This window comes from Aegilops tauschii, chromosome 6 (assembly GCF_002575655.3).
Source record: "Aegilops tauschii subsp. strangulata cultivar AL8/78 chromosome 6, Aet v6.0, whole genome shotgun sequence".
NCBI classification, from domain to species: Eukaryota; Viridiplantae; Streptophyta; class Magnoliopsida; order Poales; family Poaceae; genus Aegilops; species Aegilops tauschii.
In genome coordinates, this window is record NC_053040.3 from 486,329,866 (window position 1) to 486,400,379 (window position 70,514).

At 45.7% G+C, this 70,514-nt stretch overlaps 5 protein-coding genes across 7 annotated transcripts; 3 read left to right on the forward strand and 2 right to left on the reverse strand.

Moving 5' to 3' along the window:
* Positions 1 to 30,881: 30,881 nt before the first annotated feature.
* On the forward strand, positions 30,882 to 41,128 carry LOC109757241 (glucan endo-1,3-beta-glucosidase 8-like). Its single transcript, XM_073502242.1, has 2 exons — positions 30,882 to 31,051; positions 39,785 to 41,128. Exons 1-2 carry the CDS (start codon positions 30,882 to 30,884, stop codon positions 40,806 to 40,808), a joined length of 1,194 nt encoding a protein of 397 aa, XP_073358343.1. The 3' UTR covers positions 40,809 to 41,128.
* A 1,007-nt stretch (positions 41,129 to 42,135) lies between these two features.
* Positions 42,136 to 45,203, reverse strand: LOC109757240 (F-box/LRR-repeat protein At3g26922-like). The gene is made up of 5 exons (XM_020316071.4): positions 45,065 to 45,203; positions 44,113 to 44,957; positions 43,508 to 43,678; positions 43,218 to 43,418; positions 42,136 to 42,610 (listed from the first exon to the last, which is right to left on the reverse strand). Exons 2-4 carry the CDS (start codon positions 44,938 to 44,940, stop codon positions 43,239 to 43,241), a joined length of 1,179 nt encoding a protein of 392 aa, XP_020171660.1. The 5' UTR covers positions 44,941 to 44,957; positions 45,065 to 45,203; the 3' UTR covers positions 42,136 to 42,610; positions 43,218 to 43,238.
* Positions 45,204 to 46,806: 1,603 nt separating this feature from the next.
* On the reverse strand, positions 46,807 to 49,944 carry LOC109757236 (deoxyhypusine hydroxylase-B). Of its 2 annotated transcripts, none has more exons than XM_020316065.4 (7): positions 49,632 to 49,895; positions 48,476 to 48,609; positions 48,162 to 48,409; positions 47,937 to 48,075; positions 47,548 to 47,674; positions 47,343 to 47,461; positions 46,807 to 47,243 (listed from the first exon to the last, which is right to left on the reverse strand). In XM_020316065.4, the coding sequence occupies exons 1-7, from the start codon at positions 49,774 to 49,776 to the stop codon at positions 47,202 to 47,204; spliced, it is 954 nt and encodes a 317-aa protein (XP_020171654.1). In that variant the 5' UTR covers positions 49,777 to 49,895; the 3' UTR covers positions 46,807 to 47,201. The 2 variants fall into 2 exon arrangements, with proteins under 2 accessions (XP_020171654.1, XP_020171655.1); XM_020316066.4 differs by having other exon boundaries at positions 46,831 to 47,243; positions 48,162 to 48,388; positions 49,632 to 49,944.
* Positions 49,945 to 49,960: 16 nt separating this feature from the next.
* On the forward strand, positions 49,961 to 54,099 carry LOC109757237 (bet1-like SNARE 1-1). Of its 2 annotated transcripts, none has more exons than XM_020316067.4 (6): positions 49,961 to 50,181; positions 50,300 to 50,350; positions 52,507 to 52,651; positions 53,433 to 53,489; positions 53,579 to 53,638; positions 53,710 to 54,099. In XM_020316067.4, exons 2-6 carry the CDS (start codon positions 50,337 to 50,339, stop codon positions 53,797 to 53,799), a joined length of 366 nt encoding a protein of 121 aa, XP_020171656.1. In that variant the 5' UTR covers positions 49,961 to 50,181; positions 50,300 to 50,336; the 3' UTR covers positions 53,800 to 54,099. The 2 variants fall into 2 exon arrangements, with proteins under 2 accessions (XP_020171656.1, XP_020171657.1); XM_020316068.4 differs by having other exon boundaries at positions 50,083 to 50,204.
* A 3,610-nt stretch (positions 54,100 to 57,709) lies between these two features.
* On the forward strand, positions 57,710 to 59,246 carry LOC109757239 (AT-hook motif nuclear-localized protein 20). Its single transcript, XM_020316070.3, has 2 exons — positions 57,710 to 57,854; positions 58,055 to 59,246. Exon 2 carries the CDS (start codon positions 58,060 to 58,062, stop codon positions 58,930 to 58,932), a length of 873 nt encoding a protein of 290 aa, XP_020171659.1. The 5' UTR covers positions 57,710 to 57,854; positions 58,055 to 58,059; the 3' UTR covers positions 58,933 to 59,246.
* Positions 59,247 to 70,514: the final 11,268 nt, after the last annotated feature.

The window sequence follows — 70,514 nt, forward strand, 5'->3', positions numbered from 1 at the left end:
GTGGGGGGAGGGGTAGGCAGAGGCCTAACTATAGAGGTAGAACGACTCGTATATGTGTTGAGAAGGAGAGACCCAGCTATGTCTTGAGGGAGATCGGTCGACATCCATACATAACTGAAGGACGCGAAATATGATGGGACAGAGAGAGAGAGGAGAGAGAGAGGAGAGAGAGGGAGGGAGAGGGAGGGAGAGGGGTAGAGTGCTGGATGGGTGATGGAGTTGCTTCTCGAAGATGGTGGGAGAGGCCTACTAGACAAACTGAGGGTGGAACTGCAATGTTATCAATAAGAGTGGGGATGTGTTTCTGTGTGTGCCTGTGTGTGATAGATCTGTCGGGACGCATCCATGGATGATGAAGGGGAACCATGTGTTTGGTAAGCAAACCTAACTAGATCGGTAGATCAATTGTTGTTTGTCGGAGGAAGGGAGAGACACAACTAATGAGGTAGATCGATTGACGTGTGGGTAAAAACGAGTTATAAGGACCTAGCTAGCTATATGTATAGCGAGAGATCGGTCGGTGTACGTCCATTTGTTAGAGGCAAATAAGGCCCAGCGAGACGGATAGACAGAGAGAATGGAGCTAGGAGGTGGTGCGAGAGGCCCAACTACTAGCTAGATATGGGGAGGAGTGTGCGGTTGTGAGATCGATGAAAAGAGGGGCGAGAGTTTACACGTGTGTCTGACCGTATGAGAGACACGAGGCAAGGACACATAAAGGAGGAGATTGAAGGTGTGTGTGTATGTTGTAGGCAGGCATCGCTGGAGAGGTTTATCGATCGGTGTGTGTCGGAAAGGAGTTGTGGAGACTCTGGGAGAACGACGTAAAGAAAAAAATGAATGTGCCCGGTGGATAGAATGCCGAGGGAGGGGGAGGGCGAGGAGGGCGTGTGCATGCACGAGAGAAAGTTAGTGGTAGCTACAAAGGTTAGAGGATTGTGTGGGTGTAAGAGACTAACAAAGATTATAATTTGATATGAAAGCAGATTCATATATTTGAATAGGAGATCATAGTGTTTTAAACATTGCATGCATGAATATAGCGGTGATACACGTGTTGTGCACATGTTATACCATAATGTGATAATGCATGGCGTTTGCAACTCACAGCTAAATGCCGAACAATCTAAACCATACTATACATCAAACAATCTCACATTTTATTTGAATTTGTGATAATGTGTGGCGTTTGCAGCTTACAATTAATTTCGAACAATCTAAACAATACTATATATCGAACATTCTCACATTTTATTTGAATTTGTGGTAATGTGTGGTGTTTGCAACTAACATCTAAATACTTGTAGGCGTAGGGGGCGGGGCACCATACATAATGTGATAAACACATTATACATATGAGACATGGTTTAGATTATGAAGATCTAGCTAGAGCTAGAAATGTAATGTGATTTGAAATAAAAATAAAGTGGATTCAAAAAATCTAGTTCGAGTTCATATAGTACACATAGTTCATATGTAACTCGAGACTAATCATGTGGTGTGCTGTGAAGATAATACACAAACGATGGTTTAACTTGACAATAATGATGATTGTAGATCTTATTAAAACAAAGAAACGAATTCAAATGCTTTGACTTCACAACAATCATTACTGTAGATCTTATTCAAATAGAGAAACGAATTCAAATTTAGTTCATATTGAAGCGGTAGTATATACGTTTGGAATGCACTAAAACGTTCATTTGAGTAGTAGGTTGCATGCATTATACACGTAGCGAAATATTTTAATTGAACATAACATGAATTCAAAGTTTTGAATGACATTTGTAGTGCGCATTGATTTGGTACAGTACACGTTAGGCTTGTCCGGAAATTTCAACCCGCGCCTTGTTAGCCCGAAATATTTAAGATATATCTTTGTCTCGTTGTGCTCCGACAACTCCCTCCATCTCAACCCGCGCCTTGCTATTTCGAAATTACAACGCGCGCGAAAACTCCCACCTCCTGTGAAATCCCGACACGCGAAATGCCCGTGGTACCCCTGGACCGAAAGAACCACCTCAAATCGGTGGGGGTACTTTCGTAACTTACCCCACATTTCGGACAAGCGCGTCTCTAAGCCATGGTTCCCCACTGCCATCCCATCTGCCCACCCATTCGTACACCGAGGCCGCGAAAACCCGCGACGAAACCCCACACCCTGCTCCGTCTGCCACCCAGCCGGAGCCTCTTCCCCGACGACGTCGTCCACAGCAACACCTCGACGTCCCTCATCCACCATACCAGATGAGGATCCGTCGTCGATCTCATCGTCCCGCCGGTTCAGCCACCCCGTCCTCCACCTCCAAGGAGCTGCCCCGACGTTCCCCTCGTCTTTCGCGCCACCTCCATTCCCACACCGCCGTCTTCACCTGCACCACCGGTAGAGCATAATCATCACCGTTTCCTCGGATTAAGTTGCGGCCTAATCGGCGCCACCAAAGAGGTTGTACACTAATCGCCGCATTTTCTTCTTGATTCGATCTCACAGTGCTGCTGGCGCTCGGTCCCGAGCCGACACGGCGCGGCTTCATCCACGGTGGCGTCGCCAGCCACTTCCTCCACGGCGTCGCTCCCTCGACGGCGACGTCCACATCAGTAGGAGCTGCTGCTGCTTTAGCTCTCGCTCGCGCTGCTGCTCTGCTCTTGCTCTCGGTCCCCTGCCTGGTCTGCTCTTGCTATTGCTCTTGCTCGCGCTGCTGCTCTCGCTCTTGCTCTTGCTTGCGATGCTGCTCCGATTTAGCTACACTTCAGTCGACTGAATTGACTTTTGGGTCAGTCGATTTTCAGGGGGTGGGGGGATCACCGGGGTGAAGGAAGAACCAGCCGCAGCGGGGAGGGGGGCTCGCCGGAGAGGTACCCCACTATCTATCTTAGGGTTCAGGATGGGGGCATTGGTCGCCGGCGGTGGCGGGGCATTGGCGGGGCGGTGGCGTGGGGATCGCCGGAGAAAAAGCTCGGCACGGGGGGGCCTACAGGGATGGCCGGGGCGGGCGGGGCGGCGCACCGCCGGCCGCGGGCGGCGGGGGCTGCTGTTTGGCCGGTGGTGGCTGGCGGCTCAGGGGGGTGGAGGTTGAAGATGAACCGCGGGCCCTTGATTTCATATCCAACGGCTGCAAAATCGACTGACCAAAGATGAAAAAGTCAGTCGACCGACGTGTAGCCTCACCTTGCTAGTGCGTTCAGTTTCGACAGCAAAATTCAGTTTCGACAGCAAAATTCAGTTTCGACAGTTAAGTTTAGTTTCTACAGTTAAGTTCAGTTTCGACAGTTAAGTTCAGAGATGAGCGGCTGATATATTGTACATCTAGCACTTTGTGGTTATGTATTTTACGTCATGTATTGGAGATGCTATTAGAATTCCACTCAGGTTAACGTTGTTCATTGTCTCTCTTGTCCTGCTTCAGCCTCGGCGTCGTACAACTCACCGGAGCTGCTCCAACGACGAAACCCTCCATCACAGCAGAGCAGTACCTCGGGCTCCATCTCCAGACGCCTAAGATCTTCTTCCCCTCCTCCAACAGCAAAGTCAGCCAGAGCATCCTCACCGGCCAACCCAATCACGCTGAGATCGACATGGCTTCGCCAAAGAGGTTGTACACTTGTTGCATCTCTTTTTTACTCTACATGTTATATATATTGTCCACTGAGCACACGGATTTGTTCCTTTAGTGTCTCCTTGAAAGAAAAAACGTAGGAATTTTAATTTTCACTTGTCCTCCTTTTCAAATTCCTATTCATGAAGCACAAGACTAAGATATAGTAGCATAATAGCATTATAACCGTACATTTTCTTGTGGTTTGACTTAATCTCACCATGCTTCTTTGCATCCTGTGATCTTCCAATTTTTGTGAATCAAACACCCAGATTGGCAGAAATCCTGTGTTTTTAAATTCTCTGTTTTGCACGTGCATTCCTATCCTATTCCTGTCTATTTCCTATCCCTGCATTGTTGGAATCCTCCAATTCAAACGAGCCCTTACAGAATTACTTCTCTTACAGATAGTTGTCAAAGAAAACCTTGCGTGGTTTGTCCCGCTCCTGCTGCGCCGTCGTCCACCCCAGCTCAGCTGCTCCAACGACAGAAGGGTCTAGCACAGCAAGGATCCGGCCTCCAGACTGTCTTTCGCCGCCTCAGATCTTCTTCCCCGCCGCTGGCAGCCATGAAAACTGCATTACCATCATCAACCGAGCAGATGACCTCGAGGACTACACGGGTCCGCAAGAGAGGTCGCACTCTTTCGTGTCTGCTTACGTTATGCGTCGCTTAATATTACATGCTACTTTATCGTCCTGTTCACCGATTAGACTCTGAGTCTGCTCCAAACTAATGGTCAAACTTGAGTTTTTAAATGGTTGTGGGGTACATATCGGGGCCGCTATCAATAGTATCTATCTACTATCTGGTTAATCTCCGGTGTCTACTATGAGTTTCATGGGAAACAAACAGTAAAGAAGCCATTATCTGTATTTTTTAACTGAAGCCATTATCTGCCTGCTATTATTGGTTTTGGGTCTATCCACAGGTTGCTACCATCACTCTGTATTTCTGCATGCACTCCTTACATAATCTCACTATGTTTTATTCCTATGCATGATAGTTATTGTAAACAATGGAACTGAACATGTAGAGCAAAAGAGACGAGCCTTGCGTGGCAATAAAATTTCATGCAGACGTCGCTCCATGGTAGGCGCAAAGGCAGCCCCCCTCCACGCATTTCGGATTGTAATCGAGAGGAAGATATCTGTTCTGAGGGGGATTCAGAAGGAGAAGACAACTCCTATTTACCCCTGAGGTCTTCGCTCTAACTTGGCATGCTGATGTTGGTTATATCATGCATATGGTGTCTTGCATTGCTTACTTTATACATCAAATATGTTATCTGCTTAGTTTAGACATCCTTTGTGCGAATGCCATCTGTTTAGTTTATTCATCGTTTATGTGAATTATGCAACGCCTTCTTGTTTAGCCAGGCATCATATATGTGAATTTTGCAATGCCATCATGCTTAGCCAGTCATCTTATATGTAAATTATATCAGGCCATCCTTTTTTTCGTTACATATTACATTTGTCAACAATGTTAGTACGTTCAATTGCTCTTCGTGTGCATCAGCCATTTGACATGGTGATGGCAAATTCTGGAGTGAAAACAAGGTCTTCAGAGCAGACTATGCTATCTGACGAAGCGCATATCTCGCTGGTTACGGATAGCTCCTCAGAGGAGGATTCAAAGACAGATTACCAGTCCTATGCCCCCCCGAGGTGTATGCTCTAACTTGGTAGGGTTATGTTGCTCATACCGTGCGTATGGTGTCTCGCATTGCTATGTCATTTGATTAGTTTAGACATGCTTTGTGTGAATGCCACCTGTTCAGTGTCTAATTACCATATATGTGAATTATGCATTGCCATCTTGTTGCAAGACATTATATATGTGAATTATACAATGCTATCTTGTTGCAAAGGCATTATATATGTGAATTATGCAATGCCATGCTGTTTAGCCAATCATCATGTATGTGAATTATATCATGCTATCATTTTTTTTGTATTACGTGTTCCATTTGTCGACAACGTTTGTATATTCAACTACTCTTCCTGTGCATCAGCCATTTGAAGCGGTGATGGAAGTATCTGGAGTGAAAACAAGGTATTCAGAGCAGACAATGCTACCTGCTGAAGCAGACATCTTGCTGGTTACAGAGAGCTCCTCAGAGGAGGATTCAGAGACTGATGACCAGTCCTATTTCCCCCCTGAGGTCTATGCTCAAACTTGGCAGGGTTATATTACCCATGTCATGCATGTTGTCTTGCATTGCTTAGTTTTTACATCATATATGGATTGCCATCTGCTTACTTGCTTACTATATAAATCATATATTTGAATTATATCATGCCATCATGTTTACATAGTACATACACATCATCTATCTGAATTATGGCATGGCAACCCATTTAATAAAGACATCATATAGTTATATCATCTCATCCTGTTTAGTGTTTACAGTCATCATATTTTGAATTATGGCATTCTATCCGTGAATGTATGTGAATTATGGCATGCCAACCTATTTAATAAACACATTATATAGTTATGTCATGTCATCCTGTTTACATAGTCTCATATTTTGAACTATGTCTTTCCATCTTTTTTAGTTAGCCATCATAATGTGAAATTGTGTCATGCTATCCTGTTTAGTTAGCCATCATATATGTGAAATTGTGTCATGCTATCCTGTTTGGTTAGACAACATAAATATGAATTATTTCATGCCCTCTTTTAATCCCCACTATCCATTGCACCTGTCTATCATACAATGTCTATACTTTCAATTACTTTTCTTGTTTATCAGCCATTTGAATTGGAGAGCGTGATGGCAGTATCTAAGGGAGTAACAACACGGTCTTCAGAAAAGATAGTGCTACCAGTTGATGCAGATAGAACCACGGTTGTACTTGCCCAAGGACCAGATCCACCACACATAACCCAGACTCTCGCAGATTGTACCCCTACCCAGTTGGACAGAGAACCAGCTACACCCCTTCTAACCCCAACCCCGGCAGATAGTAACCCAGTTCCAGTTGACACAGCACCGTCTCCACCACAGAGCACCCAAACACGAGCAGTTAGCAAGGGAACTGCAGTGCCCAAAGCACGAGGACCACCACTCCGAATCCCAACTCAACGCTTAAAGGAGAAGAAGATTTGTTCTCAGGTCAGGTTCTGTAGCTATGGTTCATACTCCTTTGCTCTTGCATTACTGTATTTACTCATACCAACTATTTTCAATTTTTAAGGATGGAGTTGAAACTCCAATGGCGCAACAGGTATGTTTTAAACCTGTTTCTTTAACTGGTTTGCTGTTGTAACCTGCTCTATGTTGATTTCAGTTTCAATTGAATAAACAGTTATGTTCTCATGTCATGCACATTACAAGTGTTGTTATTGCTCTATAGTTACCCACACTTATATTCTGTCTATTCTGCTTTGTCTTGAACAAATATTATTTGAACTGTGTCTCTATCTTGATTTGGCAACAAAAACTAGAATGATATAGACCATAAAGTGACCATGGTACATAGATATATGTTTGTTTCATGCTGTTATCCTGTCCACTTTACTACTGAACTCATTTACCAAAATGAGTTTCATATACAACATGGTAAACATGTGATGTGTCTGCTTGTTTCTCTTTTAGAATGCGGACAAAATATTGGAGAACAGTACCGCGTCATCCAATGGTAAAGGAAGTAATGCAGATAAGGTTCAAGATAGTGAGACATCCCTGTTGGTCTCCAAGAAAGCTGATAAAAACTATCTTGACGACAGTGAGGGAACCCAAAAGTCCTGTCTTGATGTAGTGTTCGAGTTACTAGCCACTACTGCTGGCACAAGCTCTTCGAACTCGCTGCCTGAATCAGTTCGTCTTCTTGAGTCTCAACTTCAAGTTGAAAGACATCGATCAGATGTGCTACGACAGGAAGCTGAAGGACTGAGGAAGTCCCTGCAGAATTCAGATGCATATTTTCTCGTGCAACAGCAAGCGCTGGAGGATTTAAGCGCCAAACAAGAGAAAGTTAATAAGCTTGCTAAGCATCTTGCCAGCATTATGGGTGCCCAGGATATTGTTTCTTGAGATCTTCTGAAGTGGTTTCAGTTCTGGATTTGTTTTGCTGTGGCGTTTATTTGCGCTGGTCGCCAACTTTGACAACCAGTGTATATGATATGCTGCTTTGTTCCCTATATTTGCACTGGTGGCGAACTTTGATGCCCAGTGGTGTAATATGTGTAATAGCCGTGATAGCCTAGCGTTAGTTGCTTGCTTATTTATTTCCTTGTTGTCTTGTTTATTTTTTTGCTTGTAGTCATTGCAGTTCTTTTTCCGCGGTTAGCTAGTGGCTGCAATAACCTATTTTTTAAAACTAGGCCACAATAACCATGGGCTAATATTTACTGTAGTGACACCGGGCCTCCTACTGGCCGTAGAAACAGTGGGCCTTCTACGGGCCGTAGAAACAATGGGCCTTCTACGGGTCATAGAAACAATGGGCCTTCTGCGGGCCATATCATCAATGGGCCTTATACGGGCCGTATGATCGATTGGCCAAACATGGGCCAAACAGACCGCATTATGGTCGTAAACGGGCTAGAGTTGGAATCGTCCGTTCATGGGCCGACCATAACGGGCCATCGTTAATAGGCCGTATTTGATGACGCTATGAAAACGGCCCAACGTATTAACGGACCACAAACGGGCCGACTGTAACCACGGGCTGAATTTGTCCCACAAGCAGAAAATGACAGTAACGGGCCGTAAGTAAACGAATGCTGGAAATGAGCCCAAGAATAAATGGGCTCTCAGAAGGCCGAAAGATAACATGGGCTGGAAACGGCCCAACGGAATAACGGGCCATTAATGGGTATAAAGTGATACACTGTTCATTACGGGCCAGTTTCACCATGGGCCGTTAATGGGTGTAAAGTGATACACTATTCATTACGGGCCAGTTTCACCACGGGCCGTTAATAGGCCAAAAGTTACATAGGGCCTCATATGGGCTGAAAGACGTCATGGGCCATACATGGGCCAGAAGTGAAAACGGGCTGGAATCATATTGGATGGCCCAGATGATGCTACTGGGCCTAATTCGGATAGGGCGTAACGGGCCTTGGGTTAGCGGGCTGTAAATGGGCTATATGCGAACAGGCCGTTAACAGGCTTTCCATGGGCCGGCCCGCCACCTTTTGACCAAGTCAAACAGGCCGGCCTTTTCACAAGAATGGGCCTCTGTTGGGCCGTGCCACGTGTCGACGTATCATAGGCGCCTTCCGTCCAATGAGTGGATGACATCTGTCCCAACGATGAGCCGACACGTGTTTCCTCCAGCCAATGATGATTTTACACGTGGAAAATCCCCATTGGTCGGGGCTGTTAACGGGTTATCGGATCCAAAACCCGACCCGATAGCTTAACGGCGTTCCGTTTCAGTGGATGCCACGTGTCGGTCACCCTTGACGAAAGCACTTCTGTGCCGCGCGATTTATCGTCATGGAAGTGGACACTTCCGAGATGATAATTTTGGCAATGTCATGGAACACTTCTACGACAGCACAGGTATGACTATCTTGATTCTGTCATAAATTTGTCATGGATGTACATGCATGACAGAAAACGCGACCTACTGTGACAAACACGTATCATCACGGAAGTGTATTTTTTGTAGTGTTTGGATGTTTAATGGGCTTTATTATACACTTTTATATTATTTTTGGGACTAACCTACTAACCGGAGGCCCAGTGCAAATTGCTGTCTTTTTGCCTAGTTCAGTGTTTCGCAGAAAAGGAATATCAAACGGAGTCCAAACGGAATGAAACCTTCGGGAGAATCATTTTTGGAAGAAACACGATCCAGGAGACTTGGAGTGGACGTCAAGGAAGCAACGAGGTGGCCACGAGGTAGGAGGGCGCGCCCAGGGGGGTAGGCGCGCCCCCCACCCTCATGGGCCCCTCGTGGCTCCACCTGTCGTGGTTCTAAGTCTGACAGTAGAATGGGGGGTAGGGATGTAGAGGCAAGATCTTAGCTATGGAGAAGTTGTACGCAAGAGTTTTACGAGTTCAGGCCCTTCTCGGAGGAAGTAACAGCCCTACGTCTCGGAGCCCGGAGGCGGTCGACTGGATTATATGCGTGTGTGCGTTACAGGGGGTGCGAACCCTTGTCTCAGAGGAGGGGGTGGCTTATATAGAGTGTGCCAGGACCCCAGCTCCCCTCCGTTACACAGGATTCAATGTACATAAAGTGAGAGCGTTACAGGTAATGTCAATAATAAAGTGCTATAAATGATCATTAAGTCTATGAGTAAACGTCCGACCGTTGCTGCGGAGAGTGGCTTTAGGTCTTATGCACGTCGAGTGGTTGAGTGGTCGAGTGACCTAAATAAGGAGAGATCTCCGAGTGAATGGTAGGTCGAGTGGATTGCACTTGACACCTTTGTTGAGCCCTCTCTATTTGCTCTTGAACTTCTTTGCTTCTAGGACAAGGACCTTAGGTAGGACGTATAGGTCGGGCCTATCGCCCTACCCTAGGTCTATGTCCTCATCATTAGCCCCCGAATGGATTGAGGTCCGAGTGAAAAGAAGGTTGAAGTTGATCTTGCTTTGACTCTTTCCTTTCTCAAGAACTCATTTCTGAACGGAGGCTAGTGTTGGTACTTCGGCTTCGTTTCAGTCGCCTTGATCGATTCAGGAATTGCCGATTGGTTTTTATAATGTCACCCGCCGAGTGTTGTCTTTGACGCGAAATCTTTGGCGTGATCGGTTGCAGAGGATCCCGGATTTCGCGGGATTCAAAATTTCGGTGAAAGCGCGCCAGGCGGAGCGTGCCGTGGTAAGCGGAGTGGATAAACATGACGTTTTGATTTCTGCGCCACCTTTTTCACCACGTATCCCGTGTACGACTGTTGCGGGATTTGACAGGATCACCCGGACCCACGCGTCAGCCACTCGGAAGTGGGCCCTTAAAAGCGGCGAGGCCGAGGCGTCCGCACTATGCGTGCCCATTCTCCTTCTTCTTCCTCTCGCTCTTTCACCACATCCGACTTCTCCACTCTCGACGCCTCCGCTCCGCCGCCATGGGGAAGGAGAAAACGGCAGCGCTGGAGCGCGCGAAGAAGGCGACAGGGGCGGTGAAAGGCAAGAAGACGAATCGGGGATCTTCATCTCGCTCGGGGCTGCCACGGGGTTGGATCCAGGGAGATTGGATCCGTTCCTCGCTTCAGCAGGAGGACTTGGATGATATGGCCGAGTCAGGGCTGATCGTCCATGGGTCCGCGCGGCTGCCGGAGGGGGAAACGGAGCCACAGCTGCAACCGGGTGAGTGTGTTCTTCTTGCCACCCATGTCGACCGTGGTTTCTCGCTTCCTCCACACCCCTTCTTTCGAGGTTTCTTGAATTTCTTTGGGGCTCAACTCCACCATTTCACTCCTAACACCATCACATACCTTGCCGCATTCGTGTCCATGTGCGAGAATTTTCTGGGGTGTCGACCGCACTGGGGCCTCTTCAAGCACATTTTCACCATCCGCTCCCAAACCGTGAAGAAAGCGAACTCGAACGACGAGAAAACCCATGTTATCCAGATGTGTGGGGGTCTGGGTATTCAGAAGAGGAAGAGGAGTTCCTTCCCTTCGATGACTCTTCCTGAGTCGGTCAGGGGCTGGCAGTCGACCTGGTTCTATTGCCAGGATATTGCGACTCCAGGCCAGTCGACTGGACTTCCCCCTTTCTCTCTTGATCGTGTTCAAACTCCATCTTCGTTGAAAGTGACCGCCACGGAGAAGCCAGAGACGGGCATGTTGGTCGAGAGAGTAGTTCAACTGATCAACCAAGGTGTCACCGGCATGGATCTGCTGGAGGTGTTCCTCAGTCGACGCATTCAACCACTCCAAGCTCGTGCCCACTCCATGTGGATGTACTCCGGGGCTGGTGACACTGCTCGGGTTCATCCGGAGGAGGTGGAGGCCAAAACAGTGGCTGAGGGGCATCACCGGGAACAAGGACAACCCCAGGGGTGCCAGGAGGTTCAAACCTTTCAGCGAAAGCAACCAGCCAGACAAGGTTTGGCCACTACACTTGATTGAATTTGGATGTGTTTTCTGACAGTTTGCTGATTCGACTGATTTCCACTCGGCTCCTTGTTTTGTAGATTTATACAGAGATGTACTCAATGCCCAATGGCGAGCAAGCTCTGGAGCAGGACCATGAAGGCGAGGACAGCGCGGAGGAGAGCGGCGAGTGGGAGTCACCAGCCGACGGTGATGAGGATGAGAGCGATGAGTCGGACGACGAGGAGGTAGCCGATTCACCACCTCATTCCGAACGTCGATCCAAGCAGCACCATGATCCCGCGGGCAGGCGTGGCAAGGCTGTGGCCTCGAGCGCTCCATCTCAAAAGCGCGCTCGATCTTCGACTCCAGAATTGGCTGAGAAGGTCACCAAGCAGCCCAAGATCAATCCTTCGAAGGCTCGGAAGACCCTGCCTAAAATCAAGATGGACGTTCCTGTTGCTTCTGGGTAAATGTTCTCCCTGTATTTTCTTGTTCTGGCCGGTTCTCTTGTACTGACCGAGTGGATGATGAACCTTTATAGCCCGGCCTCGGCTGCGACTGATATGGATATCGACAAGACTCCAGTCGATGAGGAAACCGCCGATGCAGCTACCTCCAAAGCCAGTAAGTCTGCCTGACTCGAATTTATTTGGACGACTGGATTGTTTGTCAGCTATCTCTTTGACTTTCTCTGTCTGTTGCAGCACCACAAGACGTTGTTGTGCTCCCGGACGATGAAGAAGAAGTACCGCTGAGGGGAAGGAGGAGGAGGGACGTGGAACTGAGTGGGAAGACGCCTGAGGTCCAGGTTCCTCAGTCGACTGAGATGCCTGAGACGGCAGTCGAGCGATCGATAGATCCGGCACGTACCAATGTCACTTTCGCTATCCCGCTGTCGACTGATTGCCCATCAGGATCAGCTGCTCAGACTTCTGCTGCGCCAATACCGACTGCTCTGCCATCATCGCTTTTCACTGCGTATCAAACTCCGGACGACCCACCGGCTGCCGCCAAAGAAGCTCTTCTTCAGTTGAACCTTGTGATGGGGCAAATGAAAGTGGTGGATGAGGCCAGTTAGGTGGCCTTCAACGCTGGACTAGCTCTGCAGACCAATGTCCAGGTTAGTTGATTCCTGATTGATCATACTTCTCATCCGATCGCCCACTGGGTGTGACTGTTATGAAGTTGTACGAGGCAATTTGAGTCGTCTTGAATTGAATCTTTGAACTAGTGGGGGCACTCTTAGTGCACCCACTGGGTGTAGTCCCCGAGACCATAGTTGACTGCGGGCAGTCGACTGTGGTCTGAGAATCTAAATTTTGTCACTCGGTCTGGGCGGACCAGGTGGAATGAAACCAGAACCAGTGGGGGCACACTAAGTGCACCCACTGGGTGTAGTCCCCGAGACCGTGGTTGACTGCGGGCAGTCGACTATGGTCTGAGCACTTCTTTTTTTACTCTCGCGCTGGGCAGGCCATGTCGAGTGTTTATTCAAACCAGTGGGGGCACGCTAAGTGCACCCACTGGGTGTAGTCCCCGAGACTGTCGTTGAATGTTTGATTCGGTGGTAGTCTTAGAGTAGCTATCACTGTGCTGACTTTTTATCTCAGTCAACTGATATGGCTTATACTACAGAAATCTTGTGATCTTGGGGCTCAGCTTTCAGCAATGAACAAGCAGCAAGTCAGCCTCAACCTTGATCTGGAATTGGCCAAGAAGAATCTCAAGACTGCTCGTGATGAAGTAGCTGCCATGGGAGGTAACCAATCGTCAACTGTCTATCTCACTGCTGGCACTTTTCCTTTCCATTTTTTGAACCGAGTGACTCCACTCGAGCAGATGTATGTAGTGAAAACCGTCAACTACAAGCCCGTCTGAAGAATGTTATTTCTTTAGAGAAAATGAAGCAGGCTTTGGAGAAGAAGGATCAGGATCTTGCTGCTACACAGAAGGAAGCATGAGAGAAGACGGCGCTTGCTGACAAGAAGCTTGCTTCAGTCGGCAAGTTAGAAGAAGAGAACTCCAAACTGAAGGCTGCTGTTTCTGACGCCAATCGGGAGGTCGAGCGACTGAAGAAAGACAAGGACAAGCTGACAAACGAGCTTGGGAGCCTCAAGGCCAGGAAGGGCGAGTTGGAGTCTTATCTGGGCCAGCTTGCTGCAAAGCTGGTCCTAAAACTTGAAGGTACTGATGATTGACTGACTTATTGCGGTCGACTGTCAAGCCCGATCATATCGTCGACTCACCGTTTACTCAACTGTGCAGAGCTTTGCCAAGATTTTGAAGCGGAAACTGGGCGGGTCGAGACAGGTCTCGACCCCATAAATTGCCCAGTCAAAGATGACGTCGCAATGAATGTGCTGCGATTGGAATCTCGCATGGACAGCGCGGTTGCTTATCTTGCCCGCCTGAAGGCGGCGATGACTCGGGTCAATGCTGAACTCTGGCCTCAGGCGGAACTATCTCAAGACCTCGAGTCTCTGATGGCTCGACTGAACCAAATACCTGACCGAGTGCAAGAATGGAAAAAGTCGTTTGCTCGCTGCGGTGCTGATGTCGCCTTGTCTCTGGTCCGAGTGCACTGCAAGGATGTCAAAGAAGACAAGCTGGCGGAGCTCAAGGTTGCTAACACAAAAAGGCACACTTTCCAGTCCTTTATGGACACTTTCCTTGACGCTGCCACTCGCATCGCAGACAGCATAGACCTTGAAAGTTTCTGCGACCCAGCCAGTCCTTCTCCCGATGAGTGACCAAAAAACATTATGCTCCACCTTTATTTGCCACGGAATGCCGAGTGATTGTGTAATCTTTAAACTTCTTCGGGCTTGATGCTCGAGTACTTTTGATATGTGGTCCGGAACCTTAGGATTTATCTAAACTTTGTTTACCTTGAAATATGCTTGCGTTCGTCTTTTCGAGTGGGTTTTGTTCTTCACTCGGAATAATCTTTGAACTTGAGATGCAGCTCTGAGGAGGAGATTCCAGTCGACCTGCACCTCATCGTCCTTGTGGATGAGGATGGAGCGTATGTTGTACTTGTGGCATAGCTCCGAGGAGAAGGTTGCAGTCAACCTGCATCTCGTCGTCCTTGCGGATAAGGATGGAGCGTACGTTGTATTTGTGGCATAGCTCCGAGGAGAAGGTTGTAGTCGACCTGCACCTCGTCGTCCTTGCGGATGAAGATGGAGCGTACGTTGTATTTGTGGCATAGCTCCGGGGAGAAGGTTGTAGTCGACCTTTGCCTCGTTGTCCTTGCGGATAAGGATGTGTTTCAAACTTAGGCGAGTACTAGACTGCAGCTAAGCCCCCGAGTGGGAGGGTTGCTCACCACTCGGTGGGATTTTTCACACTTAGGCGAGTACAGGACTGCAGCTAAGCCCCCGAGTGGGAGGGTTGCTCATCACTCGGTAGGATTTTTCACACTTAGGCGAGTACTGGACTGCAGCTAAGCCCCCGAGTGGGAGGGTTGCTCATCACTCGGTAGGATTTTTCACACTTAGGCGAGTACTGGACTACAGCTAAGCCCCCGAGTGAGAGGCTTGCTCACCACTCGGTAGGATTTTTTACACTTAGGCGAGTACTGGGCTGCAGCTAAGCCCCCGAGTGGGAGGGTTGCTCACCACTCGGTGGGATTTTTCACACTTAGGCGAGTACTGGACTGCAGCTAAGCCCCCGAGTGGGAGGGTTGCTCACCACTCGGTGGGATTTTTCACACTTAGGCGAGTACTGGACTGCAGCTAAGCCCCCGAGTGGGAGGGTTGCTCATCACTCGGCAGGATTTTTTCAAACTTAGGCGAGTACTGGACTGCGGCTAAGTCCCCGAGTAGGAGGGTTGCTCACCACTCGGTAGGATTTTTCACACTTAGGCGAGTACTGGACTGCAGCTAAGCCCCCGAGTGGGAGGCTTGCTCACCACTCGGTAGGGTTTTCTACACTTAGGCGAGTACTGGACTGCAGCTAAGCCCCCGAGTGAGAGGCTTGCTCACCACTCGGTAGGATTTTTTACACTTAGGCGAGTACTGGACTGCAGCTAAGCCCCCGAGTGAGAGGCTTGCTCATCACTTAGTAGGATTTTTCAAACTTAGGCGAAACGGATTCGCGGCTAAGCCCCCGAGTGAGAGGCTTGCTCATCACTCGGTAGGATTTTTCAAACTTAGGTGAAACGGATTCGCGGCAAAGTCACCCACTGGGGGATTTCAGACGCAAACAAAAGTAACAACAACCATTTAGGAAGACTGTAAAGCTCTTGTCTTTGATAAATAAACTACAAAGGTATTTCTTATTACATCTCATCCAAATGAGTACTCAAGTATAAAAGGGGCGGAGCAGCTCCGCGTTCCAAGCCCGTGGGTCGTCTTTCTGATGCTCGACGTTGTAAAGATGGTATGCTCCATTGTGGAGAACTCTGGTGACAATGAAGGGACCTTCCCAAGCAGGGGCGAGCTTGTGTGGTTTCTGCTGATCCACTCGAAGAACCAAGTCTCCCTCTTGAAAGGCTCGGCCCCTCATGTTTCTGGCATGGAATCGACGCAAGTCTTGCTGATAAATGGTCGACCGGATTAAGGCTATCTCTCTTTCCTCCTCTAGGAGATCGACTGCGTCCTGCCGGGCCTGTTCTGCTTCATCTTCAGAGAAGAGCTCGATGCGGGGTGCATTGTGAAGCAAGTCACTCGGTAGAACAGCTTCAGCTCCATAAACCAAAAAGAATGGAGTTTGGCCAGTCGACCGATTGGGAGTTGTCCTCAATCCCCAAAGAACTGATGGAAGTTCATCGACCCAGGCGCCTGCTGTGTGCTTGAGACCACGCATTTGACGGGGTTTCAGTCCTTTGAGAATCAAGCCATTTGCTCTTTCTGCTTGTCCATTCGACTGTGGGTGGGCGACTGAAGCATAGTCGACTTGTGTGCCTTGGGAAGCACAGAAGGCTCTGAACTCATCAGAATCAAAGTTCGACCTGTTGTCAGTGATGATGCTGTGCGGAACTCCGTATCTGAATGTCAATTCTCTGATGAAACTGACGGCAGTACTGGCCTCAAGATTCTTGATAGGCTTGGCTTCAATCCATTTGGTAAACTTGTCGACTGCTACAAGCACATGACTGAAGCCGCTCCTACCAGTCCTCAGGGGTCCAACCATATCCAATCCCCAAACAGCAAAGGGCCAGACGAGTGGAATAGTCTTCAGGGCTGACGCAGGCTTGTGGGGCATATTGGAGTAGAACTGGCAGCCTTCACATTTGTCGACTATATCTTTCGCCATTTCATTTTCTCGTGGCCAATAAAATCCAGCTCGGTATGCTTTGGCCACAATGGTCCGAGAGGACGCATGGTGACCACAGGTCCCCGAGTGGATGTTGTTGAGGATCATTCGACCTTCTTCTGATGTTATGCATCTCTGGCTGACTCTAGTTACGCTTTCCCTGAACAGATGTCCTTTTATCACAGTGAAGGCTTTGGATCGATGGACGATCTGTCGAGCCTCTTCTTCATCCTCTGGGAGTTCCTTCCTAAGGATATATGCAATGTATGGCACTGTCCAATCGGGAGTGATGACCAAAACCTCCATGATCAGGTCGACCACGGCTGGGACTTCGACTTCAGTCGGATCTGTGGCACTCTTAGGCTGCGGGGGCTCTTCAGTGAAAGGATCTTCTTGAACTGAAGGTGTATGAATGTGTTCTAAAAACACGTTGCTGGGAATGGCTTCTCTCTTGGAACCTATCTTTGCCAAATCATCGGCTGCTTGATTTTTCAGTCGGGGTATATGATGGAGCTCTAACCCCTCAAACTTCTTTTCCAACTTCCTCACCGCATTGCAATAACCAGTCATAGCTGGGCTTCTGACGTCCCACTCCTTCATCACTTGATTGACTACCAAATCTGAGTCGCCGTAGACCATGAGGCGACGGACGCCGAGTGAGATGGCCATACATAACCCATACAAAAGTGCTTCATATTCCGCTTCGTTATTGGAGGAACCAAAATGAATCTGGAGAACATATCTGAGCTTGTCTCCTCGGGGGGATACCAGTACCACCCCAGCACCGGAACCATTCAGCATCTTGGAACCATCAAAGAACATGGTCCAGTGCTCCGAGTGGATTTGAGTCGGCAGTTGCTGTTCGATCCACTCGGCGAGGAAATCTGCTATTGCTTGGGACTTGATAGCTTTCTTTGCCTGAAACTTAATATCCAAGGGAAGGAGTTCAATCGCCCACTTTGCCACTCGACCAGTTGCATCTCTGTTGTTCAGAATCTCTGGTAATGGAGTGTCGCTGACGACTGTAATGGAGTGGTTAGAGAAATAATGTGCAACCTTCTTCGTGGTCATATAAATCCCATAAACAAGCTTCTGATAATGTGGATATCTTTGCTTTGATGGGTTCAAAACTTCAGAAACATAATATACTGGGCGCTGAACTTTATAGGCTTTTCCTTCCTCTTCCCGTTCGACCGTAAGTACTGTACTGACAACTTGTCCAGTGGCTGCAATGTAAAGCAGTAAAGGCTCTTTGCTGATTGGGGCAGCAAGCACCGGCTGGGTGGAAAGCAGGGCTTTGAGCTCTGCAAATGCTGCATCAGCTTCAGGAGTCCACTCGAACTTATCAGACTTCTTCATTAGTTGGTAAAGAGGCAATGTCTTTTCACCGAGGCGAGAAATGAATCGACTTAAGGCGGCCAAACAACCTGTAAGCTTCTGGACATCGTGCACACGCACAGGGCGCTTCATTCGGAGAATGGCACCAACTTTCTCTGGGTTAGCATCGATCCCTCGTTCGGAAACGAGGAAACCGAGTCATTTTCCGCCCGGAACTCCGAATGTGCACTTTGATGGATTAAGCTTGATATCATACCTTCTGAGGTTGGCAAAAGTTTCAGCAAGGTCAGCCAATAGGTCGGAACCTTTACGTGACTTGACCACAATGTCATCCATGTATGCTTCCACATTCCGACTGATTTGAGTGAGTAAACACTTCTGAATCATCCTCGTGAATGTGGCTCCAGCATTCTTCAGACCGAATGGCATGGTGACATAACAGAAGCACCCGAATGGAGTGATGAAAGCTATTTTTATCTCATCGGGTCCATACAGTCGGATCTAATGATACCCGGAATAAGCGTCCAAAAAGGACAAGCGCTCACACCCTGCAGTCGAGTCGACAATTTGATCGATGCGGGGGAGAGGAAAGTGATCTTTCGGGCAGGCCCGATTGATATGTTTGAAGTCAATGCACATGCAAAGTGAGTCGTCCTTCTTGGGGACCATGACAACATTGGCTAACCACTCGGAATGGTAAATCTCTCGGATAAACTCAGCTGCTAGGAGTCGAGCCACTTCTTCACCGATTGCTTTTCTCTTCTGCACGGAGGACCGTCGAAGGTGTTCTTTGACCGGTTTCACTTTTGGGTCGACTCGCAAACGGTGCTCAGCCAGCCCCCTGGGAACACCTGGCATGTCAGAAGGTTTCCATGCAAAGATGTCCCAGTTCTCACGGAGGAACTGGATGAGCGCTTCTTCCTATTTGGAGTCGAGTGTTGTCGAGATGTGAGTCGGAGCAGCATTGGGATTGGTCGGGTGAATATGAATCGGCTTCGTTTCACCAGACGACTGAAATGCTGAATCCGTGGCAGGCTTCTTAGCTCGCAACAAATCACTCGGATCTGCATTTTTTTGATACTCCTGTAATTCCACAACTGCCATTTGTGCATCGGCGATCTTTGAGCCCTTCTAGAAGCATTCTTCTACCTTCTTCTGATTGCCAGTGATGGTAATCACTCCTTTAGGACCAGGCATCTTCAATTTAAGGTAAACGTAACATGGTCGAGCCATGAAACATGCATAAGCCGGCCTGCCCAGAATAGCATGATAAGCACTCTGGAAATCGACGACTTCAAACGTCAACTTTTCCTTGCGATAATTCTTGGAATCACCGAAAACCACATCGAGGGCGATCTGGCCGAGTGACTCAGCCTTCTTGCCAGGAATAACCCCATGGAAACTCATATTGCTTTCACTGAGTCTGGACATCGGAATGCCCATTCCTTTGAAGGTCTCCGCATACAGTATGTTCAGACCACTGCCACCATCCATCAGAACCTTAGTCAACCGAGTGCCTTCGACGACTGGGTCGACCACCAACGCTTGCCTCCCAGGGGTGGCTATGTGTGTCGGGTGATCAGACAGGTCGAATGTAATGGCGGCCTGGGACCACTTTAAATAACTGGGCGTCGCCGGAGTGACCATGTTCACTTCTTTGTTGATGACTTTCAGTCGACTCTTGCTCTCAACATCAGCGAAAATCATCAGAGTGGAATTGACGTGGGGGTAACCATCATCGTCCTCTTCCTTATCCTCAACTTTGTCCGATTCTTTCTCCTTTTCTTTGGGCTGTTTCTCTCGGAACTGCTGGATTAGGAGCCGACATTGTCGAGTGGTGTGTTTCGGGTAAATGAGATTACCCTCCTCATCTTTTTGATGTGAATGTGGCATGGTAAATCCAACACATCATTTCCATCTTGATCTTTTACTTTCTTGGGGTTCCATGGCCCTTTGGGCTTCCCCTTGAACTTTCCTTGAGTTACGGCTAAGGTTTCTCCAGGAGCAGCTGGCTCGGCTTTGCGCTTCTGCTTCCGACTGGAGTTCCCTCCCCCGGTTTCGTGGGCGACTGTTTTGTGCTTGCCACTCCGGAGCCGATCCTCCTCTTCACCATTAGCATACTTGGTGGCAATTTCCATCATTCGACTCAGAGACATATCTCCGGTCCGACCGAACTTCAGATTCAATTCTCGATACTTGACGCCTTCCTTGAAGGCACAAACTGCTTGGTGATCAGACACATTTTCCACTGTGTGGTGTAACGTGATCCACCTCTGGATATAATCTCTCAAAGTTTCATTCGACTTCTGCACACAAGACTGTAGCTCAGTTAGCCCCGCTGGTCGTTTGCATGTACCCTCAAATGTTCTGACAAACACTCGGGCAAGCTCTTCTGAACTGTAAATACTGCCAGGTGCTAACTGATTCAACCACGCTCTGGCCGAACCCTCTAACATCAGAGGCAGGTGCTTCATGGCCACTTCGTCATTGCCACCACCAATCTGCACAGCCACTCGGTAGTCCTCAAGCCAAGTGTCAGGCTTGGACTCACCAGTGAATTTGCTGACTCCAGTCGCCAACCTGAAGTTGGGAGGAATCACTGCTGCTCTGATGGCTCTGCTGAAACACTCGGGACCCGAAACATGCACCCTGCTGCCGGTCGGGTAATCTCTATCGTGGCCATCTCTGTGTGCTCTATTCCTGTCAACCAAACCTTGAACGAGAATGGATCTCGCGTCAAAGCCTGGCTCCCGGGGATCGACTGGAGTCCTTCGCCCACCACTGTGAGGGCGCATGTCATCGTGTTGCCGAGGTGCGTATGACCCACTCCTTGGGGGAGGTGTGGGTACTCGGCGACGATCATCGTGGTCGAGTCGGTGATCATACTGCTCACGGTTTCTGTACAGATCTCGTCGGTCTCCACGTCCCTCACGCCTCGGGGGCAATCTTGGACTGTGAGCCGACTGGACTGTGCCTGCTACCACGGATCTGCTATGGATCCTATTCCGCGACTGAGATACTGCTGTGTTTTGTTCTCCTGCTGCCCGGAGTAAAGCCATGATCTGCATCAAATCTCTGCCAGCTTCTGACTGGGAGGGCTAGATCGACTCTGCTATTCGGGCTGCAGCTGTGAGATTCTGAATCGGAGTTCGGTATACCTAAGTAGGAGGCGGAAAAAGTTGTCGTCGACTGGACTCAGGAATCCACTGCCGAGCACGCTCATCGAGTGCGTGCTGGAGATTCTCCAGTCGAGTGCGCTCAGCCAAGTTGGCCAGGCGCACCTCCTCCAAGACCCAGGCCTCGGGGGTTTCTCCAACGATAGGAGTGTGAAGTGCATCCATGTTGCGGCGGCGAAGCTCTTCCCTCTACTGCGAAGAGAGGGGCTCGGGTCGGTGGCTTATATAGAGTGTGCCAGGACCCCAGCTCCCCTCCGTTACACAAGATTCAATGTACATAAAGTGAGAGCGTTACAGGTAACGGCAATAATAAAGTGCTATAAATGATCATCTATGAGTAAACGTCCGACCGTTGCTGCGCAGAGTGGCTTTAGGTCTTCTGCACGTCGAGTGGTTGAGTGGTCGAGTGACCTAAATAAGGAGAGATCTCCGGGTGAATGGTAGGTCGAGTGGATTGCACTCGACACCTTTGTTGAGCCCTCTCTATTTGCTCTTGAACTTCTTTGCTTCTAGGACAAGGACCTTAGGTAGGACGTATAGGTCAGGCCTATCGCCCTACCCTAGGTCTATGTCCTCATCACCACCGACCTACTTCCTTCGCCTATATATACTCATATACCCCGAAAGCATCCGAGAGCACCACGAAACCCTATTTCCACCGCCGCAACCTTCTGTACCCGTGAGATCCCATCTTGGGGCCTTTTTCGGCGCTCCGCCGGAGGGGGAATCGATCATGGAGGGCTTCTACATCAACACCATAGCCTCTCCGATGATGTGTGAGTAGTTTACCACAGACCTTCGGGTCCATAGTTATTAGCTAGATGGCTTCTTCTCTCTCTTTGATTCTCACTACAAAGTTCTCCTTGATCTTCTTGGAGATCTATTCGATGTAATACTTTTTGCGGTGTGTTTGTCGAGATCCGATGAATTGTGGGTTTATGATCAAGATTATCTATGAACAATATTTGGTTCTTCTTTGAATTCTTATATGCATGATTTGATATCTTTGCAAGTCTCTTTGAATTATCAGTTTGGTTTGGCCTACTAGATTGATCTTTCTTGCAATGGGAGAAGTGCTTAGCTTTGGGTTCAATCTTGCGGTGTCCTTTCCCAGTGACAGTAGGGGCAGCAAGGCACGTATTGTATTATTGCCATCGAGGATAAAAAGATGGGGTTTATATCATATTGCTTGAGTTTATCCCTCTACATCATGTCATCTTGCTTAATGTGTTACTCTGTTCTTATGAACTTAATACTCTAGATGCATGCTGGATAGCGGTCGATGTGTGGAGTAATAGTACTAGATGCAGAATCGTTTCGATCTACTTGACACGGAAGTGATGCCTATATACATGATCATGCCTAGATATTCTCATAACTATGCGCTTTTCTATCAATTGCTCGACAGTAATTTGTTCACCCACCGTAAGATATGCTATCTTGAGAGAAGCCACTAGTGAAACCTATGGCCCCCGGGTCTCTTTTCTATCATATTATATCTCTTTTATTTACATCGCATCTCCTTTACTATTTTGCAATCTTTACTTTTCAATCTATACAACAAAAATACCAAAAATATTTATCTTATTATCTCTATCAGATCTCACTTTTGCAAGTGGCCGTGAAGGGATTGACAACCCTTTTATCGCATTGGTTGCAAGGTTCTTATTTGTTTGTGCAGGTACTAGGCGACTTGCGTGTAACCTCCTACTGGGTTGATACCTTGGTTCTCAAAAACTGAGGGAAATACTTACGCTACTTTGCTTCATCACCCTTTCCTCTTCAAGGGAAAACCAACGCATGCTCAAGAGGTAGCAAGGTTCATCATGGTCTAGTAACATGACTTCCAGAACAGGATTACCGTACCACTCTGGTGCGGACCGTACTCTGGTTGACCTACGAGGTTTGGTAGTAACTTGATCTGAAGTTTCATGATCTTCATCATTAACTTCCTCACTAATTGGTGTAGGCATCACTGGAACTGATTTCTGTGATGAACTACTTTCCAATTCAGGAGAAGGTACAATTACCTCATCAAGTTCTACTTTCCTCCCACTCACTTCATTCGAGAGAAACTCCTTCTCTAGAAAGGATCCATTTAGCAACAAATATCTTGCCTTCGGATCTGTGATAGAAGGTGTACCCAATAGTTACTTTTGGGTATCCTATGAAGACGCACTTCTCCGATTTGGGTTTGAGTTTATCTGGATGAAACTTTTTCACATAAGCATCGCAACCCCAAACTTTAAGAAACGACAGCTTAGGTTTCTTGCCAACCCACAGTTCATATGGTGTCGTCTCAACGGATTTAGATGGTGCCTTATTTAACGTGAATGTAGCTGTCTCTAATGCATAACCCCAAAACGATAGTGGTAAATCGGTAAGAGACATCATAGATCGCACCATATCCAATAAAGTACGGTTATGACGTTCAGACACACCATTACGCTGTGGTGTTCCAGGTGGCGTGAGTTGTGAAACTATTCCACATTTTTAATGAAGGCCAAACTCGTAACTCAAATATTCGCCTCTGCGATCAGATCGTAGAAACTTTATTTTCTTGTTACGATGATTTTCCACTTCACTCTAAAATTCTTTGAACTTTTCAAATGTTTCAGACTTATGTTTCATCAAGTAGATATATCCATATCTGCTTAAATCATCTGTGAAGGTCAGAAAATAATGATACCTGTTGCGAGCCTCAACACTCATTGGACCGCATACATCAGTATGTATGATTTCCAATAAGTCAGTAGCTTGCTCCATTGTTCCGGAGAATGGCGTTCTAGTCATCTTACCCATGAGGCAAGCATCAAGTGATTCCAAAAGCCCATCAGCATGGAGTTTCTTCATGCTCTTTATACCAATATGACCTAAACGGCAGTGCCACAAATAAATTGCACTATCATTATTAACTTTGCATCTTTTGGCTTCAATATTATGAATATGTGTATCACTACGATCGAGATTCAATAAACCATTTACATTGAGTGTATGATCGTAGAAGGTTTTATTCATGTAAATAGAACAACAATTATTCTTTGACTTAAATGAATAACCGTATTGCAATAAACATGATCCAATCATATATTCATGCTCAACGCAAACACCAAATAACATTTATTTTAGGTTCAACACTAATCCCGAAGGTAAAGGGAGCGTGCGATGGTGATCTTATCAATCTTGGAATCACTTCCAACACACATCATCACCTCGCCCTTAACTAGACTCTGTTTATTTTGCAACTCCCGTTTCGAGTTACTACACTTAACAACTGAACCAGTATCAAATACTGAGGGGTTGCTATAAACACTAGTAAAGTACACATCAATAACATGTATAGCAAATATACCTTTGTTCACCTTGCCATCCTTCTTATCCGCCAAGTATCTAGGGTAGTTCTACTTCCAGTGACCATTTCCTTTGCAGTAGAAGCACTTAGTTTCAGGCTTGAGTCTAGCTTTGGGTTTCTTCACGGGAGTGACAACTTGCTTGTCATTCTTCTTGAAGTTCCCTTTCTATCCCTTTGCCCTTTTCTTGAAACTAGTGGTCTTGTTAACCATCAACACTTGATGCTCTTTCTTGATTTCTACCTTCGCCGATTTCAGCATCGCCAAGAGCTCAGGAATTACTTTCGTCATCCCTTGCATATTATAGTTCATCATGAAGTTCTAGTAACTTGGTGATAGTGACTAGAGAACTTTGTCAATTACTATCTTATGTGGAATATTAACTCCCACTTGATTCAAGCAATTGTAGTACCCAGACAATATGAGCACATGCTCACTGGTTGAGCTATTCTCCTCCATCTTGTGGGCAAAGTACTGTCAGAGGTCTCATACCTCTCGACACGGGCATGAGTATGAAATACCAATTTCAACTCTTGGAACATCTTATATGCTCCGTGGCGTTCAAAACATTTTTGAAGTCCCGGTTCTAAGCCGTAAAGCATGGTGCACTAAACTATCAAGTGTCATCATACCGAGCTTGTCAAAACGTTCATAACGTTTGCATCTGCTCCTGCAATTGTTCTGTCACCTAGCGGTGCATCAAGGACATAATTCTTCTGTGCAGCAATGAGGATAATCCTCAGATCACGGACCTAGTCCGCATCATTGCTACTAACATCTTTCAACTTAGTTCTCTCTAGGAACATATCAAAAAATAGGGGAGCATAACGCGAGCTATTGATCTACAACATAATTTGCAAATACTATCAGGATTAAGTTCATGATAAATTAAAGTTCAATTAATCATATTACTTAAGAACTCCCACTTAGATAGACATCCCTCTAGTCATCTAAATGATCACGTGATCCAAATCAACTAAACCATGTCCGATCATCACGTGAGATGGAGTAGTTTTCAATGGTGAACATCACTATGTTGATCATATCTACTATATGACTCACGCTCGACCTTTCGGTCTCAGTGTTCCGAGGCCACATCTGCATATGCTAGGCTCGTCAAGTTTAACCCGAGTATTCTGCATGTGCAAAACTGGCTTGCACCCGTTGTATGTGAACATAGAGCTTATCACACCCGATCATCATGTGGTGTCTCGGCACGACGAACTGTCGCAACGGTGCATACTCAGGGAGAACACTTATACCTTGAAATTTAGTGAGGGATCATCTTATAATGCTACCGCCGTACTAAGCAAAATAAGATGCATAAAGGATAAGCATCACATGCAATCAAAATAAGTGATATGATATGGCCATCATCATCTTGTGCCTTTGATCTCCATCTCCAAAGCACCGTCATGATCACCATCGTCACCGGCTTGACACCTTGATCTCCATCGTAGCATCGTTGTCGTCTCGCCAACTATTGCTTCTACGACTATCGCTATCGCTTAGTGATAAAGTAAAGCAATTACATGGCGATTGCATTTCATACAATAAAGCGACAACCATAAGGCTCCTGCCAGTTGCCGATAACTTTTACAAAACATGATCATCTCATACAAAAATTTATATTGTCACGTCTTGACCATATCACATCACAACATGCCCTGCAAAAACAAGTTAGACGTCCTCTACTTTGTTGTTGCAAGTTTTACGTGGCTGCTACGGGCTTAGCAAGAACCGTTCTTACCTACCCATCAAAACCACAACGATTTTTCATCAAGTGTGATGTTTTAACCTTCAACAAGGACCGGGCGTAGTCAAACTCGATTCAACTAAAGTTGGAGAAACAGACACCCACTAGCCACCTGTGTGCGAAGCACGTCGGTAGAACCAGTCTCATGAACGCGGTCATGTAATGTCGGTCTGGGCCGCTTCATCCAACAATACCGCTGAATCAAAGTAAGACATTGCTGGTAAGCAGTATGACTATTATCGCCCACAACTCATTGTGTTCTACTCGTGCATATAACATCTACGCATAGACCTGGCTCGGATGCCACTGTTGAGGAACACAGTAAATTCAAAAAAATTCCTACGATCACGCAAGATCTATCTAGGAGATGCATAGCAACGAGCGGGCAGAGTGTGTCCACGTACCCTCGTAGACCAAAAGCGGAAGCGTTTAGTAACGCGGTTTATGTAGTCGAACGTCTTCGCGATCCAACCGATCCAAGCACCGAACGTACGGCACCTCCGCGTTCAGCACACGTTCAGCTCGATGATGTCCCTCGAGCTCTTGATCCAGTTGAGGCCGAGGGAGAGTTCCCTCAGCACGATGGCGTGGCGACGGTGATGATCAAGTTACCGGCGCAGGGCTTCGCCTAAGCACTACGACGATATGACTAAGGTGTGTAACTGTGGAGGGGGCACCGCACACAGCTAAGACCAATCTTCGAGTGCCTTTGGGGTGCCCCCTGCCTCCCTATATAAAGGAGGGGGAGGGAGAGGCAGCCGGCCCTAGGGGGGCGCGCCAAGGTGTGGAGTCCTACTAGGACTCCCTAGTCCTAGTGGGATTCCACCTCCCACACGGAGTAGGAAAGGGGAAAGGGAGAAGGAGTAGGAAAGGGGAAAGGGAGAAGGAGAAGGAAAGGGGGGCCCGGCCCCCTTCTCCTAGTCCTTATTGGCCTCCTGCCCAAGGGGAGGCGCACCAGCCCCTTGTGGGCTGGTGTGCTTCCCTCTTATGGCCCATAAGGCCCATAACTTCTCCCGGGGGGTTCCGGTAACCTCCCGGTACTCCGAAAAATATCCGATACTTCCCGAAATCATTCCGGTGTCCGAATGTAACCTTTCAATATATGAATCTTTACCTCTTGACCATTTCGAGACTCCTCGTCATGTCCGTGATCTCATCCAGGACTCCAAACAAACTTTGGTCATCAAATCACATAACTCATAATACAAATCGTCATCGAACGTTAAGCGTGCGGACCCTACGGGTTCGAGAACTATGTAGACATGACCGAGACACATCTCCGGTCAATAACCAATAGCGGAACCTGGATGCTCATATTGGCTCCTACATATTCTACGAAGATCTTTATCGGTCAAACCGCATAACAACATACGTTGTTCCCTTTGCCATCAGTATGTTACTTGCCCGAGATTCGAATCGGTATCATCATACCTAGTTCAATCTCGTTACCGGCAAGTCTCTTTACTCATTCTGTAATGCATCATCCCGCAACTAACTCATTAGTCACATTGCTTGCAAGGCTCATAATGATGTGCATTACCGAGAGGGCCCAGAGATACCTCTCTGATACACGGAGTGACAAATCCTAATCTCCATATATGCCAACCCAACAAACATCTTTGGAGACACCTGTACAGCATCTTTATAATCACCCATTTACGTTGTGACGTTTGATAGCACACAAGGTGTTCCTCTGGTATTCGGGAGTTGCATAATCTCATAGTCAGAGGAACATGTATAAGTCAAGCTCATAGTCAGAGGTTTTTATGTAATCAAAGTATAACCGCTAAAGAACATCAACACAAAAACATAAGCCAAGCTCTTTGTATGTCATTGCCAGAAAACATATTATTGTCGTGAAAACTAAATTACATCGAGCTTCGACGAGGATTAAACTTTAGCATTCATTTGAGTGGGATCGAGGAATATTTTCCAAATAATTCCACAAATAACTTTCAAAGTTGTACTAGAGATGCAGTAACAAAAATATCATGATAAAAATTTGGTTTTCAAACTACAAAGCCATCTGACCGAATATATAATCCCCTGAAGGCCTGAACTTTGAATTTCATCCCTCTATCACCATGTTGTCTTGTTTCATTTTCATTAAAAACAAACAAGAATGCATGTCGATAAAAATATGGTGATTGAAAGTCAGTGGCTATCGAGATGTTTTATTAGTGTTATTGTTACATTCCTCAAAATATTTTTACTATCCAATGCATGGAAATTTTTCTCCGATTCTACTGTGCATGGAAAATGAGGTTTTGACAAGGCCTACAAAGGTATAAATGAGAATGACGATGTAATTACTATCAAAAGGCTTAGTGATGATTATGGACAAGGTAGCGAGGAGCTTAGAAATGAAGTAAATTTTATTGCCAAATTGTAGCACCAGAGTCGTGTTAGATTTCGTGGTCCTTGCATTCATGAATGGAGAAGCTTATCATATATGAATACTTACCTAACAACAACATGTGCCTTACTTTTTGTATGTTATCTTCGCTTATCGCTTGAACTTCTTAGATTGGCAAATGATATTATTATAACAAACTTATGCTTGTTGACATTTCAAGATGCTGCACCAAAAATCATAGTTTGATTTGCCGACTAGATTCAAAATAATGTAGGGGGTCACGAGAGGATTTATGTATCTCCACCAATAGTGTAAAGATAATTCATAGAGATCTCAAAGCAGGCAACATCTTGTTGTAGGCATAAATGAATCCCAAAATACCAAATGTCGGCATGGCAAGGATCTTTGGTGGAAACTAGAAACAAGCAAAAATGAATCATGTTGTCGGGACATTGTAGGTAACTACTTATGCAACCCTTGCTCTATGGTTTTCATGGTGTAGTTTAACTCAATTTATTTCTCCCATTGTTGTTGAAATAACCAAGACAATAGTTACATGTCGCATTATATGTGATGGAGGTGAATTGTCCGTAAAGCAGACATCTATAGCTTCGGGGCCTTTCTGTTGGAGATCATAAGTTTGAAGATCAGCTCATTGCAAGTCGCCAACTTCTCCAACCTTATAAACTATGAAACTATTTTGAATCTACAAAATTTCATTAGTCCAATAAAATATAGCAACTTGGTCAGTGATTCTATTTGCTCAGGCTTGGGAACTTTGGGAAGATGCAAAAGCAACCGAATTTGTGGACCACTTTTTATAATATACTAGTTAGCATGCACGTGCATTGCATGTATTCCGTATGAAAAAAAGAAGTTCAGCCTAGTTAATAGGCAAACATTCAACAACAACCATTTTTTTAGTGATGAACTACTAAATATTAAAAAATCAATAGATCATAATAATGCACTAATAATGAAGTAATGATTTTCTTTTGGCGCATGAACAATGATTTAATTTGTTGCACTGAGTGGATGAGATTTCCTATATGGAGAAGAGTCACTAACATAGGCAAACTTCTGATGCAAAAGGTATAAATTTTGAGGGTTCTTTTTACACTCTATCTCTCTAGTATTATCCCACAAAAGGTTGAGTCGGGGGCGGCATGCGATGGGAGAGAGCCGGGCAGGCGCAGGTTCGGCACTGGCGACACGATCATGGGGTTACGATGCGGAAGTTTTTTTTACTTGAGCAGAGGCAGTTTTGAAGGAGGAGGTATGGTGGTGGAAGGTGCGTGGCGGCGTTATTTTTTGCTAATATGTTTATCTAATTATGAAATATGTGTTGTCGCGTTTATTTCCATGGAGTAATTAAGGTACAATGATTCCTAATTTATGCGTTATGAGGATGATATGTGATATGTGGTGTGATGATTTGTTCCTAATGAAGGTATAATTAAGGTGCAATGATTCCTAATTATGGTGTTGCGTACATGATTAGAATCAATTAATAAATATGTGAAATTGATGTGATACAACATTGGGACAATCTGGTCCATCGATGAACGGTGTATATGTGGCTGAGATCTAATGTTTCTGTCTCAACTCGCTTGTTTAATAGTAGTGGAGATTTAATATGGATTCCTCAAAAAAAACTTTAATATGGGATCAAGTTATCTTCGAGATCTCTGTGAATTATCTTTAATATGGGATCAAGTTATCTTCGAGATCTTTGGGCGTGTTTGGTTCAAGTTTTGAACAGTAGTTGCATTGCATACACTTCTCAACCCAACCTGGTTGAGCAAAAACAGCCCCAAATGCGTGATCTGCAAGTTGTTTGGTTGCCTGCATCTAAGGTCCCTGCATTAGGTAATACGCAAGTGCATTTTGTTTGGTTGTCTACATTAGCTCAAGCGGCACATGAACACGGTGTTTGATTGCCCGCATGGGGTATGATTAAGAGCTAGCACTTGCACTTAGCACACAGGGTTAAGAGCTAGCAGAGGGAGGGGGAAGAAATGCAGTGTGCGCCAGACCATGGCGACTACGGTGGATAGTGGATGTGGCGCCGTGTCCGACATGACGAGCATGGAGTCATGGACGAGCGACCCCGTCGGCGGCAAGGCGAGCGACACCGTCGACGAACTAGTTGCGGTGCTCGCGCAAAGACAGTCGACAGAGGAGGAGAATGCAGTGCTCGCGCCATGGTATCATCAGTGCAGTGGATGAGAGAGGAGGCCGAGATGATCGACGCCGGAAACGACTCTAGTGTGGTAGGGCGAGAGAGAGGAGGCCAAGATGATCGACCCCATCGGCGGCGCGACGAACTGCAGTGTGCACGGAGGCAGAGGACACAAGAAAGCAGTGTGCACGCCATTGCAGCATCAGTGCAGTAGGAGGACGACAGAGAGTAGGCCGAGATGAGCGACGCCGGAAACGACTCTAGTGTAGTAGGACGTGGGCAAGGAGATCAAGGGGAGTCGGCATCGAGAGGGACGAATAAGAGGACTCTGAGCAGAGGACAGAGGAGCTCGACATGGCGGCGTCAGTGCAGTAGACTACTGCTCAAAGAGAGATGAAGCTACGATCGTCGAAACCAAAAACTTACAACACGAATGTTGTGAGAAACTGCGAGATTAGGCTGCTGGTCAAAGGAAATTTCAAACGATCAATCGTGCGCGATGAATCCGACAAAATTCGTCAAGAATAGCTTCAAACAGGAAGACAAAATTAAGAACTTATGGCCGACGAAACTACGAACCGATCGCCTGAATGGAACCGTAGCATCGAGGTGCATCTTTTTCGTGTAGAGCTTACCTCGAATCGACGCACCGTTGTGTAGATCGGAAGGGGCTAGGAAGAACAGAATTAGAGGGAAGGTTACTGGAGATAGGAGAAGATAAGCACGCACATTGTTGCATACCAGCTCGTATCCCTCCTATCTCCCCTCGTGCAAGTGGCTCACCTTGTGCGCTCGCCTCAGCCTGGCTCGCTAGAAACTGCCGATCTGAGCGTTTCCAGCGAGCCAGGCCCAAGTGTGTGCTTTAATGTTCGTGCCATGCGGCCCGCACAGTAAACACAGGCAACCAAACGGGTCACTTTCTTCGCGCGCGGGCCAGGCTAGGCCTAATGCGGGCAACCAAACACGCCATTTGTGAATTATCTTTAATATGGGATCCTACAAGAATAAGACAAGGTGGGGGTGGGGGCATTGGCCCCCTCCCCTCAAAAGCATACACTAGGTTATTAGTTCAATTTTGTCAATCCCAGTTTAGCCCATATATTTTTGACTCCCTGTCATTAAAATGTGCCCGGGATCAGGCCATTAGATGTATTTGTAGGACACACCGAGCATCTAGAGGGTTTTCATTGAACCCAAGAAGTACGGTATGATGCCAACGAGGTGGCAACCGGTACGATCGAGGAAGCGAAGTCAACGGGCAACGTCCAGCCTCTGGATGACGTGCTCGGTATATTGTTCCAAAGGGAGATGTGGAGAATGTTTTCTAGGCATGTGAAGAAGTGGAAGAAGTGCTGGGCAGTTGAGCCAAAGTATTTTTTTCATCAAGGTTGACATGCTGGAGGCTGGACCTGCCATGGAAGGGAGTGATGAGAGAGGGAATTCTTCGTAAGGTTGATGTTCTCAAGATATTGGAGGCTGGAGATGCTTGGAGGTAGGTAGACCACAATGTTTGTAAATTGGAGGTCGATGCTTACAACATGCCCAACAGGGTTGCAAGTGACCCCCTGTCACCCTAGGAGCGTGCTGGGGTCGGTGTTGTATGGCCGGGACAGAACCTATGGATTGGTCACCGATCTTCGGATTTCCTCGAGCACCGTCGGGTCACTTGGCTGATGGTGGCACTGGCGTGAGGCATGGCAAACAAGAAGAGGAGGAGGTAAGTGTTGTGCCGTTGCGTCTCCAATAGCATGGACATGGGACCATGGGAGGAAGGTGGGGGAGGATGATGGAAGAGGAGAGGGTAGCGGGAATAAGATGGGCGAGGAGGAAGAAGAAATCACATAAGGTCTTGCATCGACAACTTGTTTCTGTTGGTGGTTATGGTCCACCATCAAAACTTCGCGCTCGTCGGATTAATACGAAGCGCGTGGAAGGTAGATTAATACCTTTTGCCTTCATCACACGAGCAAATGATTTATCCAATTAAATTCCAAAAACTGTCGTGAATCACACTGAGGTATCAAACTGTGGATCACCCTCCACTAACTAGATTTGCCTTTAGATTTCTAAAATTCAGAGGCTAGGGCGCTCCTCAGCGCGGCTGCTGATCCGTACATTTTTTTCTCTTACAAACAATTAAAAAAGCGGTAAATAAATGGCACATACACAAACAATCAATTGGCAACTCTTTTTTTTTGAGATAAAACGAAAACTTTATTCATTAGAGATAAAAAGTACATTGTTTGTGAGGGTCATTACAATTTCATTTGCAGGTTCCTCAAATCAATCAGAAATCAACGAAAATCTAGCTAAACTCGCAATCTCATGAGCTACTTTATTTGCTTCTCTGTTACAGTGTTCAAATCTAGTAGCAACGAAGTCACAAGCATAATGAAAACAATCGTCAAAGATTGCCGCCGCCGCACCCGCCGACTGTCCTCCGTTCTTCATGGTATCAATCACCTCCAGGTTGTCCGAGTTAATAATAAGGCGATTACATCCTGCCCTTTGCACCAATGTTATACCAAATTTAAGAGCTGAGGCTTCCGCCATCAACACATCTGCGCAATAGTCAATCTTCCCGTTCCCTCCCGCGATAAACCTACCTTTTTCATCTCTCAAAACCGCCCCTATCGTGCCCCTAAGTAGGTCGTGGTCAAAAGAAGCGTCAACGTTAAGTTTCACAAAACCCCTAGGAGGACATGACCAACCCCCCTTTTTCATAGAAGCCCTGGGGATGACGCATTTACGAAGTTTGACGTAAGGGATAGAATCCCCATTGAAACCTGAAGTGCATTCTGAGTTGTCTCCTTGTGCACTAACTTCCGTCTTTCCCACCATAGATACCATGCTGAGACAGCAATCATTTCACGCACATTGTGATAACCCATTATCCTCAAATCTTGATCTGGCAGAAGTAGTAGGTATTCCAGCACCGCCTCTCCCGCAAGGTCAACCTTGCAAGCTTTATCAATGATATCATCCATCCCCAGCCTTGTCCAAACCTTCTTTGCTCTACTGCAAAGGAAAAGCATATGCTTTGTATCTTCAGAACCCTCAGAGCAAGTAGGGCAAATGGGCGTGACCTTCATATGTCTATTTGCGAGCGTAACCCGACACGGAAGCGTTCCATGTAATGTACGCCATATAAAAATTTTGACTTTTGCCGGACACGATAACTTCCATATCTTACTCCAAATAGGATTAACTGTGCTTCGCCCCATCCCATTAGAATGTCTTAGTCTACTTTCATACTGATGGTCCCACTCCACAAAATAAGCAGACCGAACCGAGAACATACCATTTTTCGTATAACTCCAAGCAATGAAATCTGGCATATCATGTTGTGAGATTGGAATTGAGAGAATCCGTTGAACATCAATGGGCCACATTGTTTGTGTAATCAGATCTTCGTCCCAAGAATTCGAAACAGGATCAATCAAATTACCCACCTTAGTTAACAGTTGTCCCCCTTAGGTGTCACAACTTTTCTAGTATCACAATTTGGGATCCAGGCATCTTCCCAAATATTTATATTGTGTCCATTCCCCACACGCCAAATATAGCCACGTTTCAGAGAATTTATGCCAGCCATAATACTTTGCCAGGTAAAAGAAGAGCCTTTCTTTTGCTTAGAATTTAACAGATCGCCATCAAGATAGTATTTAGCCCTTAGAATTGTAGCACACAAAGAATCAGGATTATCCAGAAGGCGCTATGCCTGTTTGGCGAGCAGTGCCAGATTGAAATAGTGAATATCACGAAATCCCATCCATCCTTGGTTTTTAGGTACGCACATTTTCCACCAGGCCATCCAGTGCATCCTCCTCTGGTTCTCCTCGTCTCCCCACCAGAAATGATCGCGTCAATGATTCCTTTACAAAATTTTTTAGGAATTTTAAAGACCGACATTGCATAGGTGGGTATGGCTTGGATCACAGCCTTGAGCAGGATCTCCTTTCCCCCCGCAGACAATAATTTTTCCTTCCAGCCACTAATTTTCTTGACAATCCGTTCAATCAGAAATTGGAAACAGTCTGTTTTATCTACACCCACATTTGCTGGCAAGCCCAAATATTTATCACTGAGGGCCTCTGTCATTATATTCAGCGTTGTACACAATTGTTCCCTAATCTCCACCTTCGTGTTTGGGCTAAAGAAAATGCTGGATTTTTCAATGCTTACCAATTGTCCTGATGCCTGACATAATAAATCTAACACTGTTTTCAGAGCTTCCGCATTTTGTTGGTTGGCTTTCATGAGAATCAAAGAATCATCCGCAAAGAGAAGGTTTGTGATGGGCGGGGCATCTCTACAAACTTTTACTCCTGAAATATTTCCAATTTCCTCCGCCCGTGTAAGTAGAGCATTCAATCCCTCTGTGCACAACAAGAAAAGGTATGGTGACAATGGGTCACCCTGCCTCAAACCCCTTGTAGGCTTAAAACTCTCACTATCCTCCGCGTTAATCCTTACTATGTATTCGACAGTTGAGACCCATTGCATAATTAATTTCACCCAATCTTGACGGAAGCCCAGTCTCAGCATAATCTCCTTCAAAAAAGGCCACTCAACTCTGTCATAAGCTTTGTGCATATCAAGTTTAATAGCACACAAGCCCTCTCTACCTTCTCTTTTATTCTTGATTGTGTGAAAACACTCATAAGCTACCAATATATTATCCGTTATCAGTCTGCCAGGCACAAAAGCACTCTGAGTCGGGCTTATAATATCTGGCAGGAGAACCTTCAAAGGAAGGGCCACCATCTTTGCAATTATTTTATATACCACATTGCATAAGCTGATCGGCCTAAATTGGGTTACTTTTTCCGATGTGTTAACCTTTGGGATCATCACAATCGCCGTATCATTCCAACCAGCTGGTATAGTACACGTATTGATGGCTTGTAGGACCTCCTCAACTAGATCGTCCCCTAACATAGGCCAAAATCTATTATAGAAGATAGCATGGAATCCATCTGGACCTGGAGCTTTTAAGTCCCCAATCTCGAACAGCGCCTTGCGAACATCTTCAGCAGTATAAGGGGCAAGAAGAGGATTGTTCATTTCAGTCCTCACTCTTCTACGAACTAGGGACAAAACCTCTTGATTCGGATGCTGGACTTCCGACGTGAAGAGTTTTGAAAAATAATCAGTAATGTGATTCTTCAGCTCCTTACCTTCTCTCCAAATCCCAGAAACATCTAAAAGTTTCTTTATATTATTTCTCTTTTTCCTGGCTGTGGCTGCGTTGTGGAAAAATGATGTATTACGGTCCCCGTGCATCAACCAGTTTGCGCGATCTCTTTGTAGCCAGAAAATTTCCTCTTGGTCCAATAGGTTCTCAATTACCACAATAATCTCCTTCTGTCGGCACCGTGATTCTGTGTTCAAGGGACCACGCCTCAGTCTCTCTAACTCTTTTTTAATTTATTAATTCTCTGCTTCGGGCCCTTGAGAGTTACACCATCCCAAGTGTGCAAATCGGCATGCACGGCTCTCGTTCGATCAGCCAATGAAGGGCCAATACCTGCTAACTTTGCTCTTTCCCAAGAAGCCTTAACAATTTCAGTGACAGTCTCTTCCTTTAACCATCTAGCTTCAAATTGCTTCACGCGCCCCTCTGGTTGTCTGAAAATATTGTCATCCAAATAATCCATGTCCAAGACCAGCGGCCGATGATCTGAATGGACATGTTCTTCATTAATCACCGCTGCACGAGGAAATTTATGTGCCCACCCCACATTACAAACTTCCCGATCGAGACGCTCTTGAATTTCACCTCTACTCCAAGTAAAAGGGTCGCCCCTGTAACCTAAGTCTTCCAGCCCACGGTCCATAAGGCATTCACGAAAATCCCTCATCATTCCATTTGGTCTTGCATTACCGCCCTCTTTTTCTGAGGGATATAAAATTTCATTAAAATCCCCCAAAACCACCCAAGGGTGGTCGCCCTTACTATGTAAATTACGAATATCATCCCAAGATAGATGACGTTCGTTCCAGTTCGGATGACCATAAAAGCCCGTGAACCGCCACTGTACAACATCCTCATACATAAACAGAACATCAATAAAATAAGACGATACATAGTTCAACTCGATTTTATTCGACTTATGATAAAACATAACAAGGCCACCGGCCCGACCATCACTTTCCACTACAAACATAGAATCAAAACCTAGGACACGACGAAGCTCATCAGCTTTACACTTATTCAAATGAGATTCAGAAAGGAAAATTAACTCTGCCCTTGTACGCTCCTGTAGTTCCAGAAGCTCACGAGCTGCCGTGTTGGAGAGCATACCACGGCAGTTCCATCCTAGGATTTTCATTTGGCCCGGCGGTCCTCCTCCTCGTAGGCCGCCGATGTGCCATTCTCATCTTTCTCTTCGCCCACCGACTCCACACCTTGCGGAGTATATTCTTCCTCCTTCTCGTCTATCTCCTTTGCTACGTGCGTAACACCCCCCTCCTTGTCCTGGACTACCTCAACTCTACCAGTACACACCCGTTTGGATGAGGCGGTTACATCGCCATATAACATGTGCTCATAGCTGTCCATCTCTTTCTCAAAAGAGAACTCTAAGTCACTACCCGTCGGTTGGACCCCAAAAGAATGTCCCCTTTTTTTCCCTAAAACTTTCTTGCGAGCATCCTCAGCTCTGTTTGCTCTCCCTTTCTTTTTTTTCTCTCTTTTTTGAGCTTCCCTTCGTATGGTTTTTTCCTGCACTGAACTTAAAACGTACGACATTATTTTCTGGGTCGCCACCTGCCGTACCCATTCTTGCAGCAACAACGTTTGTTAATGCCTCCGGCACACCCGGCTGGAAAAGAAATCCATCAGCATCAGCCCCATGAGTTGGGACTAGACTGGGCATTCCCAGCGCCTGAGAGGACTTGGGCGTCAGACCCCCCAGGAGAGACTGGTCCAGACCAGTAGTGTGGCGCACTTGACCCTCCTGGTCGTGCGATCCTCCATGTTGCGGGTCCACCAGAGGCACTTTGCCCCACCCGTCTCGCTCGCCAGAACCAGCCGGCGCGCCTGCCTGGTCCTCCCGACCAAGTGATGCGCCAGCCGGAGCAGGCGCCATGAACCCCCGATCCCGGCCCTCTTGGCCGAGTGTCAACTTGACAGATGAGGTGGCCCCTTTGTCCGAGACCGTGAGTCCTCTCACGGCAGTGGCCACCTTGACGACGTCCATGGGCTTGGCGGTGTTGTTGACGGTGCCTGAAGAAGAATTCTTGCCGTCGCGTGAGTAGTTCCCGAAGAGGAGACCCCTCTTACTAGCGCCTTGGCTCTTCCAGTAGGGTTCTACACTCAGGTTTCTAGGATAACAAACAACCCTCTTATCATGAGGGATTTTACAAAACCTCTCAGAAGTGTGGCCAACAATGCCACAACACTAGCAGTAAAGGGGAAGCTTTTCATACTTTACATCATACTTAAAAACCTTAGAACTACCTAGAGGTGTAAACTCTACAGAACTCTTTAGAGGTTCATGCAGTAATATCATGACATGCACCCACAGGTATTTTTCAACAATTACATGGTTTTGGTGAGAAAGCTCCAACACCTCTCCTAGTTGATCCTCGAGAGACCACCCTATGCTCTCAGTCTTAAGCTCGAATGGAAGATCGCGTACCTGGACCCATATGGCCATGACACCAAGGTCGACCTCTGCCGGATCCCCCTTGCCGTCGAACTCGGCGAAGATGAGACCGTCACGCTTGAAATGCCAAGGTTGCGACTTTAGCACAAAGCGACGGTCACTGTCAGCAGCGAGATTGAGGATAAACCTCCCGTCCGCGCTGTCCACCTCTTGGATGGACTCTTATTCATTATGTGATGGCAGATGGCCCTTAAACTGCAATACTGTCCATATCACAAAATTGCTAAGGTTCTTTCACAAGATTGATATGGTATGGTTTTATGCTCACCTAGAAAACGAATGACTACCCCTGGAAACGAAAAATTGATAATCATCATTAGATCCCATGGTTTCTCTTTGCCCTGGGCTCATCTTCAATCAAGCCTTAGGAAGAAACGAAAAGTATTATTTTCTTCCAAAAAAAGGTATTATTTTGCATACATCATATATGAAGAGTGGCCTAACTACTATTTTTTTTCTTCTGATTTTTTACCTCCCGACAATGTGTAGGTGGTAAAGGAGATATTGATCAATATACCTGCACCAGTTTGGATTAATCGACTCGTAAAATGTTTGAAGTTGCAAATTTAGCGAATAAATAAGTTACTCCCTCCTTTCCGATTTATAGGGCTCAATTCAAAAATCTCACCAACCAAGGTAGATGGTGAGTGGTGAAATATTTTTTGTAATTTGCAAAAATACGCAATTAATGCTCTTGTTTCCCTTAAAAAATTATGTTTACCAATGTATTAATTGCAATGCATGCATGCATAAAGTACATGCATTGGTCAATTTTCTCTTAATACTTGCATTCAATTATTTAATGCACCTTGAAATCTGAACTTGTGATGGGGAACAACCAAATTGAGCCTTATAAAATGAAAAAACTAAAATTTTGAGATAAGCCCTATAAACCGGAAAGGAGGAAGTACTGCGCATGCATGTGCACGTGTGCATGGAGAAATGGGTGAAACTCCAACCGCTTTCCCCGCCATTTTCCTCTCCTCTCCTTTGCTTTCCACAGCCCCGCGAGGAGGAGGGACACCAACCACGAGCTAGCACCACCAGATCCCAACGTACCAAAACGAACTACGATCACGCCGGAGCAAGGAATTGATCACCCCGGCATGGATCGGCGACACGGTCAAGGCCACCGTCCCGCTCAACGCCGACGTCTACGTCGGCGACAAGCCGTCCGAGGGCAAGTTCCGGCCCGACATCGACGGCGTCATGACAGACATGGTCAAGTTCATGCACGACCACGGCGCGCCCTTCGTCGTCAACATCTACCCCTTCCTCAGCCTCTACCAGAGCGAAAACTTCCCCTTCGAGTTCGCCTTCTTCGACGGCGGCCGCAGCATCCAGGACAACGGCGGCGTCAGCTACTCCAACGTGTTCGACGCCAACTACGACACCCTCGTCAGCGCGCTCAAGAAGGCCGGCGTGCCCGGCCTCAAGGTCATCATCGGCGAGGTCGGCTGGCCCACCGACGGCAACAAGAACGCTAACCCCAAGCTCGCGCGCCGCTTCTACAACGGCCTCCTCAAGAAGCTGGCCAAGAACGAGGGCACCCACCTCCGGCAGGGCAAGATGGACGTATACCTCTTCGGCCTCTTCGACGAGGACATGAAGAGCATCGCGCCGGGCAACTTCGAGCGCCACTGGGGCATCCTCACCTACGACGGCAAGCCCAAGTTCGCCATGGACCTGTCGGGAAAGGGCAACGACAAGCAGCTCACGGCCGTGTCCGGCGTGGAGTACCTGCCCAAGCAGTGGTGCGTGTTCGACGACGAGGCCGCCAAGGAGGAGGGCAAGGACAAGCTGCCGGGGAACATCCAGTACGCGTGCGCCAGCGGCGACTGCACGGCGCTCGGGTACGGCTGCTCCTGCAACGGCCTCGACGAGAAGAGCAACATCTCCTACGCCTTCAACATGTACTTCCAGATGCAGGACCAGGACGTGCGCGCCTGCGACTTCGACGGCCTCGCCACCATCTCTGACAAGAACGCCTCCACCAAGGAATGCCTCTTCCCCGTCCAGATCATCAGCGCCGCCACCGTCCCGGCACGCCGATGGCCCGCATCGTCGCTGCTGCTGGCCATGTTGGTCGCGCATGCTCTCGTGTCATGACGACGGGTTTTATCATGTAGACATCAGGGGAGGAAATCGGATGATTCATTTGTTCGGCAGGCACGTCACGTCTAGCACCCATGCGTCGAAAATCTTGAAATAAATCGAGAAAAATACAAGCGCCGATGCCCGGAAAATCATGAACTAAATCGAGGAAAATGCTTGCTCTGAACTGGAGGGTGCAATGCATAAATTGTGTAAACAATCCGAATATGAAAAGCTCGAGTAAATTTTGTAGCTTGTAGCCCCAAAGAAGATGGCCAACCTGAAGACAGTGAACGAAGACATCGCCATTCCCACCCGTGCTTCAAGATCAATGGTGAAGTTCACCCACCTGCAAGTCGCGGTCAAAATTGCATCAGAAACTGGTAACTTTACCATGTTAGAAGAAGAATTTAAGAATGTAAGGCAGGAACATCTGTCCGCAAACAGAATAGCCATCGTTTGAGATCTAGATACGGTGCAAGAACTTTTGTTAGAGAACATTACAAGTACCATATGTGACGCATATCTTTTCGAGTAAAAGCTGTTCTGGTTTATTAGTTTTGACAAATGTGTGATTCATAACGAAGCAACAGTGCTGGCTGCCAGTGCAGGATCATAACTCACCCCGGCAAGTCTTCCACCATGCAAACACATGTCCTCGTACTGCGTGATACAGGTGCTGGAATCACTAAAAAGCGGACAATCATGCAAAAACATCAGTCACAGTGAGTAAAAATACAGTATGATCATGAACTACTAATGAATTGATAGCTCCATATGACTGAACAGCAATCATATGATGTGTTGCTGAGTAGGCATAAACAACCTATCTATAGTATAAGGATGCTCTACACCAGTCTAACCACTATTACATAGAGTCTCACAGTCCATGTATTCAGTGTGATACCTTTTTTTTTGAGCTTCAGTGTGATACCTTGGACTAATGAACTGCTAGCTCTTGGCACTTAATTACAGTCTAGTGACAAAACCGTGTGCAGCAAAAGAAAGGGAAAACATCCATTCAGTGGATCGAATTTCGTGATGAGCATAGCATGCACTCTGGATCACCATACTGTGTGTGATTGGCTAGCAGGATCGCTTGCGAAACAAAGAGATTCACACGCAGAAGTATTTGTCCCCAATTCTGGCAACCGGTGACATACAACATATCCATGAATTCGCTCGTAATTCTGGTAACCAGAGACCTATACTTGATTCCACCAAGTATTTACATCCACGCAGCCTGAATTATATTTCTTTTCACAAAAAATCTAGCAACCACTCGGAAAAAAAATCCAGCAGAACAGAAAGTGCAAATCTCATCAGCAGCAGCAGCGCGACAAAAAGAAACATCTTTCATCCTTTGGTTCAAGCAACTTCCACAAGGGTGTATCTCTGTGTTTTGGGGGGAGAGACATAAGAAGATATGCAAAGGGTGTGGTTTTGGTTAGTATACACATGCATCTGGAAGCCGATCCTAGCCACAAGGCAGAATTTATAGTTCTGGAATCAACCTAGCGCGATCCTGGAACAACAAACAGTAGACAGGGTCCCTGAAACATCATCTTGGCAGCTCAGGCTTGCCGCCGAGTTGAGGAAATGAGCATAAAGCACACCAGCAGGACCACGGTGACAGACACTATAACAACATGCTCCGACTGCATCCAAGCAAGACATACATACAACTGTTTACATATAAGGTCATATATATGAACAGGACACGGGGAGGCGCATCCTGGGGTGGTATGGTAGACAAAAACGCAGCAACTTCCTTCCTGGTGCGATCCAGGGACACAGAGCCAGCTCAAAATGGAAGCCTGAATAGAAAACAGAGGAAACAATGAGAACATCAGAGTCCAGGTTGGAAGAAGCAGTAGACAGATGCAGGGGAAACTTTATGAGAGATTGTTCACTGATTGGATGGTCACTGGACCAGCAAGCCACTTGATCTAGTCATGGGAATGTTGGAAGAATAGTTTGCTATTCACATTAAACTCAACACAAGGTTTAACTTTGTTGATTCATAGCGTAGCGGATCAATTGACCATTTACTCGATCTACAGGCAACAAAATAGCAACTCGCTAAAACTGCCCCAAACCAATCCTATTACGAAGACGAAATGGATAGACACTTGCAAAGTCTTCCTGCCTTCGGTGCTGCCTGCCTTTAGTTCGCATCTACTAGTTTGACCAATCAAACATTTGATCCTTACTTCATACTTTCTATTATTATGACATTGTGGTGCCAGTGCCACGGATTGAAATGCATGCTGTCATGGCGGGTGTAGAAATGGTGCAACAAGATCTAGTACAGAATGCTGCTTCAAACTAGGTCGGTTGGTACTATATACATCCGAGCACACTATGTACACACATATGCCGACTATCAAAGATATAATCGTGAAGACTGGTCTGGTTACTTACAGTCGAAAGCAGAAGAAAGTTCTATTGGATGTCAATTTGCTCGGAAGGCACTCCATGGGCAGAGAGTATCTTTAGGATACGGTCAACTATAACATCTTCCTTTGTCGAGCTGCGTATGATTTTGACTACCTTGAGATGCTTCAATAGTGGTGATTGTTCCTTTGGGTCATAGATTCCATATGTTTCCATCACATGCCATTTCTGTAGCAAACAGAAATATTTTCCTGAAGTCAGCAGGAGGTACATGGCGACTTCAAAGAGAAAACCTATCAAACTTTGAGAATATATACCTCGTGAGTTTGAAAATCAAGCAGAAGTGTCAGCGTCTCTAGAATTGGTGAGTGCTGGAGGAAGTAAACCAATCCAGTGAAATAATCAGCCACACACCATTTGTTCAGCAACAAGCATTTGAGCTTGCTAAACATGGGGCACCATTTCAAATCCATTCTGAAAATACATAACTGGACAGAATGAAGGGGGTTAAAAACAAAACAAGTACACGATGCTTTTTGAGATACAGAAGTACATGCTTTGGAAACTTTCTGGTGGTTCTTATTTTTCATAGAAATTAAGTTAATTAAGTGTTACCAGATAATGAGATCTATATCCGAAGTTGTACTTTGCCACTTTCTGGTCTACTCAGAAACATTACTCACAAATTAATCTCAATCCTACATACGATAACAGTATACATATGACTAAAGTATCAAGTAGAGGTATGCATATTGCAGACGAGTACATAGAAACATCAAGATTCAAACATGTGAAACGGTGAAAACAACCATGCACATAATGAGCTTGTTCAATATGCTTGTACTGACAGATATCTGGATACAAACATAAAAGACTAGCTCATTTAAAAAAGACAAAGGAATTAGCAAAAATGGGAGCATACCTGATCATCACTTGTTAACTCCAGATTTGTAGCAGCAGACAAGCCTTCCAAAACCACAGGAAATCTTGCCTGCCTATCACACCCTTCACATGGTACATCAAAACAGTAATGATACTGCTGATCAAAGGATTCAACAGATGCTGTCACCAGCGATGGCATGCTATCAAGCAACGGAGTCAGACCCTGGCATGGAGCTAGTTTCAAGCTGATGAGATTTGGGGCAGAAATACGACGGCGGATTTTATCGTCAAAACACCCCCCTTTGACGGTAAGATGTCGTACTGACTGGCACAAGATGCTCGCAAGGATGTTACAACCTTTCATCTCCAACACATCTAGCACCCGACAGCCCGTGAAATTCACAGAGCCTTTAAACTGCATGAAACAAAGCTCTACCCTCTTCAGGTGCGAGGAGACGAGAACCAGGTTGGTCGTCAACGAACCAGCAACGACCCGCAGCGCCCGAACGTCATGCGAGAAGGCGTACCGGAGCCACGGCTTGATGCGTGTGAACGCCTCCTCGCAGTGAAAGGTGTCGTAATCAGAACAGATGTCACATAGGTTCAGAGGTGTCGGGTGGCGGCGGCGCAGCAGCTCGTCGACGAACTTGCTCCTGGGGCCGCCGTCGCCTCGCGGGTCGTCCTCGAGGCGCAGGGCGGGCACGGACCTCCAGAGCGGGCGCCAGCGCCGGGCGAGCACGCACGTCCGCACGGAGTCGCGCGAGGGCAGGAACGACATCAGGTACGCCAGCAGGTCGTCCGGGAGGTCCCCGATGCGGTGCTCGCCCACGGCCGCCGTGCTTCCCACCTCGCTCAGCCTCCTGGACATTTCGTCGAACAGGTTGCCTGCGCAGAAGCTGCAGAGTTCAGCTGACGTCCAGGGAAGGGAGCGGCTGCAGACGGCACACCGGAGAAGATGTGCTGCAAGAATATCTGTCGCCGGATGGGCTCACCTCGCGCCGCCGCAAGAAGCCCTGCGTGACGGAGTCAACTAGGCGAGGGAGGGAGAGCGGAAGTGGGAGCGCGATTTCGGGGGATTCTTGGGGTAGGGGGAGTTGGGGGGCGGCGCGCGGCGAGTTCCGGAGGGGACTTGGGGGCGATCCGCGGCGAGCTCCGGTGTCACGGCGGTGAGGCAGCCCGGCCGGCCCGACGGTGAGGCGAGCTCGTTGGGCAGAGGGATTCGGCGCTGCAGGCGCACAAATGTTTTTTTTAGGACGCAGGCGTGCACAAGGGTCTCGCTTTTTTTTTCCCCTTTTTTGTTTTTTAGAAGATCACACATGGGCCTACCGGCATCAAGCAAAAGAGAAAACTTAGCCAAACTATCAGCTCATAGTTTCTGCGTCTTGGTTCGCAAATAAACCGTCAATTTTCAAAATTATTCTCTGTGAGGTTCACCTCTTTGGTCACCGCCGCATTAGCTCCTCCTAACATTGGCCTCTACATCTTTGATGATGACCGCGAAAATAAGAATAGGCGTTGCCAAAACATCAGTTGCTAAAGACTGGGCTTCTCTGCATGCCAAAGCTTCAAAGATCAGCCACATCGGTGACGCCATTAAGAGTAATAGATGAGATCCCATGTATGTGTCGTTTTGATCCTGACACACATCATCAACAGCTCCTCGTCCGCCCTGAATATTGACTACACCATCTGCATTAATTATTACGAAGTCGAGCGGCGAAGGGGGCCAAGGTAATCGCCCTGTCGCACGGGCACTTGCAGCAGAATTCGGTTTTCGTTTCGAGAGTTGGCCAAGGTTGCTGATGCAACTCCGGATAAACATATAGTAAGACATGGGCGGCTGGAAATGTACAAAAATCATTTTCATATACATGTTGACCTTTTTTAATACACGTTGAACATATTTTTTTAAACACACGATGAATGTTTATAGGAGGACATGTTGAACATTTTTTGCCAAATGCACATTGATTTTTTTCCTAATACAGAGTGAACATTTTTAAACACAAGTTGAACTTTTTTCCAGAAACTCGAACATTTTTTTACAAATGAGCGAACAATTTCCTAAGGGATTATGAGCATTTTTTTAAATGGCACAAGCATTTTAGACATGTTATAAAAAATTCAAAAATTTGTGCCAACAATTTTATATTTAATGAATATTTTTTAAAATTTCATGAACATATTTTAAATGTGTGAACATTGTTTTAGTGTTATAAACATTTTTTCTTGGTACGAACAGTGTTTACAAATTATGCGAACATTTCTTACATTTTCATGAACATGTGTTTAAACATGTGGACATTTATAAATGATGCGAACATTTTTTGAATGGTACGAACAATTGCGCGAACAAATTTTTACATCTCATAAAAAAAAGTGTGCTCAGAAAATTTATGTAATGTAGTTTTTTGAAATATATATTTACAATATTTCAAAATAGAAACAAAAGTAAAGAACGGGGAAATAATTAAACGAACTAACAATAGACCCTCCTTGAGGCGAGGCGGGTGTTTGTATCGCAATAAGCCAGACACAGAAACGACCCTGCAGAGGGCGCCTTTGTTGGTCTCTCTTGCTTTGATCGATCGGTTGGTCGGACCGAGACCGACTAGCACGTGCCAAAACGATTAAGGCACGGTGGCAAAACCAGAAGAGATGTGGATTACTCCCAAAGCATGAACCCTACAGTTTGTAAAGTTTGACTTAGGGTAAAGCTAATATACAGAGTAAATAAAAACGGAAGAGGTATACTTGATTTGGTGTCGATAGTTCCTGCTTCTCTTGTCATATCTATATCTCCATCATCTTCTGTGACAGTGTGATAGTTGAAGCTATGCATACAAACCCAGTGTTTCACACCACGACAGAAGATATGCACAATCCACAGGCAAGCAACTTCGTCTAAGTATCAGTTTCTGTTTTCACGGGGCACGCGTACATGATATTGTCATCAGAGAGCAATTTCGCAGTGGTATCTTTCGCCGTTTTTGCTATCCCGGTGTCAAGCAAGAACACCCAAAAAAGAACAGGAAAAGGGCGACGACACTTCATTCAGACATCATGTCCACTACCACACCGAACCGTCGACTCTGACAGGTCCATCAAAGTATGTATGCGAAGCTGGGCTCAGGACTCCTGCTGCACTTGAGGCGTCTGGAGGAACAGAAACTGCATAAAGAAGGTACACATGTTAACATTTACGCAAAAAAGTGACCGGTGTGCATAAATAGTTATTCGTGTTGATGATCTGGGCCAGGTGTGTGTTACCTCGAACGACTTCCCTGATCTCTCGTACTCGAGCATGCTGAGGGCCACTTCACAGCTTTGGGAGACGATGGGTTCGGGGTCCTTGGAAAATTCCTCCAGAAGCGCAATGCTTTCTTGATCTAACAGCAACAACATCAGCAGAATACATATGTGGATCGACTGGAGAAGTACCAGAGGTCTGGCAAAGTCATGTGGTGTCAGTTACCTGCAATTGAACCAAGGGCCTCAGCAGCTTCATGCCTGACCATCGGGTGCTCATTGACGTTCTTCAGCACACCAGAAAGTGCATCTGAAGCAGCCTTATTTTGCAGCTGACCTAATACATAAGCGACCTGCAGAATAGTAGAAGAAAACATATTATGCTGCAGAAAACAGTAGGCACTAAAACAGCAAGAATAACATAAAATGGTTATGTTACAGAGAATAACTTATTAGTAATCCTAGTTATCAGAAATGCAAGAAGATGCAGGCCAAATATTTTTGGTTTTTCTTTAGCATGCCAATTGGCTTTATTAATTTAAATGAAGATACCATCTTTCATAATTTATGCTTGTGGTAAAACAGTAAACAAAATTGGCTAAACTTCAAGCAAACCTCGTGGCGCAGAAGAGCACTTTTCACACCAAGAGCCTCAATAACAGCAGAAACAGCATAGTCTCCACCGTCATTCCTAAGCGCGAAAAGAGCTGCATAACGTTCATACATCTTTTCTTGCTCGTTGAGGAGAAGCTCCCTGGAAAGTATCCACCATGCTAGTAATATCAAGATGATGCATACTAGAGACAACGAACACATATAGACTTGTCTTCAAAGGCATACCTTAGTTGCTCTACCGAAAGTCCCTGCTTGGCAGGCAGTGCTGGATCAACTGATAGATAAGGCGAAATTGTTGTGCTTTCAGCACCACTGGCATTCTTCTGCCCTTCTATCCGTCTAAGAGCCAACTCGCATGTTTCTTGCACCTCCACGGCAGGATCAGCTGCTAAACTCTCTTTCAACAGGGAAATGCTCTTTTCCAAGCCAATAGCTCCAAGGGCTTCAGCAGCCTGATCAATAAACATATTGCGCTTCTCGAATGGATATTAAAGTACTAGAAAGAGTAGATAACATTAGCTTCTGTGATGGTAAACTACCTCGTGGCGGACAATTGGATGCAGGGAAAGATCCTTGAGAACTCCCTCTAATGCAGGGATAGCCTCAGCGTCCTGCATTTGTCCAAGCGCAAATGCAGCCTCATGGGCAAGCAAGTTAGAGGGATCCCTTGCAGCTGAGCATTCAAGAAAATGCATCAGATTTTTTAAATCATTTCTTCCGGGCACATAATTTTCAGTAATAGATTAAACAAAAACCAGTAGAATTTTAGAGGTAGGAGCTTCATCAGTAAGATCTGGTACTAAGAGCAGATCTGAAGTAAAACACCATATAATTTCAAAACTAAGCAAAGTGAACAAGAAAATCCTAATGGAATATCATCTCTAGAGAAGCCCAGAAAAAAAAAGTGTTCGACACCAGAACTTTGAGCAATTCATCATGTATACATGTCGACAGATGAATAATCTGGAGATAGAGAAACATACACAGACAAGGGGACAGGTAACGATCCTAGGATCACTAGTTCATACAAGGTGCTAGCATTCCAGGTTTCTTAGAGATATCCATCCACACGAATCACCGGCACAAGCAGATAATAAACACACAGAACCACACCCGATTCCAGGCCTACTGAGCAGGGCCAACCGAAACCAGCACCATTTAACAGTGTGAGAGGACTTTCATAAACTAACTGCATAGACCTCAAGCTAAACTAAATGGATGAAAGGCGCCAAAACCACCCAACTAGACAAATGAAGCATCAGATTTCATGGAAGACAACAATCCAAGCTCAACCTGCATTATCAGCAAAGATTCAACTAATACAGGCTCTTGAGATCCATGCTCAGTCAGGGGCGAAGAAGCTATTAACAGATCAAATTTCACTATAGCTGCCAACACAGATTAAAACTCAATATGGAGCTAGCTACCAACCAAACAGTTGAGGTCATTCAATTGGGCAAAGAACAAGGCAACCATGCTGAGCAAGCTTTCAAGTTATCAGTACTACTAGCAGGAAAACCAGTGAAGCGCACAAGTATCGCTGCGATCTGCGCTCAATCAGGTCCTGCAGCTGGTTGCTGAAACTAAGCATCGAAGCTACTGTAGTAAAGCTTGTGCTCCCCTGCAGCTGAACCTAAGAAAACTGCACTACCCGCGGCATCAAATTAAAGCTACCATGATGGACGGGGACGGCACCTTGGAGGAGGGCGCGGCGGGGGCCGTCGCCGCGGAGGTTGCGGAGGGAGAAGAGCGCGCGGAAGCGCTCCGCGATGGGCTGCGCCGCGTCCAGCAGCCGCTCGCACAGGAACCGCTCCGTCTCCGCCGACGACTCGAACGCCATCTCCGGCCGGCGACCCCTCCGCGCAGTCGTACGGCAGCTCGGCGCTCACGCTGCTGCTCACTCCCCGGCGGTGGCGGCGGCGGCGGTAAGAGAAGAGGAACTGGAAAGAAAGAAGAAGAATGTGCGCGTTAGCTCTACGCAGCCCCGCGCGATCCTGGCCGTCCGATCGGGGCGGGACACGTCACCGCCCCCATCCAGAGGCCGCCACCTACGCCGAGCAGCCCGCCGTCGCTGCCAGCGGGCCCCGCCTCGCCCGGGCCCGCGTGGCAGTTACGAGCTACCACTATACCGCCTCCCTCTTCCTCCTCTCCCCCGTGCCATTCCCCCACCTCCTCCTCCCCCGACGCCGAAGCCAGCCGCCGATCCCGCTCGAAATTGAGAGGCAGAGCCGCCGGAGATCCGCGGGTAGCCCGAATCCACCCACCTCCGTGTGTTTTTTTTTCCCGGATTGTCCCCTTGTTTCTGGCGCCACGGCGCGATTGCTCGGTCTCTGATCGCTGGCGGTGCTGGGTTTTTTCTGCAGGAGCCGTGGAGGGAGCCGAGCCGCGACGTCGGGCGCCATGAACGCGAGGGGGTAAGCTCCGGCGCACCGCTTGGTCATTCCATTGCGCCCTTTCGAATTTTGGGTAGGGAGGGTTAGGGTTCACGAGGGCGGGCGAGATTTGTTCTTCCTGGGGGCGGGTCTCGCCTCATGCGCGCCCAATGGGATGCCGTGGTGCATAGAATTGCCGTGCGGTCCGTGGAGTTGGTAGGGTGATGCGTGCTGTCCGTTTGTGAGTCTAGAGGATCGAGGTGGTCTGTTTGTTGCTCAGGTCGTCTTTGTTGTTGGTCCTTGTGTCATGGTCTGACGGTTTCGAAATCCAGTGGATTGGTTAGGTTGCTGGACGGCGGCGTGCCCTGCCGAACCTGATGGGGTCATGGCGATGCTCTTGCCGGCTGACTAGTTAGTACCTTGGTATTCTAGTTATGCCTGCATTTGCTTGACCCTATGAGGTGTCGGCAGCCGACAGCTTATGTTGAATAATCGGAACAGAGATCTATGTGCTTTTGCTGGCCGGCTTAGGTTCATGTCTCTTTGAACTTGGAGATTGACATGCTGAAAGTAGTCCTGCAAGTGAGGCTTCCTTTGGATGCTGTTAAACCATTTCTTGTGAGAGGATGGTTGGATCTTGCACAGGAGGACAGTTCCGCCAAATTTGCAATGAATGCCCCACTCCTGGCATTGCCAACATATCGCTGTTTATTTGTCTACTCTAATTGAAGGGAGATGCATTTAGACTTAGCAGGCATGGTGACGTACTGACATGGCATTGGTCTTACACCCCCGTCAGATCAGTGAACTAAGAACCTGGACTCTTGGCAGCTACTGTTCTAACATTATAGGCTATTGCAAAATGAAATATCTGTGGAAATGCATTGTGTATTCCTGCATTTCATTCTTATTACAGACTGTTATGAATATAACATCCTGTTAGCCACTATTCTTAAAAAAGAAGGAAATTCAAATGCTATCTCGTTGTAGGAAACGAATACAAGGAATGGTAGACTCTCATTCAAATCCCTTTTCCGTGACAGTATTATTCAATCTTGCACAGGCAGTTCCTATTATTCAGTCCCACCAGATTTACTATAATGCCCCACTCCTGGCATTGCCATCATCTCACTGTTTATTTGTCCACTCTAGTTGTGACATACTGACATGGCATTGATCTTACCTTCCCATCAGATCAATGAACTAAGAACCTGGACTCTCCGGAGCTGCTGTTGTAGCATTATATGCTATAGCAGAATGAATTCCATTATTGTGTATTCTTGCATTTCATACTTATTACAAACTGTTATGATAGGGCATGAAGATAACATGCTGTTAGCCACTCTTATTAAAAAGGATATTCAAATGCTATATAAGGAAAGCAAAAGGCATTATAGACTCTCAGTCTGAATGTCTGATAGCATGAATCCGTTACTCTGATTTTATTTTTTCTACATGGGTTAGAGGCATCCCAATGTTGATCCAACATGGGTCTTAATGTGCCCTGAATCTTGAATGGAATGAAGGAGCAAAATACTGAATGAAACATAGGAATGATGGGAGAGAAATTAGGGTGGGCAGATATTCTGTTTAGCTGCAAAGACTGAACTTGGTGCTAAACATTGCGGCGTCAAGTAAACACAGCAGCCTACCTGTTGTGGCGCTATATATACTTATATAGCAAATGCCCTAACAAGAAATCTGCTAACACAAACAACTTCTTTCAATTCCAAGTGTTCATAGCACATCTCATGTCTTGCACTCTGTCGCCGGGTGTGAGTTGTACTGTAACATCTATACCCTGCGACAGCTTTATGAGTAGATATCCTTATAAATAGGAGCGAGGGAACATTGTGTTAATACATATTTGTGGACCTGACCATCATCAAAAGAAGCTTGGTTGGTGATGGGTGTTCTGTCCTCACAGGGCAGCGGATTGATTTAAGTAACATACAGTTATGCCAACTTTCTTTATCTGATCAAATACTCTCCCCCTCAATACATTTGTTTTAGGAAATGATGTGTTCAGAATTTATTGACTTGTAAATTTACAAAAAATATAAACACTAGTCCTTTTCATATGGCAAGTAATTTAGTTTGCATATGCATTTATGTGTTCTTCTGGACATTATGTTTTTCTATGCTCTTGTCAAACTTTGTATGAATTCTTATACAACTGTACTCTGCACTTTTGATAGCTACCGAAGCACCAGAACTGCTCTCTTTGATGGCATTGAAGAAGGTGGAATCCGAGCATCAGCTTATTCTTCACATGAGATAGATGAACATGAGAATGAGCGAGCTATGGATGGATTGCAAGATCGAGTCAGCATTCTCAAGAGGGTGAGTGCCACATAATGATTAAATATCTGAATGCTCTATCTTCGTTTTAAAGAGTTAGTGTATTCACATATTGATTGTGCTTGTTTATCTTCTAACTGTATCGCTTAGCTAAGATTGTAAGAAGATATATGTAGTTGTACGCTTTCTAAAAAGGAACATCCTTTCCTCGCAGAACTAAGAGACGAACAACTTTAGGAATTGCAACTTTATAGATAGTACTAATCTATACTGGTATCCATGGTAACCATGTGTGTTCCTGGACCATTTAGTTTGAATAGCCAGTGAGGAATTAAGCATAGATTTTCGGCATTTCCCCCTTTAAGTTGCTAGATGAGAAGGAATCTTAAGTTAACGGATCTTGTGAATTGTAATATACTATTTGGTTGAACTGATGCAATTTGACCAGCCTCCTCATATAATACGCATTGGATCAACTCCTTTTGAGTGTGGGGATACATTTGGCTCTACGCTTTGTAACCTAGTTAATATAAATGAGCTGTTGACGGAATCTTTTGTTGTTCGATGAGCTACTGGGAGTAGCCTGCAAAGTAAAAAGTGTGAGGAACATTTGGACCCAGAACATGCGATGATTCTCGTCTAACTGTTGGCGCCTCTTCTGAATTTTGCTTGCGAAACTCGCTGTGAGCAGTTAGGCATGGCCAGCTTTAAGTAGTAGAGTTGTTGAAGGTTCAGTTCTCAAATGACAAATGAAATGAGTAGCAGTCGCTTCTGCTGAAATGTTCCAGCTTGAAGATTACTGAAGCTGTGTGCCATTCTGTAGATATCAGGTGATATAAATGAAGAGGTGGAGGCTCATAACCGAATGCTGGACAGAATGGTATGTTGTATCTACTCTGTTAACCTTTTCCTCCTTCAAAGATCTGAATCTACTAGTGCTGCTATCTTACCATCGCGTGCCTCGTTCAGGGGAATGACATGGATTCATCAAGGGGGTTTCTCTCTGGAACAGTGGACAAATTCAAGACAGTAAGCGGCAACTCCCTGTGCATCTTCTCCTTGTATTCTCCTGAAACTGATTCATGTCTTCATGAACACAGGTGTTTGAGACCAAGTCGAGCAGGAGGATGGGGACACTCGTGGCGTCATTCGTCGCGCTCTTCATGCTAGTGTACTACCTGACCAGGTAGAGGGATCCTTGGGTTGGACCCTGTCCTACCTCAGGCTACCTGTGGACTGGGGGTGCCCAAGAATATGCTGAAAATGGTTGCGCCGGTCGATCTACATGTCATATGTACTTAATCTGTCAAAAGTATGTCGATCAGAGTGTCGCTAATGTGCACCGTGTGTGGATTACAACCCTTTCCTTCTTCTTTTTTTGCTCTGGTGATGTGTAATTAATTACAGAATATGGAGTCAACTATTTGCCTGTTTGCACTGTCATGCTACATGTATGATAACTAGTATACTTGGAATGCTTGCTACTACAAGGTGTCTCCAGTTCAGGCCTCCTTTGGTTTGTAGGAATTTTGTAGGATTTCCTACTCCTATGTAGGATTGTTTCCTATCCTTCACATTTCAAAGGAAAAAAAAAGTTAGCTCAGACCTAATGAAAAATTCCTATCATATGAACCAAGTGACATGTTTTCCTGTAGGAACTGAGATACATGTCAATCTCATTTTCTATGACTTTCCTTTTCCTATGATTTTCCTATCCTATGAACTGGTTTGAAGGAATGTCACGGGCTTTCTATAGACATTTCTCTTTTAGAGCCCTTTGGTTTATATGAATGGATTCCTATCCATATCTTGGATTGGTTTCTATCCTCCACATTTGAAAGGAAAATAAACATTAGCCCAGATTCAATGGGAAAAAAAATCCTATCCGGTGAACCAAATTTTTTTCTATTCCTATTCATAGGATTTGAGATGCTTGTCATTTCATTTCTTACAAGCTTCCTATTTCTATGATATTTCTATCATAACCATAAGAAGGCCTCAGTGTTTTTTCTGGAGTTTTGGTTAGAACTACACTGGGGTTTACTGATGTGTGTTTTTTTTTAAAGAAAGGACGGAAGTTTACTTGAAGCTTATATGGGTAGCTGCGAGGACGACACGCGTCCTGCCCGCGGCTGAAGGCACAAACCCAATACTGAAACAATAATGCAGCTGCTGCATTGTGTAAGCATAGTTTTTAGGTCAAGACTTGGGGTCAGCGGGTGGTTTAATCACACAATTAACAACTGAAGCAATTGTCGTTAGGCGCAATTATTGAGGGGGAGATGCCCTAATCGTGTGGGAACAAGCACTGGACACCTGTCATTAGCATAGATAATTGCAACAACCAATCTTAATCACATGTAGCAGCTTGTCCCTGATACATGACCTTTAGTACTACTATTTCTTCGCCAGCAGCACCAGATACATGCATGTGAACAACCCTTAATCTACTACTAGTACTGCACTGCCTGTGGATGCAGCTAATTAGTGCCTGATTTGCATTTGTTTGTTTGGGATGTGTTAGATATGTCATGCACACCACCCCATCAAAGTTTGACAAAGCTTAGGTTATCCATCCCTGGGGGATGTGCCACCATTCTGATTGATTAGTGAGCAGTGCTTTACAGAAAGAAAAAAAAGGATTAGGGGTTGGCTTACTTAATTAACTGCTTGCATTTGGCTTTTGCCCTGTCGTTTTCCTTTTCAGATTGGAGTGGAGTGGAGGCATATGAGCATGGCAGGATCTTTACTGTACTTTGCATATCTTGTATATATATAGTGTATTTGATGCATCTCATGCATGGACCACATGAGTTAGGCGTGCATCTCTATGATTTTCTTCTCCCCAAATCAACTGCAGGTTGGTTGGACATGCTAGGCCGTGTAATTAATCAAATTTGATTTCCATGGAGTAGCGATGTTATTGTCAATTTCCGCAACAAGTATATCTATCTATTGAACAAGTTTTCTACTCCCTCCATCTCAAATTACTTGTCTTAGATTTGTCTAGATACAAATGTATCTAGACACGTTACATTCGTATCTAAACAAATCTAAGACAAGTATTTTGGGATGACGGTAATATTTTTTTAATTAGATGAAACATAAAGATTTGCTTATGCTGTGAAAGTATTGCTGGAATGACTTAGGCTTGCTTTGAGAATTCCTAGAGCATGTTGTTTACACCGGGTACATCTTATCTAACCAAGATCACAATGATTAATTTCATGAAATATGTTATGATTAACGGGAATCTTCTGTCATGAAGTTCACCGATTAGTTAAAGCATGTATATATTTCAGCATCACAGGACATCATCATCTGTTTGTTTGCATACAGAGAGATCTAACATAAAAAGCATACACGGTTTTTTATACGTTGCCATGATTAGTTAAAGCATGCCTACCTGTAGGTAGCTTCAAAAATCCCATTACTCCGCCAGCCTGAAGTACACATTGTATATCTTGCCTACCTGAGTACTGAAACTTTGAATATGCACTTAATTAGCTCTAGGCCTCAACAACATATTTGGCAATAAATTCCATGGCATTTTCTGTTGCCATTGGAGCAACCATGTATATACAGATATACTAAACTCATGTTGGAATAAGTGACCAGTAGTTGAAGTCCTTGACTGCTCTATGCATATATGTGGAACATGTTTAATTAAGAGTTCCAAGTACTAGTTGAAGATGTTCTTCATGAACATGTCATCTGATTGATTGATTACTTTGTCTCCAACTAACTGGAAACATCATACGGAGAAAAACTTGTACGCATTATTGTAGAATGATTCCTTTTTGTGGTTCATACATTAATGCATAATGATATTCTTGTCATTAGTTGACAACGACAAGAAAGGGTATCAACAATTGCAACTAATCTACTATGTGAAGCTTCTCTTAACGACACGAGAAGTCAATAAACTGACGCCTAAATAAATATGTCCACGATTGGCAAAGTGCACACAGATATCCCGCTATAAAATCCAAACTATAACCTAAGACTTGCACCTAGTTAATTAACATATTAGAAGCAACTTGTCACTGGATTATCGGAACAAATGTGCAATGCACTGGAACTTTTTCAGAGGTCAAATTTATTTTCTTCGGAAACAAAATTTAGGTTGAAGATCATGCGGTTTCATCTTAACACTGCAAACGACAATTGGCAATTTAATCAATTCATGTGAAGAAATATATCACTTAATATGACCCAGGGAAGAAATATATCAATTAAATCAGTTTGGCTAAAAGTGAGGCTGGTTTTGTTTAGTTGGGATGTCGGGAGCTTTGTGAAAAGGACATGCACCGTACATGCACCCCCACCAGCCACCCCAACGCACACAAAAACCCTAATACCCAACTAGACACATATTTCCATCTAGCACAGTCCTAATTACCATCCACAATACTAACAAAAAAAACACTATGCCCACCCCACCCTTATCATGTACCATCCCATTTCAGGACAAAGCAAACCTACAAGTTAAAGTTGTATGGTGGTAGGAAGCCGAAAATGTCATGCCCGATTAAAATTTGTTGGAGACGACGGTAAATTGGTCATTTCACATGAGAGCGCTAGTTGTTGCGGATCGACCTGTTAGATTCTTACTCGTCACAACTTACACATATTAACAATTAGCGGACATGCCCAGTTCTCTCAGCCACGAATAAAGGAGGGAGAAACTTTAGGGATTATTTTGCACGTCTACCGAACGGCGCAGCGCCACCTCAGTAGGGGACCAGTCCAAGTGTGCGATATAGAAAAGTTTATGTGGAGTAAAGAAGCGAATAGGGACCGGTTCGCTTATATGAATAAAAAAAGCCCTACTCCAGAGTAAAATTTTAACGTGTACCGGGCATTTGAATATAGCTCGCGATTTGAATTCACATGGGCAATAGGGGACCAATGGCCAGCCAGATCAAAGCAAAATCCGAAAAACCCCTTAGGAGGAGCATGCATGGGGGGTGGTGTGGGTAAGTTTGGAAGGGTGCACCTTGGATAAAAGGCTCCCTGCTTAATTAATTATTGTTGATTAGTTTATAGTGGCACCCAAAGTCTCTCCCCAGCCTCCATCAACCCTCTTTCTCCTCCTCCTTTCTTATACCCACTTGCATGCCTCCTCTCCTCTACACACTTCAGAGAAAGCCACAGCTCCCCAATGCTTCTCTAGCTAGCCCATTATCTCTCTCTAGCTAGCTAGATCACAGGTGCAACTTGGTCTCCTAGATTCATCATCAAGGTATGCAAATTGAATATGTGCTCATGCTTGTGCATTAGATCTCCTCAAATATTTGTATCCTTACAAAAATCTCTTCTTCTTTTCTGCCCTTTTCTTATTGAGAAGAGGATAGACAAATTCATCTTGTTGTTTTTGTCATGTGTTCTGTGGAAGGAAGCTTACATGATCTGTGTGTTTGTGCTTGCATGTGGTGACCGAAGACTTCATGGCGAACCGGTGGTGGGATGGCCATTTGGGGCTGCCGGGCGTGGCGCCGGAGCAGCCGTCCGGCTCGTCGGGCCCCAAGGTCGAGTCGCTCGCCCTCGTCGTCAAGGACCCTGAGACCAGCCCGACGTCCGGTGGCGGCGAGCACGCGGACGAGAACAAGGAGGCTGTCGGTGGCGGCGAGCCGCGCGATCTGGGCGCGGTGGTGCCGGCCCCGAACCGGCGGCCCCGGGGCCGGCCGCCGGGGTCCAAGAACAAGCCGAAGCCGCCCATCTTCGTGACGCGCGACAGCCCCAACGCGCTGCGCAGCCACGTGATGGAGGTGGCCGGCGGGGCCGACGTGTGCGACGCCATCGCGCAGTTCTCTCGCCGCCGCCAGCGCGGCGTGTGCGTGCTCAGCGGCGCCGGGACCGTGGCCAACGTGGCGCTGCGCCAGCCGTCGGCCCCTGGCGGCGCCGTGGTGGCCCTCCACGGCCGCTTCGAGATCCTCTCGCTCACCGGGACCTTCCTGCCGGGGCCCGCGCCGCCGGGGTCCACGGGGCTCACCGTGTACCTGGCCGGCGGGCAGGGGCAGGTGGTGGGCGGCAGCGTGGTGGGCTCTCTCGTCGCCGCGGGCCCCGTCATGGTGATCGCGTCCACGTTCGCCAACGCCACCTACGAGCGCCTGCCGCTGGAGGACGAGGACGAGGGCTCGGGCCCGCCGATGGCGCACGACCCGCTCATGGCCGGCGGCATCCACGGGCACGGGCACGGGCACGGGATGCCCGACCCGTCGGCGGCGATGCCGATGTTCAACATGCCACCAAACAACGGGCATCTCGGCGGCGGCGGCGACGGGTTCCCATGGGCGCCGCACTCCCGCGCTCCCTACTGATGGCGCGGCAATGGCGAAATGGCGCGTGGTGCATGCTGCATGGTTACTGTTCCATTGGAGTCACTTGGCGCCATTAGCTAGGTTAGTACATATGACGATCCAAGCTATCTAGTGGTGATTAATTAGAGCGAATTCGTACTGCTACTTAGTTTCTTATGTTGTTATGGTCAAATAATTTTCTAATTTGCTGGTGTGTTTATTGTTGTCTACTACTGAATCAACTGAGCTAGAGATATAGCTAGCTCTGGTCAATTCATGCAATGTTTGGTTAATTCATGGAGTTAATGTTTGGTTCCTCATCCATCCGTGATCCGTCCATCGATATATATGCTTAATTTCTCTAAATGGTTAGAGGTGATGAACTTCAAAATTCAGAGCAAACTTTTGTTTGTTCTCTTGTTTGGATTTGTTTACTGCTACTTGTTCTAGTCCCTACTCCCTAGCATGTGATTGTTGCCAAGTTATTCCGAAGGAACACACGCATTCATACATGCATGATAGTAATTAACCAGCATATAGCACAACACTTTTAGTGTAGCTAGTTTGTTGATCAAGTATAGTTAGTAAGTAGCTTGGTGTCAGTTGGTCCCAGATCTCTCACGTTGTTTCGATCCAGTGCAAGCTCTTTTCAATGGTCCCCATGTTTTTTAGTTTGAACTTAATTTGCTTGGATACCGCGACGAATGTGAAGGTGCATCTGCAGCTCGTCTCGTCGGCGATGGCAATGGAGATCCATAGCACAAGTGGCAATGGCATGTGCATGCATGGTTACTGTTCCATTGGATCAGAGAAGATAGCCCGATGTATGGATTTCCGCACGCGGTTAGCTAGGTTAGTACCTATGATTGATGATCAGATGATGATTAATTAGGCTCATGCGTAGTCGTGCCCTGTTGCTATGGTGAAAAAGAAAATTAGTGGAATGTTTGTGTGTTTATTAATCGCTTACTTAGTTAGCTGAGCTAGCCAACTATAGATCGATCATATTGGATAGTAATTGTAGATATAGCTATCTCAGTCGAATCAATTTCATGCACTTTACGTTTGGTTCCTCGTTCGTCGATCCATATATATATATATGCTTAATTTCTCTAAATGGTTAGGGGTGATGAACTGCAAAATTCAGAGCAAACTTTTGTTTGTTCTCTTATTTGGATGTGTTTCTTGTTACTTGTGCTGGTCTCTAGCATATGGTTGTTGCTGAATTATCCAAAACACCGGCATTTATACGGGCATGATGTTACTATATAACACAACACTTTTAGTGCAATTAGTTTGTTGATCAAGTCTAGTTAGATAAGTAGCTTGGTGTCGTCCCAGGTCTCCCACACTATCTCTGGATGCTAGCTCTTTTTATTGGTCCCCCATGTTTCCGAATTTGAACTTAATTTGCTTGGATACTGCAACGAAGGTCAAGGTCAACTAGCCAAGAAAATCTCTAGCAGTTGTGCATCTCACTTCTGCAGCTCGGCCGTGATGTGGCTATGGCATGTGTGTGCGTGTGCGTGGTTACTTTTCCGTTGCATTGGAGGAGATAATCTGATCGTGCCATAAGCTAGGTTAGTACGTATATATGATCCATGATCAAGTGTGAATTAAGTAGGCTCTTGTGTACTCGCGCTACTTTATTATGGCGAAATGATAAGTGAAAATGTTTGTGTATTAGTAATTGTGTGCTTAATTAATTTAGCTGGCTAGATAGAGATCGTTCATATTGCTAGCTCAGATCAGTTCATGCATGCAATGTTTGGTTCCTGAACTACCATGATTGATTTTGAGCTGATTTCTAGGTCGTCAATTTTTTTCTCTACCATGGGGCAAGTGCAGTTCAGACTTAACTGTGTTAAGTCTCTCCTCCCTCGTCCCTTTCTTTCAATCTGTTTCCTACAAACATGTGTTTGTGATTATATATAACTAAAGTTATTGCTTGGGACTCACGTCCATACATGCATGCTAATTAACAAAACAGATGATTTTAGTGAAGAACATTTCTCTGACCCTTCGATAGTAAAGATTAAGTAGCTTGGCTCCGTTGGCCCCAGATCTGAGACTGTCTCGAGTGATCTATTTATTGGTCCCCCATTTTCTCCAAACTTGAACTTTGTTAATTTGGATGTCGTGGATCAAGAAGCGAATTAAGGAAATCCCCACCACAGGTGCATCTACGCAATTTTTTAGATCTAATAGTGTGATTAAGTTAGGAAAGCACTAAGTATTATCAGTTAACTGAACTGTATGTGCACTCTAGCAAAGCAACCATTAGTTCTGAATATCACTAGTGAACCTGCATGCAATATGCATGCCCAGTTAGCTGTACACTGTCCTAGACTAGTTGGCTTATATGTTTTTATTGTAGTAATAGCTAGTGTGATTCCAATGAATTTGATAGCTAAACCTTTTGGCGTTTTTGTTGTAGATATCATTTGCTTATTTTGTGTTCTTTGAATCAATTTTAATTTGTCCATCTTTGCAAGATCTAGCTACCAATTTAGCGATGTTATTATCATGATGTTTATCATCGCGTTGGACTTAGTTAGTCTTCAAAAAAAAATATGCTCAACACTAATATGAGAGATTTCATGTTTTTCAAACAAGATCTTTCAGATCCCGTACTGCAAGGACCGACTAGTTAGGAAGCTATCATATACCCAAATACATTGCAATATTAATTGGGGAGGGGAGATTAGTGTTTTGCACATGGTTGATGCATGTATGGATCAAATAAAACACGATTAACCAATTAAGCTAAATTAGAGTAACAATTGGTGTGTTGTGGTCATTGATGCATGGTGATATGAAAGATGTCTAACATGGATTTGTTTATATATGAGTGCACTACTAGGGAAACCAAAGTAGCAGCGCGGGGTAATGGCCTACCAGTAGCGCGGTGCAGCTAACTTTTAGCAGTAGCGAGGGGTTGAACCCTGCGCTGCTGCTATACATCTGGTAGCAGTAGCAGGGGGTAGGAACCGCACAACTGCTAGTTACCTACAGCGCGGGCCAGGACCTAGCGATGCTACTAATTTTATGTAGCTGCAGCGCGGGCCCCGTGCTGCTGCTACGCTCTTACCCCACACTACTACTAGTTTTTCTCTAAAAAAATTCTTCTGGCTACACATACACGATATTTGGAGCATGGGTGCATTGGAGCACCTTATCTTAAATAGTTTTAAAATAATATTTAAATTTTCAAAGAATTACGAAAAGAATTCTACATGATCATATGCATGTATAGTACACAGATGTAAAGTTTGGTGATGGGATAAGTAAACATGTGAGATATACTAAAATGACAAAGTATGATTTCTAAGTAGTGAATAATACATGCATTGTTCATCTTTTCAAAATCATGATTTTATCATTTTTGTGCAACTCACATGGTTACTTATTTCATCATCAGAATTTGCACATATGTAATATACATCCATATGAACATGTTGCATTTTTTTCAGAATTTTTTAAAACTTCAAAATACCGGTTCGACACTATTCAAATATAGGGCTCACTGGAGCTCGTGCACCAAAATGACTTTTTTGTTTATTTACTAGTATGGCTCTTTCTTGCCAGGGTGCAGCGGTGCAAGCTAGTATCTTTTGACAATGAAACAAGAATATTAAAAATATAGTATGTTTCAGAGATAATTTAAGAACCTAATTATTTCTTATAAAACCATATATCTAAGGGTCTAACTAACTCAAGAGGGTAAACCTACATACACACTAGTAGAAAACAGGGTTTTCGTTCGGGCCTGGCCAGCCCATTAGTCCCGGTTCGGCCACGAACCGGGATCCATGGGGGCATTCGACCCGGTTCGTGAGCCCAGGGGGGCGGCCGGGGCCTCGTGGGCATTGGTCCCGGTTCGTGTTGACCCATTTGTCCCGGTTCTAGGCACGAACCGGGACCAATGGGCATCGCTCCTGGCCCACAACCATTGGTCCCGGTTCTTGGCTTGAACCGGGACAGATGGCTGGGCTTTAGTCCCGGTTTCAGCCACGAACCGGGACAAATGAGCTGCCTATATATACCCCATCGCCACAGCAGAGCACTCAACAGTGCTCTGTTTTTTCTGGCCGGCGAGGGGGAGGGCATTTGGGTGCTCTAGCTCACCTCCTATGCACATGAGGTGTTCGATGAAATGTCTGAGCCACACTAGTTAATCTTTCTCCTCTCGAAACTCGACCTCCGAGCTCCATTTTCCCCGAGCTTTGTCCAGGTTTAGCGGTTTGTCACGTCCTGTCTCCGTCTTCATCGCCATCGATCACCCGCGCCGATCTCGGCGCCGGCACCACCATGGTGAGCCTCTTGTTCTTATCTTCTTTCTGAAAGAAAGAAATTCTTACTTCAGATAGATACTTGTCTAATTTCCTTACTTTTATTATTCCTTGTTATTATATAGTGCGATGGTTTTGGTATCCACCCCCGTCGGCCCTCGTCCTATCTATGATTCGGATGTGGTATATATTATCTTTTTATAACTATTTGGTTCATTTATTGTTTATGACAATTATGCCGACCAACGTGGCATAGATTTTATTTATCTAGGAGGTGGTTGAACCGGAAATTCCAACCGACCCTATTGTCGAGAGGTTAAATTTAGTTGAAGAAGAAAACAATTACTTGAAGGAAAAAATTAAAAAAAAATGAGGAGGAGAAGATGATATTGGAGTTGCATGTTGCGGATGTCGTCGATGATCACAAGATCAAGATGGATGCAATGTGATTGAAGATTAGAAATATTAGAAAATATGCCATTCATACCGAGGCTTGGTATCATTATGCAGTTGGATCAATTGTTACCTTGGTTGCGATTATGATCGCATTTGTTGTTGCATTAAAATGTTTTACATAATTTCAATGTATGGTTCAATTAGATGCTCTGGAGAGCTATATTTTGTTCAGTGAGAACTATGTATTTACTTTGGTTTAATGTGATGATGAACTATGGAGTTCAAATAAGTTCAAAAAAATGAAATCCCTTTGTAACAGACGAGTTTCCGTATGACACCCTGATACTTCGAAAGAGATTGTCCGTTTTGTACACGAAGTGCATCCAGTTTTTGCCGTAACCCTCTCTACTTTCTTGCACATGCTATGTGGGTGAAATGATGATACCATGCCAACTTTCAACCTTTTCAGAGTTCATTTGAAATGCTTTTCAATTTCAGGGTCTTATAGCTCAAAATAATCAGTAAATGCATGAAAAATAACAAATGAAGTCGGAAAGGGTTGAAAATTGATGATGTGGCTTTTAATGGTGCATTTTGAACACAGAAAAACTCTGGAGTTCAAATAAGTTCAAAAAAATGAAATCCCTTTGTAACAGACGAGTTTCCGTATGAAACCCTGATACTTCGAAAGAGATTGTCCGTTTTGTACACGAAGTGCATCCAGTTTTTGCCATAACCCTCTCTACTTTCTTACACATGCTATGTGGGTGAAATGATGATACCATGCCAACTTTCAACCTTTTCAGAGTTCATTTGAAATGCTTTTCAATTTCAGGGTCATATAGCTCAAAATAACCAGTAAATGCATGAAAAATAACAAATGAAGTCAGAAAGGGTTAAAAATTGATGATGTGGCTTTTAATGGTGCATTTTGAACGCAGAAAAATTCTGGAGTTAAAATAAGTTCAAAAAAATGAAATCCCTTTGTAACAGACGAGTTTCTGTATGAAACCCTGATACTTCGAAAGAGATTGTCCGTTTTGTACACGAAGTGCATCCAGTTTTTGTCGTAAGCCTCTCTACTTTCTTGCACATGCTATGTGGGTCAAATGATGATACCATCCAACTTTCAACCTTCTCAGAGATCATTTGAAAAGCTTTTCAATTTAAGGGTCATATAGTTCAAAATAATCAGTAAATGCATGAAAAATAACAAATGAAGTCAAAAAGGGTTGAAAATTGATGATGTGGCTTTTAATGGTGCATTTTGAACACAGAAAAACTCTGGAGTTCAAATAAGTTCAAAAAAATGAAATCCCTTTGTAACAGACGAGTTTCCGTATGAAACCCTGATACTTCGAAAGAGATTGTCTGTTTTGTACACGAAGTGCATCCAGTTTTTGCCATAACCCTCTCTACTTTCTTACACATGCTATGTGGGTGAAATGATGATACCATGCCAACTTTCAACCTTTTCAGAGTTCATTTGAAATGCTTTTCAATTTCAGGGTCATATAGCTCAAAATTATCAGTAAATGCATGAAAAATAACAAATGAAGTCAGAAAGGGTTGAAAATTGATGATGTGGCTTTTAATAGTGCATTTTGAACACAGAAAAACTCTGGAGTTCAAATAAGTTCAAAAAAATGAAATCCCTTTGTAACAGACGAGTTTCCGTATGAAACCGTGATACTTCGAAAGAGATTGTCCGTTTTGTACACAAAGTGCATCCAGTTTTTGCCGTAACCCTCTCTACTTTCTTGCACATGCTATGTGGGTCAAATGATGATACCATGCCAACTTTCAACCTTTTCAGAGTTCATTTGAAATGCTTTTCAATTTAAGGGTCATATAGTTCAAAATAATCAGTAAATGCATGAAAAATAACAAATGAAGTCAGAAAGGGTTGAAAATTGATGATGTGGCTTTGAATGGTGCATTTTGAACACAGAAAAACTCTAGAGTTCAAATAAGTTCAAAAAAATGAAGTCCCTTTGTAACAGACGAGTTTCCGTATGAAACCCTGATACTTCGAAAGATATTGCCCGTTTTGTACACGAAGTGCATCCAGTTTTTGCCGTAACCCTCTCTACTTTCTTGCACATGCTATGTGGATGAAATGATGATACCATGCCAACTTTCAACCTTTTCCGAGTTCATTTGAAATGCTTTTCAATTCCAGGGTCTTATAGCTCAAAATAATGAGTAAATGCATGAAAAATAATAAATGAAGTCAGAAAGGGTTGAAAATTGATGATGTGGCTTTTAATGGTGCATTTTGAACACAGAAAAACTATGGAGTTCAAATAAGTTCAAAAATGAAATCCCTTTGTAACTAAAATCCCTTTATAAAACTCTAATAGCAAAAGGAATGAACTAAAAAGCTTTTATAAACCTCTAGTATTTTTTAAACTAAAATTATATAAAATTCATGCCAGTGAAATTATCAAAGTATTTTCTGTTCAAAACATGAAAAGCAGAAAGAAACAAAATAAACTTTAATAAATAAGTAGAAACAAAATAAAATAAAATAAATAAGTAGAAACAAAATAAAATTTAATAAAATAAATTAAATAAACTTTAATAAATAAGTAGAAACAAAATAAAATAAAATAAAATTTAATACAATAAATAAGTAGAAACAAAATAAATTAAATTAAAATTTAATACAATAATTAAGTAGAAATAAAATAAAATAAACTTTAATAAAATAAAGAAGTAGAAACAAAATAAACTTTATAAAAGTAAAATAAATAAACTTTAATAAAATAAATAAAAATAGCAACAGTAAGTTTTTTGTTGTAAGTAGAAATAAAATAAAATAAATAAAGCAACAAAAAAAAGTGCCACCTACTGGGCCACCATGGCCTGAATACGACTAGAAACCCAACCATGGGCCAGGATTAAGGCCCGTAGGAGGCCCAGTAGGCCCACAAGCACATCGTGACAAATTAGGCCCGAAAGCCTACAGTTGAGAGGAGCTCGAGAGGGTTGGCACAGCAGCGCTTATAAACCACTCTCGAGCTCTCTCAACTAGAGAGGTGGGACTAAACTTTCGGCCGCGACGCGGGCAGCACATGGCCTTTGGTCCCGGTCGGTGCCACCAACCGGGACTAAAGGGGGGGCATTGGTACCGGTTCGTGGCACCAACCGGGACCAATGCACCCCCTTTAGTCCCGGTTGGTGCCACCAACCAGGACCAAAGGCCGCTGCTTCCCGCCCTTTGGGCTGCTGAAAAGAGACCTTTGGTCCCGGTTGGTGGCACCAACCGAGACTAAAGGGGGCATTGGTCCCGGTTGGTGCCACGAACCGGAACCAATGCTTCGTGTATATAAGAAACCACTTAGCAGTTTCTGCAAAAATCACTTCTTCTCCGCCCCGACGCCCCCACTCTGCTCCTCGTCGCCGTCGCCGCCGATCCCTGCCCCGACGCCGTTAGGCTGCTCCACCTCGTCACCGCCGCCAAGCCCTGCCCCGACGCCGTCAGGCTGCTCCACCGCGTCATCGCCGACGCCGTCGGGCTGCTCCACCTCGCCGTCGTCGCCACTGCCCTCTGCCCCAACGTCGCCGCCACTCCCCGCGCCCCTGCTCGCCCCAACGCCGCCCGCCGCGTGCCCCTGCTCGCCCCGACGCCGCCCGCTGCTCGCCCCTGCCCGCCCGAACGCCGCCCTCTATGAGCACCGCGCGCCCCTGCCGACCCCGCCGCCGCCGTGCTTTTTAGTTATATATGCTATTTTTTACATGTTTTTAGATTTTCATATACGTATGTATGTATTTTTTTTAGATATATGTATTTTTTTTATGTATGTTCATATATGTATGTATGTATTTTTTACATTTTTTTGTATGTATGTATGTATTTTTTCAATTGTAATATGCATGATGTTCTAAAAATACATTAATTTTAGTACATTAATGTTCTCTGATTTAGTACATTAATTTTAGGTTAGTTTCATTTTTAGAAAATTTGTATATATTTAGGAAGAAGGAAGAGAAGGAAGAAGGAAGAAGAAGAAAAAGTTTTATTTTTAGAAAAGTTTTATATATCTAGCTAGGAAGAAGGAAGAAGAAGAAAAAGAAGGTGAGGAAAAAGGGAAATAAGAAGAGGAAGAAAGGAGAAGAAGAGGAGAAATAAATAAGAAGAGGAAAAAAGAAGAAAAAGAAGAGGAGAAGAAGAAAGGAATAGAGGAGGAGAAGAAGCCTTTCTTCTTCTCCTCTTTTTTTTCTTCTTTTTTTTCTTCGATCTTCTCCTCTATTCCTTTCTTCTTCTCCTCTTTTTATTTCTTCTTCGTTTTCTTATTTTTTATCGGGTATGTCGTTGTTGATATACCCCCTCCCGATAACTTCAGCACGAGGGGGGGTCGATATACACCCTCCCCGATAACATTATTTTCCCATGTATGTATGTCGTCGTTGTCGATATAACCCCCTCCCGGTAACTTCAACACGAGGGGGGGGTCGATATACCCCCTCCCTGATAACATTATTTTCCCGTGTATGTATGTCGTCGTTGTCGATATAACCCCCTCCCGGATAACTTCGACATGAGGGGCGGTCGATATATATACCCCCTCTCGACCGTGATAACTTATACCACGGGAGCACCCCCCCCCCCCCCCCCGGCCCTCTCGCTCGACCAAAACTCTCGAGGACACCCAAACCCTAGAAAAAATGATGTCGGTCTCCTACCCCCTCCCGCCGCGCCCCTACCCGACAAACTCTCTCGAGGCCACCCCAAACCCTTGAAGCGTTGTCGAGGCCACCCCAAACCCTAGAGAAGCAGCGTCGAGGCCACTAATATGATTCCTTATTGTGATTAGCTAGCTAGTTCTACGTTTGCCACTAATATATCCATCTGTCATGTTTGAATAATAATTGCCATGTTGTAAATATTTGCAGAAACTATGGAGCACACCCGAGACGAAGCAACAGAAGCGATGTTGGGGACATAATCGCAAAAGGAAGTGATGCCGTCTTGTCGTTTCTCAACGACACCGATGGTCTGGAAGGACAGGGTGAAGAAGCAGGCTATGATTATGATGGCTCCGGTGACCCAATGCCGGTGCAAGAAGGAGACCGTGATGACGGCTCCGGTGACCCAATGCTGGTGCAAGAAGGAGACCGTGATGACGGCTCCGGTGACCGAACCGAGTCCGGCCAGGTATATATATTAGTTATGCCTGTGTTGACTAGCTAATTGATGCATTCATTGTTTTGGTATATGTACACATATTAATTAACTCTCGTCTTTCTTCTTTTTTCTAGCCCTCCGGATCGAGCACAACTTCGGTACAGAGACGAGGCCCGAAGAAAAAGTTGTGCTCGGATGAAAGGTTTGAGATCATAGAAATTGCGCGCGATGGCCAACCGATTGAACCCATTCGGACAAAGGAAGCATTTGCTGCTCAGTGCGGGGTTCTTGTTAGGGACAAGATCCCGATCAGTATCCACCAATGGTTAAAGCCGGCTAAAGAAGACCCTGAGGTGTCTTATGTCTCCGATATGCAGAAAGATGATCTTTGGACCACGCTGAAGGCAAATTTCACCCTACCACCAGAGGAGGACCCGGAGAAGCCAGTTAAAGAGCAATTGATCAAGTCTCATGCTCTTAAGAAGATGGCAGAACTATTCAGGAGGTGGAAGAATGAGCTAAAAAAATTGTCGACAAAGAAGAGACACCAGAATTCATCGGCCGGTATGAGAAGATCAGAGATCACTGGCCCGCATTTGTGGCCCACAAGACATCGGACAAGAGTAAGAAGATGTCAGTGACAAAAAAGAAAAATGCTGCGAAGAAGAAGCTTCACCATCGCACGGGGTTAGGTGGCTACCTCAAAGCCCGGCCGTTGTGGGCCAAGGCTGAGAATGACCTGATTCATAAAGGGGTCGAACCAGAGACATTGAACTGGCCAGACCGTTGCCGGACTTGGTTTTTCGGGGTTGGCGGAACCTTGGACCCTGTATCAGGGAAGTGCGTTTGGACGGACGAGCAAATGAGAATACCAGTCATGAGGCTTCAGGAGTATATCAAGGCAGCCCAGCAAGGGACGTTCATTCCAGACAGAGAGAACGATGAGCTCACAATGGCCCTCGGGAATCCTGAGCACCCTGGACGGACAGGCACGCCAGGCTCCGTTCCATGGAAGGCTGGGTTTCCGGACGCAGGCGGTTACAAATGCCAGGAGAGGAGTAAGAAAGTGGAGCATACCCAACTGCAGGCGCTGCACGCAAGGGTACAAGCGATAGAGGAACGAGAAGCAAATCGCAGCAAATGACCTGCCGAAGCTTCCCCTGAAGCTACCCCGCCATCTCAGCGGAGAAGCAGCGTGGCTTCCACCGAGCAGCTTCAGCTGGAGCCTGTCTTCACGGCTCCTGCTAGCTACCCCGTGGATGCTATTACTGAGTCTCAACATTGCCACCTTATGACGCAATGGATGAAATTCAAAGTCAAGGCGGCTGTTGGCTCTGTTTTACCTACTGAACCTGGCGCAACCTACCACTGCCGGTCGATTCCAGAAGGATATGCTAGAGTGATGGTGGATGAAATAACGGACGGATTTGAGGACCTCGAGCTTGACCACCCTACCGGTGAAGGGGAGACTCGGCTGGGTTCTTCTCTGAAGACTCCATGCCTATGGCGGAAGGAGCTCATCAACCTTCTGAACTGGACGCCTCCGCCTCCTCCTCCTCCTCCGGCTAGTCAGGGCACTCCGCCTCCTCCTCCGGCGAGTGATCAGGGCACTCAGCCTCCTTCTCCGGCGCGTGGCAGCACTCCGCCTCCTTCTCCGCCCGCGCCGGCGCGCCCGAGCAGCCAGCAGCCTCCTCCTTCTCCGCCTCGCCAGCAAGGGCGGAAGAGACCCACCGCCGCTCTGGCTGCTCCAGCGCGTCGTAGTCCTTCTCCTCCGCCTCGTAAGC

What these genes read in the sequence shown, in the direction of transcription:
- LOC109757236 (XM_020316065.4), bottom strand. Translation starts at nt 49,776, where the DNA reads ATGGCGTTCGAGTCGTCGGCGGAGACGGAGCGGTTCCTGTGCGAGCGG. An exon ending in CCGCCGCGCCCTCCTCCAAG is followed by an intron (nt 48,610 to 49,631) that starts GTGCCGTCCCCG and finishes TTGAATGCTCAG; the next exon opens with CTGCAAGGGATCCCTCTAAC. An exon ending in ATCCAATTGTCCGCCACGAG is followed by an intron (nt 48,410 to 48,475) that starts GTAGTTTACCAT and finishes CCATTCGAGAAG; the next exon opens with CGCAATATGTTTATTGATCA.
- LOC109757241 (XM_073502242.1), top strand. Translation starts at nt 30,882, where the DNA reads ATGGCGACTACGGTGGATAGTGGATGTGGCGCCGTGTCCGACATGACG. An exon ending in AATGCAGTGCTCGCGCCATG is followed by an intron (nt 31,052 to 39,784) that starts GTATCATCAGTG and finishes ATCACGCCGGAG; the next exon opens with CAAGGAATTGATCACCCCGG.
- LOC109757237 (XM_020316067.4), top strand. An exon ending in GAGTCAGCATTCTCAAGAGG is followed by an intron (nt 52,652 to 53,432) that starts GTGAGTGCCACA and finishes GCCATTCTGTAG; the next exon opens with ATATCAGGTGATATAAATGA. An exon ending in CAGTGGACAAATTCAAGACA is followed by an intron (nt 53,639 to 53,709) that starts GTAAGCGGCAAC and finishes TCATGAACACAG; the next exon opens with GTGTTTGAGACCAAGTCGAG.
- LOC109757239 (XM_020316070.3), top strand. Translation starts at nt 58,060, where the DNA reads ATGGCGAACCGGTGGTGGGATGGCCATTTGGGGCTGCCGGGCGTGGCG.
- LOC109757240 (XM_020316071.4), bottom strand. Translation starts at nt 44,940, where the DNA reads ATGTCCAGGAGGCTGAGCGAGGTGGGAAGCACGGCGGCCGTGGGCGAG. An exon ending in AGTTAACAAGTGATGATCAG is followed by an intron (nt 43,679 to 44,112) that starts GTATGCTCCCAT and finishes CATTCTGTCCAG; the next exon opens with TTATGTATTTTCAGAATGGA. An exon ending in TTGATTTTCAAACTCACGAG is followed by an intron (nt 43,419 to 43,507) that starts GTATATATTCTC and finishes TGTTTGCTACAG; the next exon opens with AAATGGCATGTGATGGAAAC.